At 41.7% G+C, this 72,089-nt stretch overlaps 5 protein-coding genes across 6 annotated transcripts; 2 read left to right on the plus strand and 3 right to left on the minus strand.

The window, feature by feature from the left end:
- Nucleotides 1–752: 752 nt before the first annotated feature.
- On the minus strand, nucleotides 753–7,169 carry pcsk9 (proprotein convertase subtilisin/kexin type 9; the record flags this gene model as incomplete). The annotated part of the gene is made up of 12 exons (XM_080860275.1): nucleotides 753–959; nucleotides 1,313–1,485; nucleotides 1,804–1,969; nucleotides 2,290–2,438; nucleotides 2,529–2,705; nucleotides 4,009–4,192; nucleotides 4,504–4,700; nucleotides 5,374–5,515; nucleotides 5,898–6,031; nucleotides 6,289–6,412; nucleotides 6,502–6,693; nucleotides 6,990–7,169. The coding sequence occupies 12 exons, from the start codon at nucleotides 7,167–7,169 to the stop codon at nucleotides 753–755; spliced, it is 2,025 nt and encodes a 674-aa protein (XP_080716401.1).
- Nucleotides 7,170–24,281: 17,112 nt separating this feature from the next.
- On the minus strand, nucleotides 24,282–25,679 carry LOC308361424 (uncharacterized protein; the record flags this gene model as incomplete). Its single annotated transcript, XM_080833765.1, has 2 exons — nucleotides 24,282–24,528; nucleotides 25,396–25,679. The coding sequence occupies 2 exons, from the start codon at nucleotides 25,677–25,679 to the stop codon at nucleotides 24,282–24,284; spliced, it is 531 nt and encodes a 176-aa protein (XP_080689891.1).
- Nucleotides 25,680–26,886: 1,207 nt separating this feature from the next.
- On the plus strand, nucleotides 26,887–35,903 carry dhcr24 (24-dehydrocholesterol reductase; the record flags this gene model as incomplete). Its single annotated transcript, XM_080833071.1, has 9 exons — nucleotides 26,887–27,117; nucleotides 28,038–28,193; nucleotides 28,628–28,733; nucleotides 31,047–31,165; nucleotides 32,024–32,287; nucleotides 33,065–33,208; nucleotides 34,238–34,435; nucleotides 35,400–35,578; nucleotides 35,750–35,903. The coding sequence occupies 9 exons, from the start codon at nucleotides 26,887–26,889 to the stop codon at nucleotides 35,901–35,903; spliced, it is 1,551 nt and encodes a 516-aa protein (XP_080689197.1).
- A 1,865-nt stretch (nucleotides 35,904–37,768) lies between these two features.
- Nucleotides 37,769–44,318, minus strand: LOC308382748 (ciliary microtubule-associated protein 2-like; the record flags this gene model as incomplete). The annotated part of the gene is made up of 9 exons (XM_080860276.1): nucleotides 37,769–37,900; nucleotides 38,312–38,440; nucleotides 38,801–38,974; nucleotides 39,469–39,612; nucleotides 39,754–39,894; nucleotides 40,039–40,158; nucleotides 40,471–40,641; nucleotides 43,953–44,040; nucleotides 44,269–44,318. The coding sequence occupies 9 exons, from the start codon at nucleotides 44,316–44,318 to the stop codon at nucleotides 37,769–37,771; spliced, it is 1,149 nt and encodes a 382-aa protein (XP_080716402.1).
- A 731-nt stretch (nucleotides 44,319–45,049) lies between these two features.
- Nucleotides 45,050–49,404, plus strand: LOC308361253 (transmembrane protein 205). 2 transcript variants are annotated; one of them, XM_080833541.1, is made up of 4 exons: nucleotides 45,050–45,127; nucleotides 46,008–46,230; nucleotides 46,339–46,502; nucleotides 46,999–49,404. In XM_080833541.1, exons 2-4 carry the CDS (start codon nucleotides 46,131–46,133, stop codon nucleotides 47,299–47,301), a joined length of 567 nt encoding a protein of 188 aa, XP_080689667.1. In that variant the 5' UTR covers nucleotides 45,050–45,127; nucleotides 46,008–46,130; the 3' UTR covers nucleotides 47,302–49,404. The 2 variants fall into 2 exon arrangements, with proteins under 2 accessions (XP_080689667.1, XP_080689668.1); XM_080833542.1 differs by lacking the exon at nucleotides 45,050–45,127 and adding an exon at nucleotides 45,178–45,854.
- Nucleotides 49,405–72,089: the final 22,685 nt, after the last annotated feature.

A 72,089-nucleotide genomic window follows, 5' to 3' on the forward strand; every position in this document is an offset into this window, starting at 1 on the left:
ATCTGCTTCTCGCAAGCTGCTTGCCGGTGGTTTTTTAGCCCATTCCAGCCTTGTGCAGGTCTACAATCTTATCTCTGACGTCCTTGGACAGCTCTTTGGTCTTGCCCATGGTGGTGAGGTTGAAGGTGTGAAGTATGATTCTTTGGACAGGTTTCTTTTATACAGGTCATCAGTTGAGATCAGGTATACCTTGTTAGACCTAATGAGGACTAATCTGTGTGCTTTTTGGGCACATAAGTGGCCATTGGGAGCCAGGATTATTGCTGTTTGCTTGGGGGTTCAAATACTTATTTTTTGCATCAAATGCAAATAAAGTCATAAATCTTATAAAATGCAGTTTTCTGGATTTTTTTGTTGATATTCTGTTTCTCACTGTTAAAATACACTACCATTACAATTCTAGATCACACATTTCTTTGCAAGTGGCCAAACTTGCGAAGTCGGCAGGGGTTCAAATACTTATTTTCCCCACTGTACTTGCCTTGTATACTAATTCATGTCTGACACAAACAAAAAAAAACATCTTGTACAGTTGACTGGCATGACCAGATTTTTACTTAAAAAAAAAGTTCATAATGTATTCATTCTATATTCTCTGCACTCTGATGCCCATAATAAAAGACTCCAGTCTTGCCATACAGCATGCAGCATCGACAAGTGTCTTCTTGGCAAAGGAAAGGAGCATTAATGCATGCAAAGAGAGGAGTGTAGTGTGTGCAGTATGTGTATCTGACCCGACTGCAGGCGGGTTCTCATTTGTGGCTGCTGTGGTTTGTCTGCTGCTGCTGCTGGCTCTGGCTGTTCCTACAGCAGATGGCCAGGGCAGCCGCCCCCTCCCCTTCCGCGGAGCTGTGCGCCTCGCAGGTGTTCGCCCTGCCGAAGGAGCCGTGAGTGGGGGTGCCGCGGGAGAGGGTACTGCAGCCGGTCAGCGTCCAGGAGTCCTCGCACGACACTTCCACCTGTGGCCACAAACAGTGAGGGGTCAGCAAGGCCACAGCACAGCACATCACATCTGGCTGCGGCCCCAATCCCATCTCCATTAGGCGTTTCAAGGCATGATTGTTTAGAGGAGCCAGAAAACAACTTGATTCCCACATTCCCAAACCACCTTAATACAGATTCAACATTTGCTATGGTTACCCAGTTTTAGTTTAGTTTGATCTCTTTTAACAATCATGCGCAACTTCATACAGATGTACTGTTACATAAACGCAATACTGTGCACCGTCATGTAACCTGTGTTGTTAGATGGTTCCATTGTGTATTTGCCACAAAGCCTTTGTTCCAGATATACCACCTCATCACCACGTACCTGTGCGCTATAGCCAGGAGGATCATGCTCCTTTAGGTGACACTCCAAGTTAGGGGCGTGGCAGCAAGAGGCGTATGACATCAGCCCCTCGCCTGCAGGACACGCCTTATGGTCACCATGGAGAGGGCGCCCAGCATCCAGCACAGTCCCTGACTCTGAATGGGCACTGCAGCCTAAGGGGGGATAATTTCTTGAGGTTGGTGCAGGCACACACCCACAGAAATAAAAATCAGTGATACACACATAATCTAATGCAGGTAATGCAGGTTCAGAACGCCCGGGGCACAGCTAAAAATGGTGGGTCCTCTGACAATATGTATAAAAAATATAGTAAAGTTGAAGGGTAAAGAAGTATAGACACAAGTGAATAGGACCAGGTCATGACTATGAGCTTCCTCTGGCTAGAGTGGACTGACCCCCTTTGACAGCCCTGTCCGAGGCTACTGATGTGTTGGGTAGAGCCACCCAGAGGAGGGCACTGCATGTTTCACCTGTGAGCTGGTGCTCAGGGTTGGCACAGGCCGCCTCGGTGCCAGTCTGTTTGCTGGCGCTGACCTGGCACTGCACGCGGCCCCACGTGCAGCAGCGGGCAACTGCGTAGACTCCCCGTCCTCCAAAACTGTTGGTGGCGACACACTCCTTGTCACCATCCCTTTCCTCAAAAACCGACAAAAAAAAGAAAAGTGAGCATACTATTGATTCAACATCATCTCTCTCCCTAGTTTTTCAACGAGCCTGCCTCTTCATTTGTTCTGTCTGAGCTGTTGTCTCTTAAATTTTATTTTAATTCAGCCTTTTCACCTTCTCTCCATCCCTCCCATGTATCATTGCCCCCCTCCCCCCCCCTTTTCTCACCTCTATCTTTTCTCCGGCTCACGCCTACCCTCCCCTTCTTTCACCTCTATCCTGTCTCCGGCTCGCGCCTCCCCTTGTCTCACCTCTATCCTGTCTCCGGCTCGCCCCACCCCTTCTCTCACCTCTATCCTGTCTCCGGCTCGCACTCCCCCAGGGGCGTAGCTGGAACAGCTGAAGAGCTCTTCTCCCCGCCGGCATCTTGTTACCACCGCGTCAGACGCAGAGGTCCCTGACATTTCAGACCACACTGAGCGGCACAGCAAGTCCTCTTCTGCGGTGCACAGGTAGACACAGACCGTTGGTTCAGTTAAAGCCTTACCTTCAAGCATAATAAATGTATATCACTTAAATGCCATTTTACCTGTGAGGGCAGAGCCTGGGTTGGGCAGAGAGGCCACCATGTTGGGTGTAGCGAGGCGGTGCTCCAGCGGGAAGCCCTCTGGGTTGATCGCCTCCTTGACCGAGTGCCTCAGAAGCAGCTGCAGGACCTCAGCGGATGTGGCATTGGGCCTGGAATTCAGGATCACCGCTGTTATGCCTGAGAGAGTCAAATATAATTTAGAGTTTGGCACATTAACTAAGACATCTGTTCCCATGGAAACAAATTCATTGAGCAAAATGTCACAAAGCTAACATCGAACCAAAGCATAAATAAACACTTCAGGCTGGCACAGTGTCCAGAATAACTATGTATGAAATGTTGTGTTTCAGTGTCACAGAGAGCTAAGGTCCGGGACGCGATCTGGCACTCCGCACCTGGGCGAGACTCTCCACTTTGTGAATGAGGCGCGCCTCACCTAGGACGCAGGTCTGGCACTCCGCGCCTGGGCGAGACGCTCCACTTTATGAATGAGGCGCGCCTCACCTAGGACGCGATCTGGCACTCCGCGCCGCATTGCATAGAGGCAGGGGCGCGGGCGCACATGAGACTCTTATTAAAGATCTTAGCCTAACTATAAACGTTGTTGAGACTCTTACTAAAGATCTTACTCATTCTCACAGAGACAAAACAAATAGCTACACGGTCAAGCAATGTCATTTATTTCTTTAAAGTTTTTAAAGTTGTTAAATTAGCCTACTATATACGTTGTTGAGACTCTTATAATGATCTTACTCATTGTCGTGGTTGAAAGTCGGTAACAAAACACAGACAAATAGCTACACGGTCAAGCAATGTAATTTATTTCAAAAACCAACAATCAGAGTCTAATAGCTGTGGTTCCAAGACACAAAAAAGCCAGGAACCAGGTCTGATGGCCCATCAACCTAGACAAAAGGCCAGGAGCCGCCTTGATGGTTCTAACCTGGTGCTGTGTAAACTACCTTGTGGGGGTTGAATTGGTATTTTGTCTGTAACATTCTATACATTATCTGTAAGGTGTGAGTGTGCAGTGGTAATGTAAGTTAGATTCGTAAAACGTATTTTAGGAAATAAATGACATTGCTTGACCGTGTAGCTATTGGTACTTTGGTAGATTAAAGTGTAAACTTTAAATACAAATGCTAGTAAAACTTCTATACATTATCTGTAAGGTTGTGAGTGTGCAGTGGTAATGTAAGTTGTATTCGTAAAACGTATTTTAGGAAATAAATGACATTGCTTGACCGTGTAGCTATTTGTCTCTGTTTTGTTAACGACTTTCAACCACAAAATCTTTAAAAAGAGTCTCATCGGCGCGGAGTGCCAGATCGCGTACTAGGTGAGGCACGCCTCATTCACAAAGTGGAGCGTCTCCCCCAGGCACGCAGTGCCAGATCGCGTCCTAGTCCTTACCTGTCACAGAGGGTTTTCAGCTCATGTGTTAAAGACAAGTACTGTCTTCTCAGTCTGGGAGACTCACCAGCAACATGTGCTGCAGCCTGAGAGGTGCCGCTCTTGGTGGTGAAACAAGTGGGACAATCACTCGAGGCGCTCACGATGTCATCCCCAGGAGCAAACAGGTCCACGCAGCGGCCATAGTTGGTGCCTGTCGTGCCCATGTTCAGAGGCTGGTCGGCATGGTCAGTGGCTCCCACAGTGATCACCTAGGGTCAGGTAGGAGATATTTTTAACGTGGGCATTAACATTCTCTTCTTATCAGCTCTCTTTATTCTGTTTAACAGTATAATTATTAACAACAACCATTCTGAAAATATGATTAGTCTGGATATATTGATTTATTTACTAAATAGTATTAAGGTACTTATCATGCCTTATTAATAACAACCACTCTGAACATATTATTAGTCTTGATATATTGATTTACCTACAGTACAGTAAGTACCATAGTATTGATCTTCTATAGTAAATATAACCAATTGTCAGTCTTCACAAGTTGACAGTTGCAGTGGGTTACCTCTGGCTCTGATGCAGGAGAGTAACGGCACGCGTCGTCCTGGTAGTTGCCAGCGGCTGCGATCAGCACGGCCCCGGACTGCACCATGTCTCGGCAGGCGGTGTTGAGGGTGCGGCTGAACCCCCCCACAAACGGTAGTAGCACCACCAGTGGGCTTGTAGGTTGGGCCAGCAGGGATGCTCGAATGTACTCTAGTGCTGAGGACCAGAGTAGTCGTTACCACTTATTACTAGTGTTGCACCGATACCGATACCAGTATCGGATAGGGCCCCGATACAGCACTAAAATGGTGGTATCGGTATCGGCGAGTACCAACAAATAGTGCAGATACTTTTTTTTTTATTATTTTTTTTTTTTTTTTTTTTTTTTTTTTTTTTTATCAATGGTTTGGTCCACAAACAAAACAAACACACAAAGAAACAATACAGGGAAAGAAAAAAAAAAAAGAACTGACCAAACTTTAACTCTATTGTGTTCAAAATCAGAAAAGCCACTGTGCTGCTCAGTAAGGTAAACCATCAATTATAGAGGACTAGTCCTCAGTTATGTCTGAAGTGCTGAAACTGTCAAGAAATGTAATTTGACTTTCTTACTGTTACACTAGTATTATACATGGGACCAAACCATTGATTAAAAAAAAATATTTTTCAAATTTCAAACAGTGGTATCGGTATGGTATCGGTATCGGCCGATACTGCACAGCCAGGTATCGGTATCGGTATCGGAGCCAAAAAATGGCATCGGTGCAACACTACTTATTACCAGTACTATTGACCTATTCTATTTCCAATCCAGTTAATCAATGTGTCAGGTTTATTGTAACAGGAGGTTGTTTCAGGAGAACATCTTCAAGATGTCTTGTCCCTTTACCTGCCAGTGCGCTGGAGACGGTGCCTTTTCCCTGGCAATTCAGCACACGCACACTGTTCACACTGGCCCCTCGGGCCACGCCCGAGTCCCTCCCACTCACCACGCCGGCTATGTGAGTGCCATGACTGTCACACTGACTAGCCTATGGAAGAGCGAGGGAAAAGACACAAGGTAAGGTTAGGTGATGGCTTTCGAACTACTACACCATATAAAGGTGATTTTGATGGTGAAGAGGCAGCACTTTTTCTCAGAGCATTATCTGATCTCTTCTGCCCTCTGATGATTCCACAGAGACACTGCAGCATAGTGTTATTCCAGCTGTACTAATAATTGATCTGAGATATGTTTTGTATACATATAATAAAAATGTATTTTTATATAGCTGCAACAAGATTAAACAATTGCAGTTCAAGTGACAAGTGGCATTTGAGTGCCTTTGAGTTGGAAATGAGAAGGGGTATTTACAGAGTTTATATACACATTGACATCATCACAAGATGCTGTCAGTCTCCCTAACCACTGACCTGTCTGTGGATCCGAGCTCCATCCTCGTCAGGAACACTGCTGAAGTCAGTGACCTGCACTCGGCCTTCAACTTCACGATGGTTCAGTTGTATGCTGGTGTCTAGGAGGTACACCGCTACCTGGGAACCGTCATCTTTGCAGGAACACACACATACCCATAAACATTATCTATGTACAACGTCCCACCTCTGCATAGCACATCTAGCATAGTGGGCATGATTAGTTTGCTAAAAAATCTGTACAATGAAATTATGTTTTTATCTTATGTTGCTGTGTGTGTGTGTGTGTGTGTGTGTGTGTGTGTGTGTGTGTGTGTGTGTGTGTGTGTGTGTGTGTGTGTGTGTGTGTGTGTGTGTGTGTGTGTGTGTGTGTCCTCAGAAATGCACTCACTGGGTGGTGTATATGTTCCAGCAACATGCTTGATCTGAACTATGCGGTTCAGATTCCAGGGTATGGTCTGGGCATAGACAGAAGAATCCTCCTCTACGTACCTAACGTGTGGCAGCTTCACTGCCTACACAAGGAGAATTAAACAATCACTCTTGACCCAAGACTCTTGAACACATGCCTTACTGTTGTGATACCAGGGTGCTTGCACATTACCATATGTAGAACATCGCTGCTCATCTTCACCAAAAAGCCATGGAAAGCTCCGGAGTACTTCTGGATCACTTCTATTAGATATCCGCGCTTGGCCGCTTTAACCTGCAGCCTGCGGATGGTGCGTTCCACGTGGTTGTCGTGTGTTCCCTCTTGCATCACGACTATGTACTGACCGGACATTCGCCATGCGTCCTGTGGGGAGAAATGTGACCACATTTTCGTAAAATGAGCTGAGGGGTCGGTTGAGGTCATCATACGGTCGTTGGAGAACTAAGTCACATTTCAAATGTGTTTGTACTTGTTACTTTGCATGTATTTCGCGTGAAAATGTCTAAATAAAATAGGATACACGCACTAATCTGGATTATAAATGCGTAAAAGTCGCCATATTTAGCATGAAAACAAAAGCTACATTTATGATCTATGGTAACACATTGGTTTGAGGTTGTAGGAAAGGTTACTCTAAAAAAAAACATATATGACCCTACCTTATTACACCTGTAGAAGTCTGCGGACGGCTCGGTTCCGGACTCAGGTTGGCTATCATCCTGGCGAATCAGAGAGATAATCATCTCCTCATCTTCCGTATAGTCCTCTGTAGACAAGGTAAGTGGAACAAAAATACACAGAAAAACACTGACTATCCCAAGCTCAACCAAAACCCTCATTTTGACTGATTTTTGTTGAATTTGGTTGAAAGAATTACCTAAATTCTAAGATTTGTTGTATGGATACATTAACAAAAAGTAACTCGTTTACAATAGCTTGTCATTTCTGAGAGACAGTCAAGAAGTAGCCTACTGTCTACTTTCTTAGTAATTTCATTTGGACATTTAAAAGATTAATTTTAAGTACTGGTGTAAACCATGGGCGATCCCTCTAGGCGGGGACTTGTGACGTTTTGGGGGGTCACGCCACCGCTTTTGTATCGAATGATGTCTTCGCTTAATAAATACCCAGAAAAGGACTCAAATTTCAGAGCCGCAATCGCCAATAACATTCCAAGCCTGCGGCTATCAGCTATCGCAGTATTCAAAGTTTCCAGGCAAGCATAGACTTGTATCTTTTTGTCATGCTGTGATTGTCCTGCATAGTTTTGGTCTGTGTTATAAAATGTGAAAATGTTTTTTTTTTGTTTTTTTCTACCTCCCATAGTGATAATCTCTCACTGGAAAAGTTTTTTGCTACAGCTGAATGTCAAATGTATGAATTTAGGCGATCTTGTTTAGAATCTAAGTAGTTAAATAATCAAATTCATAGTTGTGGTTACATATCCATGGCAGTCCGACTGTTCATTGTGCGTCTGCGGGCCCTGCAAAGAGGACGGTGTGTAACAAATGTGCGTGCACATGTAGCCTATTTGTGGCGAAGAAAGTGGGTGCGGAACGAAGCTGTCCAACTTCACGTGCGCTTGTGGTTTCAGACGCATATGCCTGATGATAGCTATCTTCATCTGGATCAAAGATGTCCAGGTTGCTGTTTTCATGTTTCATGTAAAAACGGCACAAAAGTTAATCACCTTTTTATCTGTTATCTAAGGGCAAGCAGTTCCGTATTTGTGCGTTGGTGGTTGTATTTGAGCGCCTTAACAGAAATAACAATATCCTGCTGCCCTCTGGTGGTCGCATATTTTCTCGGCGTTTATATTAAAATCAAAGTCATCAGCAGGATGTCACTTCAGGAACGTAAGCGCTGACATTTCTGCTGTGCTGCCTTTAACACTCCTTCTCTCTCATTTACATTTCCTTTTTTGTAGTCTGTATGTGTAGTCTGCGTGTCATAACTGTGCCAAATTGGCCCACTCAGACCTCCCTTACTGTCAATTCTTCTTCACTTTGGGGAGTTTCCTATGAGTGCTCTTATGGTGATTGTAGAACCCTGCCTATTAGGAGGCGATGATTGTTAGAGGTTTCAGGGCTTTGCCTAGACACAGACACAGCTCTGTCCTCTTTCCCCCACCACTCTCTGGTTTCCATGGGGACTGGTGCCAAGGTCAATGGCCCTGTCTCTTATCACCTGAGACACACACACACAGGATCAGACAGGGGCACACACACAGGGGTTCTATCTTCTGAAGGCTTCTGTGTCAGATGTGAGAATAAACTTAAAAACTAAATGCACCTCCAACCTTATGAAACAATATATTTTCTTTACCAACAGTATTATTTCATAAGAAGAAATTTGAAGGTTATAACCATGGGAGAGACCTGACGTAACTGACGCACACATCAATAAACATTTGGGTTATCCTTTATAACCTCACCCAGTGCATTACATTCAGGTTGTCATGGCAATCATAATAACAAAATAATGATAAGAACCAAGTGTCTAGGTAGTCAGTGTCCTGGGATCACTCTGGGCTAATTTGAGACTGGGCTAATCTTTAAAGCACTGACACCAGTCAGTCACTGTCCAGTTCGGAGGTGAAATAGCAGGAGTCCTCCACTTGCCCATAATACATTTCAGTGTCAGACTCCAGCCCCTGAAACTTCCTGTGAGACAGAGGAGTGCTGGAGCGAGGTAGAGGAGTTGGAGCAGTGTGAACGGTGGCTGTGGTTGGTGCCATGTCTGTCACTGCAGAGTCTCCCATGACAGATGAATCTTCCTCTCCCTCCTCTTCTTCATCGCTGAGATTTGCCAGAGGAGCCTTCAGTGGTTCAGTGGGTGTTTCACTGTAAAACAGAATCACAGCAAGTTGTGAAGAATGTGCAAGATCATGGTGTCTGTACAATTGAAATTGTGCATCTGCCATCTAGGGGGAAAGCCATCTTTTTTAAAATTTGCTGTTGCTGATAAAGTCAAGTTAAAAGTTGACTGGAATCAGTCAGACTTAAAAATGTGTGTGGATTGAAATTTGTAGGATAGATCACTCTTTGAATAAAAAAAAATAAAAAAAGTCATGGACCCAGAAGACACCAATATGGTATAAAAAGCAGGGTTCTTTGAGGGAGATGATGTATTTTTAAGAGTAACGAAACTGCTCTGTTGGACCTTCCGTCTTTTGGGGCATTACCACTTTAAGATGGACCCAGATGTACTCTGCAGCGTGAGCAACTGCTGTTTCTGTCTCTTCCCCTCCTCATTATCCATTTTTCAGAGCGCCTAATTGTATCATGTGAGATGGGAGTGCAGTGCTTGCATGGGATGGATTGGATTGGCAGGCCACAGACGCTCATTATGGGATCTGAGTGATCTCTGTGTGGATGGATGATGAAACATTGATGGCCTCTCGGGTGCCTAAGCCTGTCATTGGTGCTGGGAGAGTAGAGGGAAGTTGTTTGTGTTTTTAGGCAATGATGTCTGTGTCTGACCCCTAGAAGCTGTGTTTGACCCCTAAAGGGTGGGTCTGTAGGAGTTCTGGCTCATGTCCAGCTCGGGCCTACCACATGTCCACCCACCAGGACTCATTCCTTTTCGCTGTGCTCAGAGTCGCAAGGCTAAAGGGAATGGTTCACTCTGTCTTGCGTGTCTGTAACAAGTAAGAATCCTTTGGTAGAAACCAACTTTGGCCTAGTTCTGATCCAGACTCTGCCAAGAGGGGAGCTGTTGATTTGATTGAAGTCTGTAACTTATTACAGAGAACCAGTCAAAAACAACGCTCAACATTTGAGCACATACTGCCAAATGAATGTAGCCTGGCCATTACCAGCCTGTGACTCCATTTCATTCCGTCTTTCAGTCTGGGCCAACCCAATGCCTTTTGGTTTCCGAGATGGGCGGGTGCTTATCTTGAGGTTTAAAATCATTGGAGTTCCCTTAACCAATCAGCAACGTTTAGTAAGCATTCGGTAGATTAAACTCTTCCCAAAGCCAGTTGGGAGAAGAGCTACGACGTCCTTTCCAATCATAAAACTTACAAGAAAATACTCTTGTTCTCCTTTTAATTTTCTGATGTTCTCGAGAGTTGAGACAACTTTTCCGATAGCTTTTCGTGTCTTTTCCTCCAAGGCGAGTTTTGCGTCACAGCTCTGAACTGTTCGCTGATTGGTCCTACAAAATTTTGAGTCCTGGAGACGATTGTCAACGGGGTTAGGCCAGACTGAGTATGGGCTTGAAATCAATTCAGGCGGAAATACATAGGCTGGTGTCACCAGGCTAAAATTAATGGAGCCTGCCTAGACAACTGAAGGATGCAAAGCAACAGAATGAATCTTACATTCTACATATAACCTTTAAAGGTTTTTACTGAAAATAATATATTTGGATGTAGCACCTTTGTAATCACCATCATTTAACAAGATACTGTCATTTAGTATATTTTTCTCAGTAACTGTATCGGATTACAATTATGTTTATTTTGTAAGTTAATGACTGTAGTTACTCCCCAACCCCAGTTACCAGGAACTAATGTCCTGGTGAAGAATGAGTCGAGCTAATTACTGTTTAAAGAAAAGAGCCTAGTTTTGTTTCGTTTGTTTGCATTTAACATTTAATTAACATGTTTCTGGCTTGTACATTTAAAGCGATTGACAATTTTAAAAATAAAAATGTCAATTTGAAACCTGTATACATACTGTCATAAACCATCAATTATAGAGCTACCAGTTATTTGTCAACCCTAGTTCCTTGTTTTCCTCTAACCAATTCAAATCATTGGCACTTGTATTAGCCCTTTAACCATCCCGACTGTGCTTCCAATAACACTGAGATCATGTCTTTGATTCCAAGACCACACTCTTAGTGGTCAAATCTGTGCCTCATCTTTTCTGTGCATCACTTCTGATAAAAGCTAATAATTAGTAAAAGTGTCATGACATTCTAAATTCCTGGAGGAGAAAAAGCTCTAGAGTGGCCAATTACTAAACTTCAGGAGACATACCAGGAACTGATGATTGTTGGAATACCATATGGTCCCTCCCTCTCACTTGCCCACACTTCTTCCTGGTTTGGCATAATGAAGGTCACCTGCAAAGAAACAAAAACATTTTCTTCATGGTTTTGGTTGTATTTAGTTCGCAGCTTATTCTCTCTCCAAGTTTGTATATTTTTTAGATATTATTACAATGATCTGTGTTTTCATTTAATTTTATTGATAATCTGACTTATATTTTTGTATATGTGAATTTTAACTTGTCTTGTTTATGTTGCTGTCTGTTGATGGTCCGATCGTCACATCTAGCCAGCTAATACCCTTTGGGTTTATTATAAAGGTTGAAATGTATAAAACTGTTGAGCCATTCCATGCCTGGTTCCAAATACTGGTGAGAATAAGAGCAATCTGATCACAGTGCACATCTGTGTCCACTTTCTCTTTTCTTTCTTTCTTTCTCTCTCTCTTTCTCTCCCTCTCTCTGCCCCATGTCACCTACCTTTGGGTAGCACTGGCACATGCTCCAGATAGTGCCTATGGCCGCCGTCAGCCCTCCCATCACACAGAAGGTGACGAAGATGTGGGGCTCCTCCACACTCATCACAAACAGGCCCACGGACACCAGCAGCAGCCCCAGCACAATAAGCCCATAGCGGTACGGCTTGTTCTCAGCCATCAGACACGTCCAGGCACCACTAGACCAACACAGACCCTTTACACAGCATGGCTTCAGCAAGGACTTGGGAACGAGCAGGACTGAGTCGGAGGGTAACGTTACGCTTTGACATTGTCCTCCTGGGATAATGGTGAGACTGTGGGCTGGGTGTACTGAGTACCAGGTGACCTGCCCAGGTGCGGTGGGTCGTTACAGGAGACCACGCCAAAGCTGAAGACTCTGGGCCAATCCAGGTGTAATGAGGCTTGGCAGGCGACCTTGCCCAGGGCCTCTCAGTACGGCTTCTCATGTAGGTTCACGGTCAAGGATGAATAAACTCATTCTAAACTTATACAATCATTCTAGCTGCAATGGCATCAACTGCCCTACACATGCATGAAATGCACATTGTGTTTTGAATTGAGTATCATCTGTGTAAATGTTTTAAATAAAACCTCAATACAGCTCAGGGAATATATATATATATACAGTGCCCTCCGCAATTATTGGCACCCTTAGTGAATGTGACCAAAACAGGCTATGAAAAAATATGTCTTTGCTGTTTAGCCTCTTGGTCTTTCACTCAAAATATTCACAAAAATCTTACCTTTTCATTGAAGTAAAATTATTGACATAATTTTAGTTTTTTTGACATTAAATAAAATATTTTCCTCCAAAACATGGGTGCCATAATTATTGGCACCCCTAGAAAATCTTATAATTAAAATCTATTTGAAGTATTTACATTTTTAAGTTCACCTGTTTGATTAGGAACTCTTAAATGGTCAACCATGACTTCCTGTTTCACTGGGGTATAAATATGAGGTGACACAGGCCAAATACCCTTGGTCATTCATCAAGATGGGAAAGACAAAAGAATATAGTGTTGAAGTGCGACAAAAAGTTGTTGACCTGCAGAAATCAGGAAAAGGATACAAGAAAATATCTAAAGCGTTGAAGATGCCCATTTCCACAATCAGTTCAATACTTAAAAAGTTCAAAGCGACAGGAAATGTAAGAAATCTGCCTTGAAGAGGGCCCATCTGTAAATTGACCCCACGCACCGTGAGGGGGATGGTTCGAGCGGCAAAGGAAGCTCCAATGATCACAGCTGGAGAATTACAGAGGTTAGTTGAGTCTTGGGGTCAGAAAGTCTCCAAAACCACCATTAGACGCCACCTCCATCACCACAATTTGTTTGGAAGGGTTGCCAGAAGAAAGCCTCTTCTGTCAATCACAAACAAACTTAAGCGCCTACAGTTTGCCAGACGCTACTGGGACTTTCCATTGGACCGGGTAATGTGGTCAGACGAGACAAAAATTGAGCTTTTTGGTAAAAGAGACAAAAGGTGGGTTTGGCGTAGAAAGAAAGACAGCCATAGATAAAAGTACATCATGCCTACTGTGAAGTATGGTGGCGGATCTGTGATGATGTGGGGCTGTTTTTCATCAAAAGGGCCCGGGCATCTTGCTAGGATACATGGTATCATGGACTCCTTGAAATACCAGCAGATTTTAAAAGAAAATCTAACAGCCTCTGCGAAGGCGCTTAGGATGGGCTGTGGTTGGACTTTCCAACAAGACAATGATCCAAAGCACACATCAAAATCCACAAAGAAATGGTTCACCGACAACAGAATAAAGCTTTTGCAATGGCCATCACAGTCCCCTGACCTAAACCCCATTGAAAATCTGTGGGAGGAGCTGAAGAGGAGAGTCCAGAAGCGTCAACCTCGGAATCTTAATGATCTGGAAAGATTCTGTAAGTAGGAATGGTCTCAGATCCCGTGCAATGTGTTCACCAACCTCACCACACATTACAAAAGAAGACTCAGAGCTGTTATCATGGCAAATGGAGGCTGCACAAAGTATTAAATAAAGGGGTGCCAATAATTGTGTTTTTGAGAAAAATATTTGTTTCATTATAAGAATTGTATGTTTCTTTCAATTATGTTACTTGAAGGTTTGATTTTTGGAAATATTTTGAAAGAAAGATCATGAGGATAAATAAAAAACTCATTTATTAGCATCTAATTTTGTTCGTCTTTACTAAAAGGTGCCAATAATCGCGGAGGGTACACACACACACACACACACACACACTCGAACTCTGTTGGCATAATTGACACTATATTATTCAAAAAATAAATACACATTTCCAGACATTTTACTACAACAATTTTTTCAATAGTATTGAAATGTTCAAATCTTCAGGTCCCTTTTTATTAATATTGTCATGGTGACAGTTACACACAAAAAGTTATCAAAGCATCAGTATTCATTGTGCTATGAGTGGAACAATGGAATAGAAAAGCTCAGCCACCGAACCACTTTAACTGATAACGTACACGCTATGTAAACAACTGGGGTACATTACTAACCAGGATTAGCATAGACACAACACCTCAAGGCCACGTGAAAGAGAATCATCAAGGAATTTCCAAAATTTCTGGTAACAAAGTTATTGGCACTCCCTACTCATTGCAGTACGTAGAGCCCCTGAATCAACACATGAGGTCAAAATGCACTCAGTCCAAAGCACACCACCATCTATCTGCATGGCCAAACAGATTGTAACAGTAGTAACAATACTGTAACACCAAGCATACTGGTGCACTTTTTCAGTTGCTATCGTTTGTTAAACAAAACATTCAATCCAACAGTGGCTTGACAATAAGGCCTTTAACACTGAATAACACGCAGCCAGTCCTTCTGGTATCTTGTCAAGGCACTGTGAGGCTGCAAATGTCCTGCCCATGCTGAGTTAAGCAGAAATATGCAAGTGGCGATCATCAAAATGTGGCGTGATGGGAAGAGCTTGCCAACAACAAAAGCGCTGACCTTGTGAGTAGACCAGTACTTATAATAGTACTCAGAATAGATATAATCAAACCTGATTTACAAACAGGTGTAAGGCTCCAGTAAATGGGAAGTGGCCTTCGAATGGAAACATATAATTTAGCATAGATGGACAGAGTCTTTAATGCATTAAGCAGATCACACCTGGTATTATAAGTGCATGTGTCCCTTGTTTTAGGAGGATGTATCTGAGACACTAGCCCCTTATACATGTGCCACTTCGATCAGATCAGTTTATCGTATCGTATTCGCGTGTAGGTGTGAACATTTTCAAGGGAAACGGCTCTTGTCGTTACGTGTTTACATGTGCAAAATGTGAACCGTTTACATTGCCTCGGGCATGCGCAAAGACCACGGAGATGTGCTCCCACCTGGTTTGTTTACTAACAACATCAACGTGGATCCGCATCGTGCACAGGCAGTGTAGTGGCTTAAAGTTCCCTTCTTTCTATCAGCATATAGTTCTTAATATTTTCTTTGAATAACCACTCCCAGATGGAAAGAAAACGAGTCTACGCGCACATAACCCATCTCCCTTACGGAGATATTGGCGAAAGTTGTTTAACCTACTTCATTGCAAACGTCTAGTTTTGCAAACGTGTCTAGTTTTTGTGCAGTAGTGAATAGAGTCTCAGTCTACTACACCATACATAGCATATCATGTTTGTAGAAAATGATTAAGGTGCAACAAATGCCAATCATATTTAAATTAAATGATTCACATTGCAAGTAAAATGGTGCGGCTGGAGCAGATACAGGGAGGGACAACGGTGACGCAGTTTGGATGTAGCGACAAACGTTTATGTGCTGTAACAAACAGTGTTAACCAGTATGTGAGTAACGTGGGTTTTATTAAAACATAGCGTGTGTAATGTGTAGCTATTTCATTCCGTTTATTAACCTTTCCGGCTGTCTGTATGTATTTACTAGCCAGCAGTAGACGTAAAGGAAAGGGAATTAACCCCGAAGTTAAAAACATGAAATCTACTTTGGCAGCGGAGCATTTTACTCCCCCGCATTCTCTCTACAAACTTCCATATAGACGCGGCATCAGCAGAGGAAAATCTACTTTCCTTTTGGGAGAAACAAGGCCAGTCGTTCCCACGACTACAGAACCTTGCAAAACGAATTCTATGCGTTCCAGCAACAAGTGCAGTGAGCGCTCCTTCAGTGCAGCAGGGCGCGTTATAGAAGCCAGGCGCTCTCGCCTGAATCCTAACACTGTAGATGCTATTTTATTCCTGCATAGTGCTAAGACAAATACTAAATAGAACGGAGGTCAGGCATATCAGCAGAGGTATATTTTGGTTACATTAGGATGGCTAAGTTTATAGCTTGCGTTTTGGGCGCACCACAATGCCAAGAAGTTTGTTGCGACTGTAATGGCATATTTCATTGTGGGGGTGATTGATAGCTTAAGGCTTAGGAGACACGGTGTTTTCCGATGTTTTACTGAGTCCTCTCTGTCTCTATCACACATACACACACACACACACACACACACACACACACACACACACACACACACACACACACACACACACACACACACACACTAACGGAAGCAAAAAAGGTTTAAATTAAGTGTCGATCCCTCAAATGTCGCGTCTCTTTAAAGGTCGCAAAACTGCAAGCTATGAGTCAGCTGTCAGTATTGGAAGAAGCCTTAACGTCTCGAAGATGAAACTGCCTGGGTTATTTTGTTTCGTTAGGCTATTAGTTATATTTTAAAACAGCCAGGCATTGTAGCCTACCACTCGTGGAATAAGGAATTTCAAAGAGATGATGGAGTGATTTGACTCAGAAGTGACATTGGGCATTGGCAGCGCGAGATGTTCAGAACAAGTTAAACTTCTAGCTCAGTAACATCAACAGCTAAGAAAGAAGGTAAGAAAAATAGTCGGAAAACTTTGATTTGCAAGGGAAGCAGGCAAGAGTTGGGGTTGTTACAGTATATAGCCTACAATGTGGTGAATTTCGGAATTAATAGGCTCGAGTCGGCGTTTCCTTAATATGCTTTCTTTCATTTAGCAAAAAACAGTAGGCTATATTACCATATTAAAATGGTGTACCAAATTGCGTTTTATTACAATGATAAAAAATTGTAGACCTACTAGCCTATTGGATCAGTCTCCTTTCAAGAACAGGCAAGAACTTTCTAGCCTCTAACTTTCTAGCCTCCTGTCACCGCCTCCCCCATAGCACATCGGCCTGATTTGACACGCCCTTTTCTGAGCTGAACGATCGTGGTAAACCACCTCTCTCGAAAGGCTCAGACGATCGGCGGAAAAACGAACAGTTCACATCAAGACCCCTTATACATGAGGCAATTGTAACACGTTCGCGAGTTTCTATCGGTGCAGACGCGATGTAAACGGTTTACATTCAGTGCGGGCACATGATGGCAGCACTCCGATCCCATCCAATTCTCTCCATGGGGTCTCCATGGGGGGTTAACTGCTCTATCTCAAAGCACATGGCAGTGACCAATCTAGATCTTGGCCGCGTCAGTTCAAATCAAATGCGGAATGTTTACATCTGCTACCGTTGATTATACAGTAAATACGTTGTGAAATGAAACAAAAACACACCACAGTTAAAGTTGTATTAGTATTGATTGATTCACATCGATATGAATGGATTACATGACTAACAACTGGTTGAAAAGTAATATGAAAATATTTGTTCACTGAATTAAGAACTGAGCGTCTAGCAGCGTTTATTATATCATAGACATATATGATGCATGTATATGTCTGTGGGCACGATCTCAAGCACGTGCAAAAGTTGTTGTTGTCCAATTTGAATCTAGATTCGAGAGACACATGCGCGCCCAGTCCAATTCCCAGCGGAATCAAATCGTGTATCCAGGGGTTTACATCGGAGTCCAGTCGGACTCAAGTCGGACACAATGAATCTAGATTTGGGGAGACACATGTGTCCAATCTCCAATTTAAATCGGACTGAAATCGGAAATTGGACACATGTGTCCACACTGAGTGACACATGTATAAGGGGCTACTGAATTGGGTTGGTTACGATTTCAACAACAACAAAAAAAGGAAACATTCAGAACTGTGTGTGAGGAATTCCTAAGGCCTGAGTATACTGTATTTCACAGAGTAACACAAGAGAGGTAGAGAGGCCAGGAAAATGCAAACCAGGTTAAATTAAACAGTTTTTCCTGCTTGAAGGGCCATATCGATACATTCAGTCCAGATTCTGGTCAAGCTGAAAATACCTGGTCCATCAACTGGTACTAGGGTGACCAGTAGCAAACAGACCAATTGTGGGACAAGTAGTATGTTTGTGTGGGACAATGTGGGACATGTTACCAATGCTGAGAGGTAAAACTTTGATATGATGTCTGTCTAACTGAATAAGAAACGTTTGTATTCTGTCTTTCAGCTCCTGAACATGTATGTACCGTGGCAGAGGAGTTTACTGGCCCCATGTCTGCAGTTTCACAGCCGCTTGATGAGCGCCTACACTGCTCTCTTCTCAGCGATGGGATAAATGCCAGGCTTTTAGAAAAGCTTGGCTTTGTTCAAATTGTAAGAGCCAGGTTGCTGATTTTTGACGTAGTATTATTAAATAAAGTAGAAACTATCCCGCTATGGCATAAACGGGTCATGGGCCGTCAGATAAAAAAATCAGCTATTTAACCAAATTAATGAATAAATGAAAATGTGTGTCATTATCTTGGCATGCAGGATGCGGGACAAAGGGCTGTGCAGTACAAAGCAGCACGGAACAGCTGGTCAACCCGACTGGTCACCTGGTCACCCTAACCGGTTACTTGGTAACCCTAACTGGTACAGTAATCATTCTCCCACCTGCAAGACTAAACCGGATAAACCTGCTGTCAGTCCTCCTTCACCTTTGGCAGGAGACCAGATCATGGAGGTGCCCTTTGCTCCGCTCCTCATTATGTCAGTGCTACTGCAGAGCTTTGGTTCTGGTCCTGCTACTTATAGACACAAGACCCAGTGGGGGGAGAGTCATTGTCTTTGGGTTCTACGCCTAAACTCCCTTGAGAAGGGGTGAAACTTTGTGGTTCTCCCCCTCCAAAGGCACCATATGGTCACGATGAATGACTGGAAACAAAGCTGGCTTGTGTGCTCTCCGTGAGCAGGAGAGACTCACTGTAGCAGTCACAAGTTCTGGACGGGGCTCTGGCTGCCCTTCATGACTGTCTCGTAGGACGGTGGCGGCTCCATCTCCCAGGGCGGGGGAGTCTGGGGGAGACTCTGCTGACTGGAGTGTTGAGGCAGGGATGCGGGGCTGACGGTGCTGACCTGGTGTTGCTCCTCCTCAGCGGCCCGGCGGAGCCTATCCAGCCTCCTGAGGACAGGAGAGACACAACGACTATGTTCATCAACTCGCCACCCTTATACAGACCACGACAATATCACACACACTGCATATCTTATTTAACATGCACTACCACTACCACCAAAAACTATTATTACTCTCATTATTAGAATTATTACTATTGTTAGTATATTTTAAGTTATATGGTTGACTATTGTAAGAAAAGAAAAGAAGAAAAGTGTGTGCCAAATGAATGAATATAAACATACCATAAGTGGTCTGAATACTGTAAGCATTGCTTTCACTTAGTAAACTTTCTATCAAATATATATTGTTATATGACAGTCTAAGAATGTAAATTTGGCTGGCTGACACTAATGGACAATGCCAGTGTTAAACTAAAGGAATTTTGTTGACTTGTCCTCACAAACAAGCTCTTGGAAAGAATGAAGAGCTCAGCCTTCTGTGATCACTCCAGTATGCTCATAATACAAACACAACTTCCTAGTCCCAACACACACAAACTTACACTCACACTCACACACATACTCACACACACACACACACACACACACACACACACACACACACACTCACACACTCACACACGCATCCACACACACCCAAACGCAAACACACACACACACAGTTGCACAACCACTTGGACCAAGTCAAAAGGCAGACTTTGTTTTCCAGTAACATCCAAGAGTATGCAAACAAAAACTCTGCACCAAATTGAAAATGCGTTTAACTTAGCCTCACACACTACCTCACCTGTGATCTAACTACAATGACCTCACACCAACTCACATTCAGTTCAAAGCGCCACGTTGGGCTGTTACACAGATGAGTCCCTTCCTTCCCTGTCTGGATCTGATTATGGCGAGACCCCTGTGCTCTTGTGCCAAGCTGGCTCGTACACTCACTGGGTCCTGCCCCTGGCCCAACACAAGAGCCCTCTGAGGACAGAGGGCAGGCCATTGCAATTAGTCTGGCCAATGGCCGCCCTTGTCTTCACCAACAGGAACATTAACTCAGTTCCTCCCGTGACGCTGAGCTGAGACTGAAGAAAGGGGAAGTGAAAGAAGCGAAGGGGCAGGATTCTCTGGGTTTGAAGCTGTTTTAACAGTCTCAGGGGTCAACTTATACAGCTTTACATGACTACGCTAGTTAAGTTTTTACAGCTGAAAAGGAGCTCTTTAAAGACCTTCAAAGGGTCTTATTCTCAAATCACCTTAACACTTACCTGAGGTAACTTTGCTTAGCTTATCATCTGAAACATAAATAAACTTAAACACCATTTGTGCCTATCCCCCATGTGGAATTGCTGTAGTCTAAACCTGGTTATACCTTAGCTTGTCTGACAAGCAGAACAGACAGAGGAGTATGCAGTCATGCCCTATTTCAGATCACCTCCAGGGGATGCTTACTTTATTTTAGCATCATCCAGTGCTTCAGGGGTCCTTAGTGGGATCTCTGTTTGAATCTCTCTGCTTGACTAGAGAGTTAGACGCACAGGTTGTCCCATTTTCCCCCACTGGCTGAAGCTTGTCTGGGAGCCATCCTGACAGACATTACTACATGAACTGCTGTGGCAGTGGCAGATAATACACAGATCCTGGCTAGAGTGCCTTGTCATCCATGATGATAAACAGACAGATTCCCCCTGGTTTGACCTGCTTCTTTATTTACTGCTGTTCTGCATTCTCCCTCCTGAACAAGAGGAGTGCTCTGGCTAAACTATATAGACAGACCAACTCCAAAACACGTTTATTGACATTGCGAAACAAAAGCAGCCTGGTGTTTAGTTACTTTTTGAAAAGGTTTTGTTCAGTTGCCTGGTACAAAGAGAATAGAAGATAACTTGAACTCTCTAATATGCATGTCAGCAAAGTTGTGTAGCCAGCGCATCTACAATGGAACCTTATGCCTACCTCTGAATTGCCATGGCTTGGTGGGGGCTATAGCGTGTCCCAGTGCGAGGATGCAGCAAGAAGTGGCCCGGGACAGTTACGTGTTCAGACTTCATGGCTTGGCAGGAGGAGTACACAAGGATACCAAGGCCGAAAACTCCCAAAATGACGCCGGACACTTGCAATGGCGCGTACATGGACAAAAAGAGCACCAGGCCGACGACTATGAACAGGATGCCCACGGTCACCGCACTTTTGCGTGGGGATGGCATATTCCCCGCGTTGGGTTACAACATCTTCCAGCTCCCTCTGCCCTGCCAGACTGGTTTGGTTTGAGTACGTGCGCCTTTGTGCTTCTATTCTATGAGGGTAATGTCATCCTCAGTGAGATCTGGCAGAAATAAATATATAAGTCTCTTTATAAAATCTATTACTTTGCTACTGGCATACAACATATCATGTCAACCAGTTTGAATGCAACCATATTTAAAAGCACGCAATGAACAGAATAGATTGGTTTCATTACTGTCTTGTCTTCTCACAACAACTGTACAGAAACGTACTTGTTGCAGAATGAGCGCACTAGAACTGCACAATAATCTTCTAGGGTATTCCACTGCAATCTCAGCATACAATAGTATAAGGGCGTCGCGTAAGTGACTAACATATCCCGAAACCCACACGTGGTTTACAATAAAGTAGGCTACACATAGGATGCATATAATATAATATCTACGACCTTACCCACGCCCTTACATCGACACAAAGCGAACTGTGGTTGAGAAAAGCCAGGCTACCTCATCTCGTTTCATACTGCACTAGTTCAGCGGTTCGGTCACAATCGTGGTGAGATATTCCAAATTGAAGCTTAGCCTTGGACTGCATTTCAACTGTTCCTCAGTCGTTTCCCCCTTTTCTGTTTGACTTCCTCTTGCAATTATATATCGGCAGTGGTGGGAGGAGTAGAGGATAGAAATATCAAAATACGCGTTCGAAAAGCAGCGCCCACCACTTGCGTATTTACGGGATCGAAAAAAGCCCGAGATTCAGAGGGCGAGGATCAGTCAAGTTTCTCAAACGATATGAATAGAGTTTGAAGTATATGGTGTTGTATGCTAATGTTGATCACCCGTCGTAGTTGATAAAGCAAGCTTTTGGAATAACGCAAATGCATGTGAATAGACTAAGTAGCCTATGCCGGTAGGCTATAGTTTAGTGATACAGCTGCTAGTCTACGAAGTTCAAGACGAGGTGGAGCAACAACCGTAATGATCAATTCAGTGTTTGTTGCAACGGCATCACCAGGAAATGTATTTGGCACGATGTCCTTTTTCATACGTGAAACTGATAAAGCTTTGGGTGCAATCATTGATGAGAAATGTTTTTTTTTTTTCATGTCTCGGGTACATTTTGTACCGCAACTGTTGTGTGTATAGGGTTATTTGAGGATGAAGTAGACTGAGTAATGCACTGTTGTCCTAAGGTTACTATAAGTTCTAATACAGTTTAAAAGTTTCATCACGTTTTCATTCGGGAATGGTTATATTATTGATGACATGCTTCATCATATTTCTCAAATGTTACAGTCTATTTGGTCCTAATATAAGGCAGACTTGGTGAGGTTTGTGAAACTCTGTCAATGACTGATCTTTTTCCTGTTCGGTTTGCTCCACTCCCACATTGGTGACAACATCAACAGTCCTCATCACATGAAAAAAACTGGACAAAATTGAATAACTTATATTGTAATGCACATGTGCTGAGGTGTGATCACCACAATATTGTTATTTCAACCTAAGGGCTATACATGCATGCAGAATATACAACATCATCAAAGAGGCACTCTCAAAGGTCATATAGCACCCGCAGCCCACATTCACATGTCTGTCAGCTGATATTCAGTCTGTTTGGACTCAACACCAATACTGATGGCATACAGTCTTGGGTTGTACTGCTATGATCCTGGACCAGTTTTCTGAATATAGGCTATGCCAGCTGTAAACAGTCATAGCTTTCAGTTGTAAAAGGAACAGACCACGAATTACACATTTGAATTACACAATCTGCCAGGTACAGTGGGGAAAAAAAATTGCACACTGCATAACATCCCTTTAATTAGGCATTTCATATAGATGGACAACACATTTGAAACATCAGAGATATTGTGTTTGCATGTCATCTTGAAAGGAAAAAAGGCCTCATGTGATTCTGATTGTTAATTGCACTTTTGTTTACTTTGGGAAGATTATGAGATGTTTTTTTCTTTGGTAGTCAGTATTTTTACTGCGGAGTAATACATTTGATTTTGGGGATTGCTGTCATGAAAGTGTTTTGATGGCCTGAGCAAAAGATAGCAATTGTTTACATTTCCTTGGAGATAAATGCTATACAATGTGTTTCCTCCTCCTCACTTGAGTTCATTGGCAGTTTCTGCTTGTGAATTCCTTGATGATATATCAACTTGTAGTTTTCCCACACTCAACGAAAGGTTCCTGGTTTGACCCCACAAACGAACCTGACAAAGGTTCTAACTTTAGAAAAAGATACCATGGGGAATCTTCAGGAGACCCTTCTAGGTAATATTCAAAAGATAAATGTTGTTATGACTGCCATAGACTTACAGGTCTTTAAAAGACTCAAGTGTGTGAGGAACCAGAACCTTCTGAATGATAAGGGTTTTAGTGCAACAGACTTGTAAAACCTGAGTTATAATATGTTGATTAAAGGTAAGGTTTTGCACATATGTGTTTATTTATACAATATTTACTGAATTACGAGCTGTTTGTCATTCCCACATGTTCAAAATGCCACCATCCGAACATTAGTCCAGAAAGAGGACATTACCGTACATTAGTAACAAGATGGTCATATCAAGGAGATTACTCAAGAATATTTGTCCAAACCAGATACACACTTCTTATTAGGATCTCAGTGGTTTAAACAGTGGCTCCCTCCAAATCATATTATCTCAGGCTACAGGGCAAACACTGTTTCCACCTTTCAGAAACCAAAACACGGAGGGCAAAGTGGATCTCTCTTTGCAGTCGTTTGTGCAAAAGATGATTCAAAACATGGAAGCCAAAAGGATATTGCCACAATATTAAAGCTGTGCTTATATGGATAATGCTTGCATCTTAATTACAGGTTGGTGTATGATAGAAAGGGTTGGCCTGGGGAATCACTGATCACAAGTCTCAGAAAGCAGGAGGCCCGAGTCAAAATGGCGCCATCACACCTCAAAGCTGATCTCTCGCGAGCGGCCAAAGAGAGGCTCTGTCGGCCGGAATGAGTCAGAATAGCTTCTCCTCAGGTGTGTGGAGCTCGTTGTGGTTTTGATAGCCACTTCATATGGAGGAGGAGGCTCCAAGTCCCAGTGAGGAGGCCGCCCTCTGCCAGAGGGGCTGAAACAGGTGGGCTCCATCGGTGGATAGTCAAAGTCCTCCTCATAAGCTCCTCTCCTCTGTCTGTCCACAGTCCTGAAATCAAAATGATTATGTCAAATCAGCAATACATAATTTCAATTCAATGTCTTATGTGAGCCATTACGTGTCTTTTGACACAAATTTTAATAACATTTTCCAGTTTAATGCCAGTTTTATCATATGTTTTCCCTATCTTAATGACAGAAGGAGTGAAATGTAAATTCTTTAAGGTTAAGTCTGTCTTATGACCACTAGATGGCGGCAGAAATTCTTTAACGTAAAAATAGTGATTCTCACGAGTGGATAATGTTGCCAGCATCTCAAGGGAACAAATGGCGCGCGCGCTCTGTGTGCGTGCGTGTGTGCGTGTGTGTGTGTGTGTGTGTGTGTGTGTGTGTGTATGTGTGTGTGTGTGTGTGTGTGTGTGTGTGTGTGTGTGTGTGTGTGTGTGTGTGTGTGTGTGTGTGTGTGTGTGTGTGTGTGTGTGTGTGTGTGTCTGTGTGTCTGTGAGTGAGCGAGAGAGAGAGAGTGAGGGAGGGAAAGAATTGACCCATCTTAATGGCTATGAGTGCATCATCTTTCTAGTAAATTGATGATGGCACTGGGCGTAGTTTGATCATTTTGGAAAACTGTCTTTTCAAGCATTGAATATCACATAGGCTATATCAATATCAAGTTAATATATATTGTAATAGAGCTTACCACGAAACAACATATTCATTTGTATGCAATATTTGCCTGCCCCTTGACACAATACACCTTGCAACATTTGTTTGACCCTTGACACAAGTCTTTTACTTTTACAAATTCACATATATCTCCGTCCGAAAGCTGTTTTGTTGTTCATGTTAGTAACAAGATTTGTAACTCTGCATTGTTTAGTGCTAACGAATCCCATGCATAAAATTGTAGGCTACCCACCTTTGCAAGTATACGGATTGCGACTCTGGGAAGTGGTTCCCAGGCGGAGGAGTGAAAAGGACGTGGCTGTAATCGTGGTTGTACTCGTTGCTGTAGGTCACTGGGGTACTCTTTCCATTCATCGCCCAGAAGAGTCCCAATATGAGCATCACAGCGCCCAGGACCACACAGCACAAGCTGAAAGCTTGTAGCCTACTCTGACTAGACGGCAAAAAAGCCGTGGAGCCCCCAGTGACGATGAGCATCACTCCTATGAATATTGCTCCATGGTGAAGAGAAGGCATTGCGGCGTGCGGCTGAAGATCGAGCGTTGCTGTTCAACAGATCCGTTGCCCTGGGTCAGCTAGAGTTCCACATCCATAGGGAGATAACTTTTGTTCAGACAAGCGGGATGTAGGCTATGCTGGTTCTCTCTTTTGTAGCTGACTTTTATTTAGCTCTTAGGGTTTTGTGGTGTAGGATGCGGATTTGGAAATTAAAATCCTGTTTAAATGACAGCGTATGTGTCTTTTGAAAAGATCCTCTTAAAAACGAATCACCTGGGTTTTTTTTAAGTCGCCCCGATTTTGATGGAGTGAAACTTCCTAATTGCCCAAGCTCCAAAACATCAGCTTCTGCATCCTTTATTTCTTGACAGTTGGAGAGTTAGTCCGTGCCATATGGGTCCGTTGATGAGCAAATTGGTGTTTGACAGCTGTGTTCAGGCGAGCAGTAGCCTAACTCAGCCTATTCATCGTCAATGTCAGCGATCATCTCAGTGCGTCTCAAGGATGCCCCGCCCATACCTCTGATGTAATAGGATTTATTCAAAGACAACAGAAGTATTATTTAAAGTCACTATTAAGGGCCAATCGATGTTAGTTTGAGTAATATGGTTAGGGTACCAATTGTCTTATTCCATAACTTTGGTCAACCCAATCCTGTCTGTTTTCTAGTATTAACGGGAAAACAGAGTTTCTGTAGCGTAAATCTATGCACTTCCACGTTTACCTCATTTTGAAATTGTATTTATTTTGTTATTGATTGATAAATGATAGTTAATGATAACATGGCGAACATAAGCTTATTAGATAAAGACCTAACTTATCATTACCTAACTGTTGCATAAAAATAAGCATATCAGGACTCGATGAATGGTGTGAGGGCCATTCTACTCGTGGATTGGATGCGGTGTGCAGACGCAGCAACTGGGATCACCACAATTGACGCGACCTTAGCCAATCAGTGTAGACTTGGGGAGGGGATAGCTTCAACCTTAGGCAGGTTATACTTATTGTAACAACTGAAGTGGTAATTTTAACAGTTTGAGGTAGCCGGAAGATTTTAAGGACGGATTGTCTTTGGCAGCACTGCAAGTGATGTAGTTTAGCTGGGTGCCGAAGAAGCTGTAACTAGTAACTGGTAACCGAGACTTGATCTAGAATAAAAGCTATCAATCTTAAACTCGAAGAAGAAAACGCAGTGGTCGTGTTATCGTCTAAATAGAAAAGCATGGATCCGTTATTATACCTCGCTGGCTTAATCGTTTTGTTTATGTTATGGATCAAAGTAAAGGGTCTAGATTACGTTATAATTCACCAGCGGTGGATCTTCGTTTGTCTCTTTTTGCTACCCTTATCCGTAATATTCGATGTGTATTACTATGTAAGAGCGTGGGTCATCTTCAAGATGTGCTCCGCGCCTAAACAGCATGATCAGCGTGTCAGAGACATACAAAGACAGGTAAGACTGGTGGAGCAAATCGTACCCACACATTGCTGTTACTTGTAATGTGTGCCATATTTATGCAACGATGTTAGTTTGGACGGCAGAATGTGCAGGCAAAGTCCACACCAATTCTATGATTTGGTAAGGTCAGCCTCACCTTGGAGTTTCACCTCCTAATCCTTATTTCCCACGTTGGATTTATAGTTTAGTTTGAAAGTAAAGATAACCACACTGGACCATCCTTAAATTCAGCGTGTTTTCTTTGCTGTCTATCCTTCCCCTGTATCTTTCCTCCGCCTGCATGTGTGTTGTTTTTTCTCATCCATTTGGTTGATTTGAAGGTTGATTTTATGTACAAGTGGATTCTTTCAGTAAATTGTTCTTTTCACATCATGTGATGGTCTGTTAACTGTTATTCAATCTAATTTGTGTGCGCGTCCAAGCATGTGGTGTAGCATAGCCCTCGTCTAAATGCTTCATAGCATTTGTATACGATGGTGGCTCCTGGGAGCTTTGCTTTGTGAAGTTTGTCCTGCAGTGTTGACTTCCCTAAGAAGTTAAAGTGTAGTAAACAGTATTTGTATCAGAGTATTACCCAGGCATGCAATCAACAAAATCTTGTTTTAAGATTATGTAACCGAGCCATCAGGGCTAAGTATGTCAAAGTATGTTACTCCGAAATTAGGTGTAGGTCTACTGTTTGTGAAACTACCTTACAGATTATTTCATATTTCTATCAGCAATAGTAAAATAACTGCATTTCCATAAACACAAATTTTACATAGCATCTACTGTAGAACACATCTGGCATAAGCCTGAACCAGATCAGGCCCTGACCTGTTCCTGTGCCAGCTGGTATTTGGGGATCTGGTAGTATAACCTTTGAGGATTTAAACCAGACTGACCCCAGAATGGCCTCCCTTCCTGGTCCTCAGGTGCGAGAGTGGAGGAAGGAGGGAGGGAAGACCCACATGTGCACAGGGCGCCCTGGCTGGCTGACTGTGTCTCTGAGAGTTGGGAAGTACAAGAAGACCCACAAGAACATCATGATCAACATGATGGACATCCTGGAGGTGGACACCACGAGGCAGGTGAGACTGAGACTGACTGTGTGGAAGCTAGTACTGTTCTGTAGAATCACACACATAGTGCCATATATAATATGAATATGGGCCTTCTCTGTAGAGCCTCTGATGTTACCATTAAATCTGACGCATACACCTATACATTACATACACTATTATGGTTCTATGGTCTATCCTGGCCTTTGCTGTTTCTCCGTTTCAAAACTGAATTCCAAATCTATATTTTTTTTTAATAAAAGATTTTTGTGGATGCCTTTTTACGTTCTGTTTTATGTTCTGTAAATAAATAAGTGAGTAGGCAATTTCTTTTGCATGCATGAATTATTAGATCATACCTCTGTTTGCCATGCTTTTTGGAGGTATAAGTACGTGTGGATATTTGTGTTTAAGGACAGAAGGCAGTTAAAAATGTAATCTAATTCATCAATTCGACTCGTCAGGTAGTACGTGTTGAACCTCTGGTCAATATGGGTCAGGTGACTGCACTTCTGAATTCCATTGGCTGGACGTTGCCAGTGTTGCCAGAGCTGGATGACCTCACAGTAGGTACGCACTTGTTGTGTTTTCATTACCACTTGAACAGCGGTGTTGTCATATACGTTTTTGTGTCAGTGTAATGTCACTGCTGTAGTGTACGAGACCATTTATTATTATTTATCTATTTACTATCTTTATTGTCATTGTGCAAAGTACAGGTACAAAGCCAATAAAATGCAGTTAGCATCTAACCAGAAGTGCAAAAGTTACAGTTGGCTGGATGTACAATATAAATAATGGTACTCTGATTAAGCCTGTGCAGTAACAAGCAGTGCATAAATAAATGTACTGACACAGTTAGGTAATGAGTGCAATAATGCTTACTGCTGTGATATGGAGTTCAGCAGTGACGGCATCAGGGAAGAAGCTCTATTGTGCAGTTTTCACCATCCGTTGGAGGGCGTTAGGGTGAGATACGGAGTAGTTGCATACCAAATTGAGATGCAGTTGGAGAGTATGCTGACGATGGTACAGCAGTAAAAGTCCATCAGTATTGTGGGACACAGTTGAGCTGTCTTAAGGCTTTGCAGGAAGTAACGGTGCTGTCAACCGTTTTGATCAGGATGGAGGAATTCAGGGCCAAGTTGAGATTTTCATAGATGTGGACGTGGAAGAATCTGAGGCTTGATACATGCATTCACTGATGTAGATGGGGGCATGTGTTTGGATCCTAGCTTGCCTGAAGTCCACAATGATCTCCTTAATCGTCTGGATGTTAAAGGCCAGGTTGTTGTCGGCCAAGTGCTTGGCCTCGTCCCGGTAGGCCGTCTCGCCGTCCTCTCCACAGTCTGTGAACTTGATTATGGCGTTAGAACCATGTACAGAGGGGAAGAGGGGCTAAAGACGAGGGCACAGCACACAGCCTTATGGCACACCGGTGAGAGGGGAGGGGGAGAGGTTGTCTGACTAACCAGGTTGGGGTTTGTTTGCTAAAGAGTCAAAAAGTCCAATTGCATAGGGATGTGCTAACACCAAGCTGGCTAAGGTTGGAGTTTGCTCGGAGCGGAAGTCAATGAACAGTATTCTGATGTACAAATTGAAACTCTCTAGATGGGAAAGGGCAGAGTGGAGTGCTGTTAAGATGGTATGCAACTGTGCAACTGTGAAATGTAGTTCAGGACCGTAGCTGTGGAGTGCTTCAGGACTGGCATGATGGTGGCGCTCTTCAGGCTTGTGGGGACAACTGCATTGGCCAGGGACAGTTTGAAAACGTTTGTAAAATCTAATACAATATATAATGGAGGGGTACTTCAAGGTCCAGCATTTTACATTTAATTAGTATATAAAACCTAATGGTAAGAATTTATTTTACCTTTGAGTCAACCCTTTTTAACTCAATTATTACTGAAAATGTATTTTTTTTTTAGGGTGTAATACCTCCAAAAAAGATGCTCCACTGAAATGGACCACTAACACCCACATTTCATGTTCTATAATGTTATTCCTGTGTGGTTGCTGAAAGCTCTGATGAAATCTGATTAGACATGACAAATGATCCTGCCCGAGGCAGTAGAAACTGGTTCCGGATATGGCCTTTTTTGGGGGTGAGTGGCATCTCCAGGATCAGTTTCCAAAGAGGTCTACTAGAAGGCTGAGCGTGTGCACCCTCTTTCCTTAATGTTTCCCAGTGCTGCGGCAGCAAATTAATTTGCTGGCCTGCTGAGACCCACAGCATAAAGCGTGTGTACAGTGAGTGCGCAGGTGCTGGTATTAGCGCAGAAGTGTTTGCCTAAGCAATACTTTACTTCTGGCAGCATGGCTAGATTTAATATACGAGACGTCCCATGGGTGGGGCTATTGATCGTTTCTGTTAGCAGGCGAAAATAGTCAGTGGAATATGTTCTTACTGTAAGGGAGGTGTACAGTTCTTGATGGTAGCTCTCATGGCAAAATGTTCTGAGAAAAAAACACACCCCCTTTGTAAAGGTTATTGAAAAGGAAAGTATCTAAGCTTAGGGAGCTAGCTAGTGGTGGTACAAAATGTCAACATTAAGCAAATGGTGACATAGCCCAACTTTTATGTCAGCAAATCAAGTCAGCGTTCTCACTGCCCAAGCGTATCGTGAATTATTTGAGCACAGTGTTGAAGCCTCTCAAAACACTTAATAACTAAAAACTGGTCTTGGATGGACATTATTATGCTTTCATCGACACACAAATAAGCAGCTGCTTTTGACCATTTTCATTGATGACATGCACTCTCTCAAACTGTCTAATTCAATGAATGAGTCAGAATATCGGCATGGCCTGTATGGTGTATGTGCCTCTTCCTCAGAGCACAGTTTCTTATCAAACACATTCTCTGTGTCTCCACCTTCACAGGAGGCCTGGTGATGGGCACAGGGATCGAGTCTTCCTCGCACATCTACGGCCTCTTCCAGCACATCTGCGTGGCATACGAGCTGGTTCTGGCCGACGGCAGCCTTGTGCGATGCACCGAGGTGAGCAGTTACTCTTGGTGACCCTGTTACCACGCTTGTGCCTGTTTGTGTTTTAATGTGTTGTCTTTGTTTTAGCCGCCTCTTCTCTTACTGTGAAGAAACCTTATGGTAACACATAATAAAATAGGAAAGCTGGTGAAGGTTGCATGTGTTTCGACATCATGACCACCAAAGTTGTCGGTTGTGAATTGATGATTTAAATTACACGGCTATTTTAGGAGCAAGCTGCCCTCTCATAGCTCTTCACGAAAGATATACAGATGCTGTAACCTAATCTATTTGTTGCATTCAGATTCTTAGATAACAACGTTGTGTCACAATTGGTTTGGCTTTCTTTTCGTCGCCATTGTCTCTTTTTCAACATGTTTGCACATGCAAGAAAGTGTATTTTGCAGACTGTTTGAACAGTGATATCACACCCTCCTTACATGCGGAACAAAGCCAGCCCTGTAATCGGCGTCCCACACTGTTGCCCCTGTGCTAGCCTAGAACACAAGCTCTCCCCAGACAGAGAATGACTGAGATCCTACCTCTGAACCGAGGACAACCAATTCTCCCCTGGGTTACCACTAAGGAATCAATCCTCTTATCTTAAGGACAGTGAGCTCTCCCTTGAGCCACCCCAGTAGATCTAGTATCAAGTCTTTTGTCAAATGCCTTGACGGGTATTGTGCATTGTGCGTATTGATTCCAATGTGACTGTGTGCGTTTATTTATTGATTTGGATGGTTTGAGTAGTTCGAGTAGTTAAATGCCTGTATTTTAAGCAGTGGAATTTAATATAGTAGTTCATATAAAATAAATATATATATATATTTAAACATATATTTTTTTGTTTTTTCTAATGCTTGTTCACAGAAAGAGAACACAGATTTGTTCTATGCTGTTCCATGGTCCTGTGGAACCCTGGGGTTCTTGGTCGCTGCCGAGATCCGGATCATTCCGGCAAAGACCTGGGTGAAACTTCGCTACGAGCCAGTGCACGGTCTCAATGCCATCTGCCAGAAGTTTGCCAGTGAGTCTGCCAACAAGGAGAACCAGTTTGTGGAGGGGCTTCAGTACTCCCTGGACGAGGCAGTGATCATGACTGGCACCTTGACCTCTGAGGCAGAGCCAGACAAGGTGATTATAGGCCAACCGAGCCTGGTAGGAGGACTGCATATCTTTCAGTCACTAACAGCAGTGGGGAAAAAAGCACAAAAAAAAAAAAATTCTCGGTCGCTTTGGTAAATTTCTCAGATCAGACTTAGAATTCTCAAAACTAGTTGTTCAACCATCTAGTCACCTGTGCAGTAAAACTTTTACCACACAAACACCTTCAGGGAACGGTTTAGTGGCCTCAACTATGTTTATAAGTTAGTTACATCTATTCTTTTCATCATTATGCAGAGGTTCGTTTTTGAATGAGGGTAAAGGTATGGTTGACAAAGAATGTTTGAGTCATGCAAGAGGATTTTCGTAGCAGGTTTTAAATATCCAGTTTATCTCAGGGGATTTTTCTGTATCCTTCTACAAAAATTTTACAGTATACAACTACTCGGAAACATGCTATGACATGGATTACGGTAACATTCAAAGTAATACTAGTTTGTTGAACACAAGTGATGATGCTCAATCATTGTTAGTGAGATTTTGACTGTCTTGTCCACAAACACAAGGGCTTTTCATTTTTGACACTGGTATGGCCACTAACAAAATAAATAGCTTTTGAGACATAAACTAAGGATTATCAGCAAGTCATGGGCTTTTGCAGGTCATACATTTTGTGGTGCTGTTGTTAATACGAGATTGTTATGAGAACTGCACTTACTGGTCTGAAAATGCTATGGATGTTACGGGGGGGAAAGTACCAAAGCAACAGTAAGTAAAAAACTGTAAGCCTCTGTCTTGCCCTCTCAGATCAATCGCATTGGGCTGTACTTTAAGCCATGGTTCTTCAAGCACGTGGAGGACCTCCTGAAGGCAGACCGCACCGCTGTAGAGTACATCCCTCTAAGGCACTACTACCACAGGCACACACGCAGCATCTTCTGGGAACTGCAGGTAAAGCTCTGAGCTTTCACTAGCTTCTAAGCATTGCACTACACAGATAACCAGTCCCTGTGTTAGCCATGTTTTACGCAAGTCCAAGCATGGGGAAAACATCCTCATAGCTAAACCACAGAGAGGAACTTCATGTTATCAGCAGTAAATCTGTACTCTGTTTACATGTTCTACCAGTGGAAATCTGCTTTTAAATAATCGTTGATTCAATGATCATTGATTCATTGATTATACTGCAATGGTTTTATTTTTGTCTAATAACATTATGGATTTCCAAGTGCTGTCGTCCCATTGCCCAAATCTGACTAAGTGTCTTTGATGGATTGACACATTTGGGTGCATTTGTAGTGGTTTCCATCCTGATGGGTTTTTTTTCCCTTTCTTGTTGCCTGTATTAGAGAACACTTTCATTCCATTTGTGCATTAGACAGTCTCAGTCTATGGCCTCCCTGACGGGGCACTTCAGATGTCCTGCCTCTATCCCTAGGAAGTGCATAGTGTGTGGCAGCAGCACTAATGCCCTCTCTCTTTGCCATTAGCAAACAGGAACTCATATGTGGCTTGCAACGAATTACCCCCACCCCAGAGTATCAAATTGTATTATAAATTATGCAGATTGTTTTTTCTTGCAGAACAGTCATTTGTGGTGTGTGTGTGCATGTGTTTGTTTGTGTGTGTGTGTGTGTGCTTGTGTGTGCGTGCATTTGTGTGTTTCACAGCGTTTGCTCATTACAAGAGGCCTTTTTATCGGCTCATTATGCTTCAGTAATTTATATTTTACTTTCCACCTTTCAACCCACCCAGCATTCAAGCCCTTCCTGTGTTTGTCTCTCAGACCATTTCTCACCCTCCACTGTAGCACAGAGATTATGAAGAAAAGCATTACTGTCATCATCTGGCCAGGAATATCGATCCCGCTGTGCCTGATGGGTTTTCCTTTGACTGTGTCCCCCTCCCCCTCCCCCTCTCCCTCTATCCCACTCTCTCTCTCTCTCTCTTTTTTTTGTTGTCTTTCTATCTATCTCTCAGGACATCATTCCATTCGGGAATAACCCCTTCTTCCGCTTGGTGTTTGGCTGGATGGTGCCCCCTAAAATCTCACTGCTGAAGCTGACGCAGGGCGAGACCATCCGCCGACTCTACGAGCAGCATCACGTGGTCCAGGACATGCTGGTGCCCATGAAGCAGATAGAGGCGTCCATCTCCCGCTTCCACGAGGACATCCAGGTGGGTCATCGTCACAGAGAAAATAAAATGCATGCACACACACACACACACTCAACAAACATATTTAAGTGTAGATTCTAAAACTGATTGTTCAAATCCTTGATTGTGATTGGCTAAAAGCTGTTGTAAAATCCAGCATAACCTTACAAGTTGTCCTCATAACATTCTATGACATTACTGCGCATGGAATATTTAAAAGAAAAAAAGACGTTACAAAGTTACAACGTAGCAAGCAACCTAGGTAAAGAGAATGGCATATTTTTTTGTGAATTTTGATTTGCTGGGTGGGATGACGTTTGACGAGTGGTGGGAGACTATTGACCGAATGGAGGAGAAAGAGATAAAAAAGACCAGGCATGCAGATATTCGTAGTAACAGTTTTAGAAAAGCAATAAGCCCCGCCAGTCCGTGTTTTAATAAGCACACCTTATTGTCGGTAGCGCCAAGTTTTTTTTATTAAACTAGTCTGTTTCTTAAATTTAATTTTCTTTATTTTAAATTGTCTCCGCTTCGCGTCGTGCCTGACAACTCCCCTTACCTGTTCTAAAATCAGCGCAAACCACAGCCTCTTGGGGCTTATTGCTTAATTAACCCACACTTACACAAATACATAGACAGTTTCATATGTTCATAAAAAAAGTAACTTATTTATTTATTTACTTTAAATAGTAGATTGTTATAATGCACAACATTGTCCAGATGAAGAAAGCACCACAAAGGTAGGAAGAGAAATGTAAGGTTTGAAGTGGGAAAATACAGACATGCATGAAAAGGCAGATGGGCAGACTAGGTAGCATTGTGTCCCTTTCACACCACTACATGTGTACAATTCAAAGATCTGAATGACTTCTGGCTTTTTTTTATCTCTCTCTTTTTTTTTTATCGAAGCTTTGATGAATGTGTTCTAAGTTTGGGCATGCAAAGGTTTTTGCTCTAAAAGCTGAAGCATTGGGGTGTGTTGTAGGTGTACCCCTTGTGGCTGTGTCCCTTCATACTGCCCAGCCAGCCTGGCATGGTGCACCCCAAGGCCAACGAGGATGAGCTGTACGTGGACATCGGTGCCTACGGCGAGCCCAGATCTAAGCACTTCCAGGCCCGCGCCACCTGTCGGCAGTTGGAAAAGTTTGTGAGGGAGGTTCACGGGTGAGATCCACTTTCTGTCAAGAATCAAAAAGCATAGGTGGACCCTGCTAATGTAATGTTTTAATGCAAAATATAACAAAACACATGGGTACCTATGGCTGAGAGTCATTATGAATTTGTCTCTCTCTAAACATGCTTTTGTCCTTCTTTTGACCTTCAATTTCTGTTCAGCTTCCAGATGCTTTATGCTGACGTCTACATGGAACGCCAGGAATTCTGGGAAATGTTTGACGGAAGCCTGTACCACAAACTCCGGGATGAGTTGGACTGCAAGGGTGCCTTCCCTGAGGTGTATGACAAAATCTGCAAGTCTGCACGTCACTAATTTCCACCATGACAGAAACTGAATCACACGACGTGACTCCTCACACATGAGCCTTGTTTCAGACCTCAGTGATATCATAAAGCACATAATATCATTCAATCTTTGATCCTACGCACCATATTTTTACAGATATATTTTTGAATCACCCAGTACTTAAAAACTGCAAAAGAGCCAATTCGATACGAATGCACAGATTAACTTGGGACAAAATAAAAAAAATTAAGGATTATGACTAGAGCAGTGTAATATGTAACCCTTTTTTTTACATTCTGGATTAACACTTTACTAACTGCCTTTATACTGGCTCCATTTGAAGAATGAGTTAGAATATCTCAATGACCTGCGCTGTCCTTGTTTATTCCCTGTCCTTGACCCCCGTTACACACACACTTTCTCCCAATAATTCACTTCAAAATAGTTTGAAGAAGAAAAAGTTCCAGCACTCACACACTTGGTAATGTATTCCACAGTCTCGGACTCCCACTTTTTTAGGAAACATTTTTGTGCATTTACACACAAATAGTGTATTTTATTCCTGGACACCTTTCTTGTGTGTTCTATTTTTCATTAATAACTTGGTTAAAAATACTGTGAACTAGATATGTGTTATGACCTGCTTTGTGAACAAGCATATCTGGTTAAACCAGCACTACGCAGTGTCGCATTGACATTAAGTGCTTAAAGGTGGGTATGACTGGTGTTTGCCATTTCTTTGACTTTATTTAATGTTCTTGCAGAACAATACTGTTATTTTACTAGTCCCGCAGGTCTCTTTATATCTGGTCCTTATTAATTGAATGACTATCACAAGTGCCACGGTACATTTTCATTTTTTTTTGTCTATGGACCAGAAATTGTAAAAGCAAAGAGCTTATTTTCCTGTTTATCTGTCTTGTTGTCTTCCTCCCTTTGACGTATTTGTGTGGTTGATTGTGTTGTCAACACAAGACTTTCAAAAATTCAGATACTGTACATTCCAGTTAATATTGGTATGGGCTTATTTTTTTAATCAAACTTACATTGTTTGTGGTCCTGACATAAAAACCTCTCTTTTTACCCTGGAAAGGCCTACAATTAATTAAGAGTGCCTGGTATGTCTCAATGTTTGTATGATACAGACATTCTTTTAGTTTTTTTATGTCAAACAACCTTGAATGTTAAGAAAGGCACTTGGCAAATACATCCGATTATTTTTGAGATAATGGAACCCCTCAAGTGGCAGATCTTCATGTTGACAATAGAAATAACTATTTTCATCCTTTCAAGTTTGACTGAAGATGTTGATGTTTCATATTTTCGTAAAAGCTGCTGTATTTGTCATGCATGAATACCCAATAAAATCCTTAAAAAAAAACATTCAAGTGTTGTCCAACATTAATATTCTCAAAAACCCCAAGCAATCAACAGTCCCCAATCACTAGTGATGCAGAAAATACTTTTTGTAATTCCAAAATAGAAATGCAAACTTCTTGGGGTACTGCGTCCAGAGCACTGCATCCTGATGGGCTTGATGGAGCTACACAGAGGAATGTGACTCGGTCTCTTCAGGTGTGCTTTAAACGCTCACTGGGAAAGCTCCTCTTGCCACACCCAAATTTACGGGCCTCAGTCTTTCCCTGTCGAAGGAAATGAACGCTTACTGTAAATCATATCTGCATCCGATAAAACACGTATCAGGATCATACGGCATGCCACTAAAATGTACAGAATTCTTTAAGGAGTTAAGTATACAGCCGTGTTCTTTTGAAGAACACACTGTAAACTGTATTGTTTAACCATCGTGCTCAATGCTCGAGGATTGTTTGCCATTGTGTGTGAGTTTCATCTGTTTTTGGAGCGTGGACCGCTGACTATTTGGCCTGTTCTTACTGTATGTATTTGTCCCTGTGGGGGCAGTGCAGATATCGCTGTGTTTCAGAGTTGAAGACGGACTGGTGACCACTGATGGTTTTCCTGTTCTTCTCCGTGATGTCATAGTTACCTGGCCCAATGACGCTCTGTTTGGGGCAAGTAAACAAAGGGGTGTCAGGAGGACTTACAAATGACGAACACCTCACTGGCGCACATCATTCACAATTGATGTTTTTAATAAAATGATATTGAAATGATTAAAATCTACGTTATTGAATATCTTTATGATGGAATGCAAAGAACGCCAACTGTCTTGTTTTCAATCAACCTCCTTAGTCTTGAAGGAAAGCAGTTCCAGGTTCATGAAAAAGTCAGTTTGGTTTGCTTTACCTCAGATTATAACTGATAATAACTCAGGTGGAATGCAGAACTGAACCAAAGGCATTATGGCTATGCACAATGCAGTGGTTACATTACAACTTATCACATTGTGTTAGATGACGTACATAAGCTTCTCTATAGACTTCCACAGGCTCATATGCAGGTGATCTACTCACATATCCACCCATCTGCTGTCTCTCTATGTTCTTGCTGACCAGCGGCGCGGAAGAGAGAAAGGGTGGGGCAGAGTGACTCCCCGGGCGGCTGACTGGTTTCACCTCATACCACCCTGGGCCCGGACTGGTCTGGTGAAGGGGGAGACATTGAGACAGGTTCAGCAAGTTTGACCTACGATACTTAGGTTCCTCATTGTCAAATTGGACCTTCGATACTTAGGTACCTCATTGTCAAGTTTGGCCTTCGATACTTAGGCACCTCATTGTCAATTTGGACCTTCGATACTTAGGTACCTCATTGTCTGACTAATAGACAGAACGATTGCATCCATAATTGCAGAAAAGCCTCTGAACATTGACTTTTAACACAGTGAAAGTGATGCAGTGATGTTGAATGCCATATTGAAGAGGTGGCCAGAAAAAGTCAAACCAATGTGTGCGGCACAACAGTATGCGTTATAGGCAGAGACACCAGTGGTTGCTACTCACTGCAGACGTCTTGCACTGAGACTGGGTGTTGTGGAACGTCCTAGTGGTGTGCACAGCAGGGTACTGCTCCAGAGTGCCAAACATGCCGTGCTTTCGCTTCTCTGGCTTCTCCAGATCCTCTCCAAACTTTGGCATCTCCTTGCTGTATTCCCCTGGGTTCAGATTGACTCTTTTCTAGAGGGGAGGCAGAAAAAAGGGGGGCATAAGTGCATTTGATTAGTGCATTTTAACGGAAAGCACTAACTACATGGATTCATTTGACTCGTGACTCACTTACTCATGATAAGCTATGTCGTCAGAGACTTCAACAATGAATTTGTTTATTTATGAAGAACACGGTTTCACATTATTTCAAGAGTGCTGCTTTTCAGCTGTGACATAATGTTTCCTAGCAGTCATTTCCCCATGATTATGTCTAGAATCACACCTTGTTGTAGAGAATTGCTCAGGGTAAGAATTAATGATTAAGTGAGTAAAACAAGATGGTATATGGATTTGGTCAAATCAGTAATTGTATTCCTTGTGCCTTATTTACTGTTTTTACTGACCAGACTAATACACATGAACGATATAAATGCTAGTCAGATCCACGCTGTTGTTAAAACTTGTACACTTCTAGCATTCACTTCTATCTCAAAAGGAGAGAAATCTCTTTTTCCCATACTTACTGGAGCAGCAAAGTAGCCGGTGCAGAGTGGTTTGTTCCTTGGTCCAGTAAAGAGGTCATAAGGGCCTCTTTTCCCAGTACGGCGGTTCAACACCAGGTCAATGGAGCTCTTTATGTCATATGTTCCTGGGCTTAGTCCAACATTCTGAAAGCACACATTTTCAGGAGGTTAAAAAAACACAGTGGCCTGGTCTCAGTCACTTGTGATTATTGACTTGAGGTGCTCGTAGCAAGTAACTTAAATGTTTGGCCACTGGAGAATGTCAGTTTCTAGTCTCTCCTCTACCTCGCTCCCTTCTGAAAAGCGCTCGATCCCTGAGCCAAACACTATGGAAGATTTGGTTCCAGCTGATTTGATCCTCTTCTCCTCCACAGCCGCCCATGGAATGCCCCCTTTCCCATAACTCCCGGGGCCAGGAGTCCAGCACTACAAGGCAGAGAACTGAACTGTTTATCAGTGTGAGGAGACATGGATTGCACTGGAAAAAAGGATTGCAAGGAAAGTGCAATATGCTTTTCATCACTACAATGATATGATTCTTTGTCTCCATCAAGTGGAAATCTTGTGTACCCGCGTTTCTTGAAATCTCTCAGCCCTTGAATCACAGATGCCTCTGATGCTGCCTGGTTTCTTGTTCAGTTCTTTGAGGAAGTCTGTGGTTTTGTAGGTGCCAGGACCGACATTGGTTTTCTGTGAAAGGAAAGCACAGTGTATTCTTTGTAAGCAGAGATATTTTTTTATTATTACATCAGGCTGAATAATTCACTGTACCTTCATGAACATCATTCCCAATATTTAAATGATCAATACATTTACTTTTTCCAATATTTAAATGATCGATACATTTACTTTTTTCTTATGTTTGTGGTTGTAGAGGAATAACACTGACAATATTTATACAATGTTTTGCTTTGATCAGCTTTGTTAAATTTGTCTGCTCATTTTCTTCCAAGACATCTCCTCTGATCCTCTGATTTCCAGTGAGATCCCCTAAGCGCTTACCTGGAGATGCTTGTTCTCCCAGATTTCTCTGTGTAGGAGTCCAGGCATCTGGGCTTGGCGGGCGGTCTCTTGTGCCCTCTTCCAGCCTGGCCCCTTAGTCCGCTCCTGAATAGCTCTTGGACCAAAGTCACTGATGTCTGGATTGTATGTTCCTGGCCCAATATTCCTTTCCTGTAATACATTTCAGAGTAGATTCCAATTTAAAGGAAGAAAACCAAGTAGTCTAATTCAAAATATTTTCCTTTGAAAAAACAGGTTGAAGAAGGTAACTGAGTAGATCATTTTAGGACAATATATTGTATAGAGTGCAAGGGGAGTTTTGTGCTTCCTGGTGTGTGTATTGTCGCAGCCCAGCACTCAACACGACGCGACCAGGAAATTTCACAGCATATTCTTTTATTAACTCTTTTAAATGATCAACTTAGGCACTCAAACTTTACAACAAAAGCATTGAAACAAACATAAAACAGGGTAAACCTCTGCCTTGCACCCAGTGCAACTGGCACCTTCCCCTCTGTCTCTCTCTCTCAGCCAGCTCTTCTAACTGACTTTTTTAAAGCTCTTTTGTTTGACTAGATTGGCACTGATCAGCCACTAGTCAAACAATCTGCAGGTGAGCTGCAATTAGGGGAAGCTCGACCTACCTAGTCCCCAGCACACCTCCCCAGGGTCCTAAAGCCTGCCTTGTAGTACTGTTCAACCATAGTAACCTAAAGGCCGAATTATGCTCTGTTTTAGACGTAACGCGTAAGCACGTAATTTACACAAGGAACTTGTTTTAGACAAGTTTTGATTTAAGGTTCGTTTTAGACGCAGAGCCGTGTTGCAAGGCTTGTGAGCCGTGTTGCGTGTTGCAAAGCAAATTGACGCCAGAACTGTAGATTTTTTTTTGAGTTAAGTAAGCCTATTTATTGCAGCAGGACAAAGGAAAAAAACTTACCGGAGCATGAAAGTGTAGTGGGCGAAAGGCTTGATGTTATGAATACATGTGTTACACAAAATACAAATGTTGGCAATTCAGTACCAGTGGCGAAAAAGACAGCACATGACGCAAAAGTTCGTTTATTGACATCTTTTAATGACTGCGACAGGCTTTAAAACTATGTGTTTATGAGTTACATTATTCAAAGATGAGGTGGTTAACGGCGAGAGAATCTCATCATGTTGTCAATGCTTGTAACTACATTGGTGCTGGCCACAAGGTAACGGCAGGTTACTGTTAACTTTTGTATATGAGCAGACCGGGCTCATTCTATCAAACTCGCTGGTGCAATTGATGGATTCACGTCAATATGAACTCAATGAAAGATATCGCCATGACTCACAAGTGGCGGAAAATGAATATGAAAGTACCTTTGTTCGTGAATGACCACATTCTCTCCAAACAATCGCGGGTGAGAGTGGGATATTCGCGGTAATTTGAGCGTCCTTATAAGTGTTTAAAGAGGATTTGTAAAGGAGGTCATGTCTTCGGACCTCTTCTGTTATGTTTGTTCCTAATCCATAAGAAAAGGCTTGTGAGAGGTCTGCAGGGTATTCATGATTTTAAAAAATATCTTGGTCTAAAAAAGACTGTATGCTATTAACCCGGAAACGTGAGACTCTGTGAAAGGCTGTGGTAGCCGGCCAATCACAGCCTTTGCGAGCTGTGTAGGGCCGTAGTGTTTTAGTCGCATAGTCAGGAATTTTGGGCGACGCACTTAAGCACGTAAGGGGGGGTATTTTACCGCGCAAGGGGGGGTTGTGTATCTTAAGGCGGCTGCTTGCTACAGCGTTGGGGGTTAACGGTTGCGCAAAATTTACTCGGTGCAGTTCATGCTCCCAAAGGTTGCGCGTGTGGTCATGAGCCTGCCATTTGCCTGGCAGATAGAAAGCTGTTTCCCTAACAGAAAGTCTGAAGCTTTAAGTTCTTTTCAAACCTTTGCTCGAGTAGCACTGTTAAACTGAGCAGACATGCAGACTACATTTGAGTAATCTCATCACGTAACATTCGTTTTCTAAAAACAATCACATAGTATTGCATGTTTAACCGTGGTAGAAAATACGTTAGCTTAATGCTAACGTATATGGAAAATCCTATAGACACCGCGCTAGGTATTAGCATCAAGTAATTCACGTTAATGTTTTTGTATGAGCCTGACATTTGCTCTGCAGATAGATAACAGGTTCCCTAACAGAAAGTCTGAAGCTTGAAGTTCTTTTCAAACCTTTACTTGGGAAGCACTGTAAAACTGAGTAGACATGCAGAATATTTTAGTAACCTCATCTCGTATCATTCGTTGATAGAATGCAGGCTGCGAGGCTCGCGTAAGGGCTTACGTAAAAAATGACGCAAGTCTAGAAAAAGGGGCCGACGCACGCAAGACGTAAGAAGACGCGCAAGGGTCGCGCAAGGGGCTTGCGCGGCCTCTTGCGCTTGCGCTTACGCTTACGTAAGGAAGCATGAATCAGCCTTTACGTGCTTACGCGTTACGTCTAAAACGGAGCATAATTCGGCCTTAAGAGCAGCTTGGGCTACCACAGTATGCAATGTGCCTTGCCCCATAATGCCTTGCGATAGAAAGACAATGTTTTATTGTTTGTTTGATGGCCCACTTTCAAATGTACTTGTCTTTTTAGCCTGTGTTAATGTTAGCGTGTATTTATGTTATCCTTTTTTAATCTGTGTGCTATGCCTAATCTAATGTATGTGATTATCAGTTTATCTGTTGTTAACCTATTTGCCCACCCCTACCTGGTGTGTCGTGGCTGAGAATGAGATTGTCTGCCTTCTATATCAACTTTCTGACTGCTCTGTGTGTTCTTTGAAAAATGGTGAAAACATTAGAGAAGAGCTGTCAGATTGTCCTGTCACTACAATGTAGTTAAATGCAATGAGCACATATTCAGTCTATTTTTTCAAGGAAATACGAAAGCGTTTACTACTGCATATAAACATAGCACAAAAAGTACGGAAATTTGTGTTTGGTAGATTATTTCTTTGTTGTAACAATGTTTCTTGCCAATAAATCTTATACCGTTGGAAAGCCTGTTTATTCACCTTTCAAATGGTGCCACATTTGTAAAGAACATGCATTTGGGGGATGAGCAGCAGAGCTGAGTAAATGGGTTGCGCCCATGAAAAAATGTGCCAAATCTTCTCTGCCACTACTAAACAGCTTATTGGAAATTTGTGTTTGGTAGATTATTTCTTTGTTGTAACAATGCTTCTTGGCAATAAATCGTATACCGTTGGAAAGCCTGTTTATTTACCTTTTAAATGGTATGAGTGTAAGGAAAATGCATTTGGGGGGTGAGCAGCAGAGCTGAGTATTACAACAAAGAAATAATCTACCAAACACAAATGTCCTTACTTTTTGTGCTATGTAAAGTTAAATATTTCAATCTAACGAGATGTCAAGATACTGTCTATAATTACCTGGAATAAAACATTGACTGAGTAGCCGTGGAGACAGAAGTAGAGGAGTGAAATTAGTCTTTACCAGGTCACTTGTCATCTTTTTGCAGTAGGGTATCTGTGTGTAAGTGCCCACCCTCTTGTTTGCAGGATGGACAGCTGAAACATCAAACCTAGTAGAAAGAGACCATTATGTGTTAACTTAAGAACTAATTTGTCTGCATAACATTGTCAAGTGTATACCCAAAGATACAGATATTAAGCAACATCCTGACAAAACCAAATATTATCATCATTTGTAAGACTACTACTAATAAAAAATAACTATTATTCCCTTGACTGTTTTTTCTTTTCATTCAACTTGGTTTCCCATTCTCTTCCTTAGCTCAAGAGCTAGGTACCTGGCTGCCTGTGTCCCAAAAGGGGCTCCCTTGAAACATTTTTCAGCCATCTTTTTTGTACACGCTGGATCATCAAGAGGACACAACCTATGTGTAGTTGACATATGTGTCCATGACAACGCTGACGTTTGGTCAGTTCATAATGTATTAATGATTTGTCTCTTGGCAACGGGCCCGGCCAATGGTGGATCTTTGGCCATGAGCTCCATAGACATGCATGTATATGGCTATGATGAGATCAACATGTGAAAGAAGGAGAACATAACAATCCAGGCATTGTTAGGATATTCAGCTATGCTTTCTGGACAAACCAGAATACTTAACACTGAATTATTTTGTACTTGTTTGCTTGTGTTTGGGGTGAATAGCAAGGCTATGTCCTAAGCAATTGCATCGTAGTTAGGCTGTGTACCTTGAATAGGCATCCCACGGTGTGTTCGGATTTAAATGTATCACTAAGGCTAGCCAAGGCATATCGTTTTAGTTGTAGGCAGACATTGGTAATGGCGAATGCATCCAGCATAGGCGTTATAAAGTTTATCTGAATAAGTTCGTTACGAAGTAGGCTACGTTGAGAGGTAATTTAACCTTTGTGAACGGCTTTCTGGAGAACTGGATACATTCTAGAAGTGGCCACTTGGGGTGGATATTGTACAAGCTGGCAGTTAAGATATATATATATTATATATGTCTATGGTTAAGACAGCAACATCTCCGGTTGACTTCTGCACTGACGCCAAGCAGCCACTCAGGTTGTACTTTCGTGAGTTTAACTACCAATAAGAAGTTAGCTACTTAGGGAGACACTCGGAAAGTCGCTCGCTTTTGCTGTTCCACTTTCAGCTTGAGAAATCGTGAGGTGAGTTGTCTGTAATGCGTTTATTTCTCGCTTGTCAAGAATCAGTTACTAGCCTGCACAGAATCAGTGTTGCATTACAAAGAGTGCCATGATCTGATTTAGATGGCAATATGAAGGGAATGTTACTTTTAATTTGACACTCACCTCTGACCTGGTATTTAAAGTGACCATATCGCATTTGCTATCTAACTAATTTTATTCCGAAGGGGCCTATACTAGGCTACGGATAATCTGATGTGTTCATTATAGAGTTGGCTCCTTGTCGGCTACTGTATAGCTGACTTGCATGTTGGCTGGAGTTTGGAATAGCCTGTACTCGCTATAGCCTGGGTGTATTCTTTCTGTCGTAGGCTACTTTGGGAAAGACACTTAAACTTTAGTTAACCTTTATTCACTTGTTGCATTAAAAGCTATTTTTTAACAGCGAAGGTGACATTGACGAGCGCCTCTCAGTTACGACACATTACATACTCTTTCAAAGTATCGATGTTTGGGGCGTGTCGCGGTTTGCCGATACTGCAGACAAACCCTCAACATAATCTTGTTTTTGGCAGTTTTGAGATTTATATGCGTTAGACCAGAGAGCATAGTAGACCTATTATCGATCTAGCCAATATTCGGTGCATCACCTTAATGCTTATTGCTACTTTGCTACTTGTTCTAGTTTTTTAGCCTATGTGAACCTTCAGGTGGAGTCATCAATTCCAGCCTAAACCTACGAGTGCAAGTATGTAGAAATGGGTGAAGGGTCAGTGACTACACCTTCCCCGCCACTGTGATGCAGCTAGGCGTCGGCTGTATGCGCTGTTTGGTTTAAGAATATCTTGTATTGAACATTTACTACAACGTCATTCGAAAGCCTGTGCTTTAACACATTCAGAACGCAGCCAGCTGTGTGGTCGTAGATCGTTTCTGCGGTGCTGTTTACAACCAAAGAGAACCAGCGTGAAAGAAGTGCCAGAGACCATAGTGCCTGGTGGCATTGGCTAAAGAGGTCGTCGTCATGGCAACAGACAGGGAGCCTACCGCCACTGCTAAACTCCTGCACCTCGTCTTCCTCTCGACCTTTTGGGGAATGCAGATATGGGTCACATTCATTTCCAGTGAGTAATAAGTCATTTAAAATGCAAAGGGTCTAAAAATCTACCTCCACTGATTGTCAATGTGATCAAACTATTGTTTTGTTGTTGTTTTGTTTTCTATTTGTCCAGGCTTTGTGATGGACAACCACCTCAACAGACACACGTTTGGGTTCATCCAGAGCAGACTGTTTCCCTTCTACCATCACATGGGTTCAGCATGTGCCTTCTTCAATCTGGCCATTTTTGCCGTTTACCACCCTAGTGATCTTATGGATGAAAAGGAAGCCTTCCAGGTAGGAACATGCAGGGTCAAATACTGATATCTTCCAGTTTGGGCTGTAAAGTATACTCTGAAGGGGAATTCAGATTCTGTTAGGCAGAATTTTTGCATGACATATGTACAGGGCATGTTTCAAAGTAACTGGCATTAGAACACATTCGTAATAGGCACACAAATTGGTTAAATCATGTAAATGTGGGACGCCCCTGCTATTTGGTGTGGTGTATATAATGTGTGTGCGAGTAGGGGTGAATTGCTTTTGCACAGGCAAGATGTTGTAGAAGTTGTCATATTGATATTGTAAACATACACCTCTTTGTCTTAGACAATGGCATGTACTCGGTTGTAAACACTTAAAAGTCCATGTCCAAGTGTGGATGGGTGAAGGGCCTGCAGTACGGTGCTACAGTAGATCACTCTCCCTGTTTATCCCTTTCCTCATGTCACTATCCCAAATCCTGACTTTTCTCTCTTGTCCCCCTCTTTTATATCTCATTTGGTGTCTACAGATCTTTATATTCTTTGTGTGCGTGACGGTAGCTGCCATCAATGCCCAGTGGTTCGGTCAGATGGCCTCTGAGATCATGGCGGACATGCACCTCATCGAGCAGGCCTGTGGACTGGGCCTGGACATTGGCCTCTCCACCAATCGCGAGGTCTATGCCAAGCTCTGTGACACTGACGCCAAGTACAAGAAGCTCAGCAGCCGCCTCTGGCTCTACCATCTACTGTCATCCCTGTGCAACCTCTGTTGCATAGTCTGCAATGGCTACAGTCTGTACTATCTGGCCGATAACCTTTCCACCATCTGATTCTACAAGAACTGGTCCCCGGCGATTGCGCTTTACCTTCCCTCGATGAAATGCAACATCCATGTCTCTATGTATGCATCAAAACCCTTGAAACACTCAGGTACCTCTGATGCTTTCAAAATGGAATCCTTTTCTTTGACACGCTTTTTTTAATGTGTATTTACATCAGTATATTTGTGAGGTTTTTTTATTATTATTATTTGTATCTTAAATGTCTCCTGGACAATCTTTCTTGACAATCCAAATTACTGTGGTAGTCTGCTGCATGTTCTGTGAGTGACAGTTTAATTTTGAGTAATATGACCAGCTGTAGCAACTGCCTGTTGACTTTGATGAAAACAAAGGGAATATGTGTTTTGTTTTTCTCTGTTTGATAGATAGAGATAGATAGATGGATACTATTAATCCCAAGGGAAATTTAGGAAAAATGTGTTTGTTTAAAAGTTTGTCCTTTTAAGGTGCCACGATGATATGTTTCTGAGTTTGAAAATATGCTATGTCCTGTGCCTTTGTGTGTTAAGAGCTAAGTGCTAATCATTCTCTTTTTGACTGCCCAGTGTACCTTGGGCATTTGTCTGTTGTTCCACAGACATTTAACCTCTAACCTGGAATGGCTGGTTGGTTGGTTGTGCTCCACTGACATTCTTACATGCCAAATACCCACGCGCAAACACACACACACACACACACTCACACATAAACACTCAATTACAGAATGTAAACCCAGCTTTTTTCATTCAAGTGCTTGTTTTGGCTTGTTTTGTCTTTTTATAATATCATGTTAGGGTTTACTCCACTTTGCGATGTGCAGTAGTTCTCCGACACAAGCTGTTGTCAGTCCATTAGTACCTCCGTGCCTCTGTAAGCGCCTGAACCCGCTGTGCCTGTTTTCCACTCGATCATTTCTCTTACCCTGGGGAATGTTGTTGGGCTTGTTATGCTGGTGGAGCTAACGAGATGCTTACTCTAGCCTTGGCCATCAGTGCTTGCCTTCTATCTGTGGGAAATAGTTGCAAACCAAATTTATGACTCACCCTGTGGACAGTTATAACTGGCTAGATACTGATACTGCCAGTAAAAGCATTTGTGAGGTGCAGGTTTCTCTGGAACCCTTCAGCAGTCAATAAGCAGTAAATGTAAAAGAAAGTTACATTGACAGCACCAGCACAAAAGCAAATGATCCTGCTTGTTACTGTAAATACAATTGTTATACATTTTATAAAATAAACTCCCCTAGCTGGGAGCCACCATGGAGGTTTTTTGTTTTACTGTTTACAGCATGTCATGGCGTACTGGGCCTTTTTGGTCCAAGGTCACAGATGAAAAGGCAGCTGACCTAGGACTAATGAATTTTTGTGGACTTCTGATTTAGACATTTTTATTTTGTTTGTTTGTTTTCCATGTGTTGTCTTGAGTCTGTATCCTCAGAACCACTTTTTTTTTGGCAGTTATCTATTCCTCTAGTAGTGTCGAAGAAGCCCAGGAAGAAGTCTTGGCACAGGCTACCAAGCCCAATGAGCATGATTGAAATGACTGTTGTGACTGAGTGAGTATTTACTTGAAAGCCATTTTTGTCAAGTGTGCCGTAATTGCACTGAAATCAAACACAGTGCATGGGTCGTCTGCAGCGCTAAAGGTTAAGACACAGATGCAACAGATTTGCTTTTAGTGCATAGCAACATGGGTGGGTGTGTTATGGCTTCTACCTGGTCAATGTCTTTAAGAATTTATAAATGAGAAATCACACAATCAGAGATTTATGAATGATATGAACACACTATCATGAACATGACTTGGTTGTCTTTGGGGAGTGAGGTATGGGGAATTTAAGAGTTAAATTTGTCTCATTGTTACTTTGCCTGAAGTTTCGATATTTACCTAAAGGGCTCCACTTTCAGTCATTTGTATTGTTTGGTATTGCAACACACATACATGTTAATTGTGCAAGAGGTTAAGGGTTATTTATAGATGCCATTTGTGGGTCTACGTCATGCATCAAGTATTGATTTTGAATTGTATGATGTCCATGGAGGTCGAGAGTCAATGAGATCATTCACAGTGATCAGAGACCTCTTTCAGGTTTGCAGTCCATTAAATAAACTGGATTGATCCCATCGCTTCAGACTTGTATTGTCATTTTTGTAGCATATATTGGAAGAATTAGCAAAGCGATACTGGCAAAAATGTCAAATATTGTATTTCTCTTTCTTAATTTAACTTACATGTTTAGCTCCCTACAAAGATATTTCTATGAATGTTTCTGTAACACTCTTAACTGTGAAACGGGTGTGATAAAAAAATTACTGATTCACTGGTGTTAACCTCGAACAAGACCCTTCCAGTAACTGTAAAAGGACATGCATCAAGTGGCACGTAAAGAAGTGGAAAGCTTACATTACTGAGTTTAGAAAAAAACAATACTGTATTTATTCATGCTGTTATGACTTTGGAACTTCAGTACAAGAAAAGTAACATTTTAAAGTTGTGGTTATTTAACATCATGTTAGTATGGGCTAAATCATATTTCTGTAAACAACCATGATTTAACACTTTGATACATTATAGCGTTATATTACCTGAGGCAATTTCTTTAAGAATGACACACACCCTCGTGGCCTGAGGAAAAAAACAACTTTGTGAGTATGTATTGTTAATCAGCTTGGCACAACAAAAATGTTGTTCACCTATACTTCACTCCACAGATATGTACATTAACAGCTGCTTCAAATTCTCGCCATATTATTTCAAGACAGAGGCGTATGTGTGCGAATCACCCCCCCAAAAATGGCTATGACCCAACCTTTGCTTATCATCTGTGTTTCTGATCCATGCCTATGACGGACGCTGCCACATTCCGTGAAGACCACTAAACCTCACAGTAGCAACGGACACACAGGCCCTGTTCACAGAATGCCTGACGGCACTCACCATGCTGGCAACTATTGCTCCATGACAACTCAGTGTTGTCCTTGCCAAAACAGAAATGATGGCAGGCTGTGTTTGGGTTTGATGGCTTCTAATTGTGGAAAAAGGTAAAAATCTTCAGCACTGTGAATGGTTTCCTGTGCCTGAGCATTCCTCTGACTTACTGAACAACATTAGGGCCGCTGTGTAATCAAACTGCTTGGGGATACTTAACACCAGTCATTAATTTGTCTGGTTTTTACACATAGGCTGTTGTCTTGTGTTTCTGCAGTGTTACTGTTGAAGCCATGTTTTGCTTCACTTTCTACATAAAGTCTCAGAAGCATTATCAGAAGCACCATCTTTTAGGCCTGTCAAGTTCAAGTAAGTGTTACTACTCTCACACTGTATGAAGTCTTCTCTGGTTATGCCAGTGAGAGTGATGTGAGAAGGGTGTTCAAAGGGGTAAATGGGAAAAAGGCTGCCGGGCCTGACCAGATCCCTGAAAGGGTCCTTAAATCCTGTGCTGACCAACTAGCTCCAGTGTACACCATGATCTTTAATACATCCCTGGCCCAAGCTGTCGTCCCATCTTGCTTTAAAAAGTCTATCATTGTACCGGTGCCCAAAAATAGTAAACCATCATGTTTGAACGATTACTGTCCAGTGGTGCAGTGATGAAATGTTTCGAAAGGCTGGTGAAAAATTACATCTGCACCTCCCTGCCAAACTCGTTCGACCCCCTCCAGTTTGCATACAAAGCAAACAGAAGCAGAGACGATACCATCTCCAACCTGCTAAACACCACTCTTACTCATCTGGATGGTGGGGGGGGGAACTATGTGAGGATGCTGTTCATTGATTACAGTTCAGCTTTCAATACCATAGTCCCCCTCTGCCTGATCGACAAGATGAGGTCGCTGGGGATCAACACCCAAATGTGCAACTGGGTGCTCAGCTTCCTTACTGACCGCCCCCAGGTGGTGAAAGTGGAGGGTGGTGTAACCTCTGGGCTGCTGACCCTCAACATCGGTTCCCCCCAGGGCTGTGTTCTGAGCCCGCTGCTGTACAACATCTACACTTATGACTGCACAGCCTCCGGAAGTTCAACCTCCATCATTAAATTTGCAGACGACACTGTGGTGCTGGGTCTTATCTCTGATAACAACAAGCAGCCCTACCAGAACCAAGTGGCAGACCTGGCACTGTGGTGTCAGTCCAACAATTTGGCCCTAAATATAAAAAAGACAAAGGAAATGGTGGTGGACTTCCGGCGGAAGCAGGACAGCGGGTTCACCCCCCTCATCATCAACGGGGAGCCTGTGGAGAGGGTTCCTAGTTTTAAGTACCTGGGTGTGCACATCACTGAAGACCTAACCTGGACCCTCCACACACAACATGTGACAAAGTCATCTAGGCAGCGACTGTACTTCCTTCGGAGGCTGAGGAAATTCAAGGTCTCCCCTTCCATCCTGAAGACCTTCTACTCCTCAGCCGTGGAGAGCGTCCTCACAGGATGCATCTCCGTCTGGTACGGAAGCTGTACCGCTCAAGACCAGGCCAACCTACAGAGGGTGGTGCGCTCAGCTGAGCGGACTATCAGAGCGTCCCTACCCAACGTGAAGGACATCTACCACAAGAGGGTGGAGTCGAGGGCAAAAAACATCAGGAGGGATGACACACACCCCAATGCCAGCCTCTTCACCCTGCTGCCGTCAGGTAGACACCTACGAAGCCTTAACTCAAGGACTGAGAGACTTAAGAGAAGTTTTTATCCACAGGCAGTGAGACACTTGAATTCAAATTTTTAATTCAACACCTTATTTTTTAATTTAATTTTATTTACATTTTTTATTTTATCTATATAAATTAACTAATTTATTTTATTTTATATTTTTATTTATTTTTGCACAGTGTGGAGCATTGACCCTTTAACATTTCACTTCAATTTATTGTATGTGACAAATAAAAACACTTGAACTTGAACTTGAACTTGCCTTCATGAGTTACTCTAGCAGAGGGCGACATATACTTCTTTAAAGTCCTAGAATGTACGCTAGATGCTATGGTGTCCTCTGGCATGACTCAGCTGAACTCTCTCTTGTCCTCTGACACGCTTCTCCACCTCAGAGCACCATTCCACAATGGAGTTCATAAATGCTGTGAAGTCGCTCCTGTTTTTCTATATACATAGTGTAGCAGCTGTGAGAGGTAAAGCATTGTTCTTTACCCCGCCATGCGTGAACTTTTCAGGTTGTGTGCAGTGGTGTGTAGTGGCACATGAAGGGTGTAGTCATGTCAAGTCACTATGGGAAATGGGCATCAATGAAACAGTTTCCAGAGCTTTGTGTGTCCCCCATGGTAAACATTAATATTGAAGCCATTTTTAACTTCATCTAATTTAGAATGGGTCAACATAACATCATCCAACTTGCCCCAGCCAACAGTACTGATGGTAATCTACAACCTACATTCTCCGTCTGAATTTATTGGTTTTGCAATGAAATAAAATAAGATGTTCCTCTCTCACCACCTGCTGGTGAACTGCAGGTATTTCCCTTCCAGAGTATCAGGTCATTTTACAGAGTGACTCACACACTGTTGGTCACCTTAGATGCCTTAAAGGCTGAAGACATCTGAAGATGTACTTACCATGAGAGAATCCATAGCTTGTCTTACTTCCTGGACCTGATTTGCGTTCTCCTGGATGCTATGTGTGATAGCCAAGCTTGTTTGCATCAATGCCAACCATACACATAATTTCATACAGTTACAGTTGTATTTGCTGCAAACTAATCATATAATTCATTCTAATAATTACTGGATTTGGCAGGAAAGGTTAATGGGGGTTGAAAATTAAGTAGTGTTACATTACAGTCCAATTGTACTATCAGCTGTGGTATTTTCTTTATTGAAACCAAGGGCATATCTGTGTGCTCAGCAGATGGTCAATATAAAACATTTTGATCTAAAGAATGTAAAGAACATCAGAATAACAGAAGAAAGCAAAAATGTAGCACCAGTCAGGGTCTAGGAGTGTCAGCAAAACATAATACAAAAGCAAAAATGCAAGGAGAGCCCCTGCCAGAGTGGAGAGCAGACCTCTTATCAGCCTGCCAATGAGGACGGAATCCCCCACATCTGTGCACCAATTCACCTACTGCAGAGAGAGGGAAAGAGAGCACAGGCACACAAGGTGGGCAGGACCAAGAGACCAGATGGGCCATAACCTCACCTTGAATTCAGACACCCCAGGCAGCATGGTAGCTTTACGCTTTTTCCCAAAGCAAACATTACACTCTTGATCCTGAAAGTCAGGAAGGGGAGGGGTGTTTTTCCTGTGTGTGTGTGTGTGTGAGTGTGTCAGAGAGCGGGTGGTTCACTGTTTCTTTGTTATCCGTAAACCTCAAATATCAGGCTGAGAAAGCAAAACAGTAAGATGGAAAGACACTTCTTCAATCCCATAACCCTCTCTGTGCCAAATTTACAAAGTACATTTCTCTACCTTAGAAAAGCTCTTGAAGACCCAACTCTTCAGAGAGCACCCTCCCTTCCTAACTTGTACTTCTACTAGTACTACTACTACTTTTTTCTATTTCTAATTTATTTATTGTTACACTAGGTCTCTATGGCTCACAAGGCCGGATTAACCATTAGGGCAACTGGCACTTGCCCATGGGGCACATCATGACATCTAAGGGGCCCTGGACAACGTCAACTAAAATGTTGTATCACGTTATGAACGCAGTCCTTACTATCCTAAATGTGAGCACTTTATTGCAACTCATTCGATCAAACTATTATGCAGGGCTGTAGTGGAGGGTAAACGCATGTAAACGCCGTTTACGCACCTCTGGAATTTTGGAAATAGTGTGTATGCACCTCTAAATAGCGTTTACGCATCTCAAAGTGGCGTTTTGCATCTCAAAGTTTCCTGCGCCTTAATTCTGCCATTGGAATAATCCAATTTGGTGTCATTTTAAATCACCTAAGACTAAGTTTCATATTGTTGAACATATAAACGCTGTAGTCTGAATAATGTTTATCTGCGCTGTATTATAGCCTACACGTTGGGGATTAGCCTGTCTGCCTACCCGTTCGGGATGGATTCATTAGCAATGTATATCAGGCGATTTTTTTTGAAGAGACCATCGAGTGCTTTCACTCACACAGAAACCTGCAAAAGGCCTCCAGTACAAAGTAAGACTGAAGAAGATCAATTCACATTTTTAAACGTTGCTTTGGTTCGCACAACATCGCATTAAGACAGGGACACACGCTTTTAATATAACGTGCTTTCAAATACGATGATGCAGGTAACAAGCCAGCCTTCCCGGTTCTATCTATATAGGCCGAATAAAACGTAAATTCTTTCAGCAATTGAAGATGCATGAGTAATTATCCTCAAGCAAATCGCTGCAGAATAGGCTCATTCATTGAAAATTGTAGACAGATTCTTTGCAATCCAGTTAGACATAGCTAAGTGTAATGTTTTAGCTGCTTAGCTATAAAATCTTCCATTTTCGCAGTCAAGGTCAAATATAAGTGTAGAAGAAGAGCAACGGCAGAACAAGCATAAACCCGACCGCCTCCTTCATTGAGGCAGAGGTTCTGTTTGCCTCCCTTCCATGTTTTTATACTGAGGTTATTTGTCAGCTCAGCAAGACTAAATAGGTTCTACGCATGCGCTCAACCCAGTTAGTGAGGGATTCCGCAATGTGAGATGAGGCACAGCTCGTCGCTGTCTCCCTGTCTCCTGTCTGTTTGAACAGGAGGACATGCTTTGATTATAAAAATGCTCGAAATGATTGTGATCATGCAGAAAATACATTTATACCACAGTTCAGCGAAATACACTGGAAACATACATTAGCCTATTTGAAAACAAGTCAGTTCTCAATGTGAAAAAAAACATGCTGTAAAAGCTATTTATGCTGGCATAGGTAGTCCTGGCTGGTGAAGCACAGAACAGCCATGGACCCCAGAACACGCCCCTGCAAGGCAGGTTTCTCCAATGGTTAAAGAACAGGGGAATTGTTTAATTGCAGCATGGTTTCTTTATATATTATACTTTTCAGCTGTATGACAGAGTTTCAATTGTGTTCTGGGCTGGTATACGAATATGATGAATGCATCTAGGAGAAATATGTTAACTCACATTTTATCTGTAGCACAGTTCAATATGCTCAAACACAGGAAATAAATCAGCAACACCACACCACTGCGTTGCCTTCAGATGTTTTACCGAACAATTTTTTTGTGTGAGATGAACAAATCAATCTCATTAGGCACTTCTCAAAAATGTCTCCCTCAAATATGTGGCATCTACCAAACTGCTAACAGGGACGCTACCCATGAACCTCTAGATGGGGTGTGCTTTTCCTTGCTTTATAAAGTATTGGACCTTGAATTGAAATGAATTTCACTTACTAAACAATAGGATTAACATTCACATAGTAAAAAATGAAACTAAAAACTAATTCCGTGTGTATGTAGGCTACGTATAACCCCTCCAACAATCACGATGGATTTATATATAGATCTCCATCAACCCATGACATTTGGTGAAATAGTCTGGATAATCCACTTCACTACATATTAAAATGAACTAGAAAATGCATTTCCTGAAGGAAATACCAGTGCATGAAATGCAAAAGTTAGGAAAGGAAGAAGAAAAGAAAGAAGAGTGAAAGAAGGAAAGAAGAAAAGAGAGAAGAGTGAAGAAAGGAAAGAAGAGTGGAAGAAGAAAAGAAACAAGAGTGAAGAAAGGAAAGAAGAGTGAAAGAAGGGAATAGTAGTTGAAGAAGGAAAGAAGAAAGGAAAGAAGAGTGAAAGAAGGAAAGAAGAAAGGAGAGTGAAGAAAGGAAAGAAAAGTGAAAGAAGGAAAGAAGAGTGGAAGAGAAAAAGAGAGTGAAAATATTGAAAAAAGGAGATAAAAATGGAGTGAAGAAGAGAGATTGAGTGTGAGAGAAAGTAGACTGAGAGGGATAGAGAGAAAGATGGAGAGATGGAGAGAAAAAAAAGTAGAGAATGGAAGGTGTCTTAATGTTCCTAGTTACAGTTAAATTGAGAGGGACAGAGAAGAGGTTCCTTTGATTTGGTGCAGCTGTCAGTGAAGCACAGGTGCAAGCCAGTTTAAAGACCCTATTATGATGTCATAATGGCCCAATGTAAGTCAATGGGAAAATTTAGATTCGTTTTTATTTAATATCTTAAAAAGTATAAAGTTTAGAAAAGTGAAAAATACATAGCATAAGTGTCCTTTACAAGACCTACGCGACAAAGTTTGAATGAAGTTTCTACGTTAAGCGGTTCGGGCTGAATTAATCGCAGAAAAAGGTAACAAGAATAAGAAGAAGAAGAAGAAGAAGAAGAAGCCTAGGAATAACAATACAGGGCATTTCATGCACTGTAATAAAAGAATCTTCACTGGGATGTGTCTACACTACACATTGGTGAAATCACCAGACGTAATTTGGATTGAATAGGACGAGATGAAGTGTATGGATGAAGGTGTTGAAGTAGGTGAAGACACTGTTAAGGTTTGCATAAAGAAGAAACATTGGGCCTCATTCTCAACCTTTTTCTGTAATTCTTCAGAAATGTTTCTTACAGGACTTCGCAAAAACAACATAAGAGAAACGCTTCCGCTGCATTCCCGCACGCTTGAAAATGTGTTCATAAGCAGTTTTCTCAGCTGGGTTCCTTCCGATTAGTTTCTTAGATTGATGCGCGTTCTCGTGAAAGTGGATTTGCATACATACACGCCCTGCCAGCTCCTTATAAGGAGACGCAATTTTAGAAACGTGTGCTGTCGCAATCTCCCGAATCCACCTTGTAACAGGTGTTCATTAATAAGGTGGAGATATTGTATTACGTTGAACGTCCGAAGTCCGTAAAACACATTTAAGTAGTCACTTTTTTTTTTTTTTAAATCGAATCCTGTCAGTCGAAATGGCCACCATAGGGGTGAAAACTGGCCACGAGTAGTAGTATAAACTGCAATAAATTCATACTATAGTTCTTAGAGATTGGGTTTAGTGTTTATTTATTTATTCACTTACATTTGCAGTGTTCATGTCATTCACATTCAGTCACTTAGCAGACGCGGCCTTTGTCCAAAGTGACGTACAAGGGTGAGAACAGTCAAGCTATGAGCCATATAGACCTAGTGTAACAATAAATACTACCTCGTATAATTATGACTATAAATGTGAAACGTAATTGTTAATGATACAAATATTCTCGTATAATTTTAATAATTTAGTCCACAATTAATAATTTATTATTATCATAATTATTTTAATCCGAGGATGTCTGTAGAGTTGACGTGAACGCAATCACCAACGGGTTCTCACAAATTCAACCGTTAACCCTTTTACTGTAATACGGAGTTTTTTCAAATGTCATTCCTCAATTCCTCAAATAACCACAAGATGGCCCGTGGAATCGCATTTGAGAAGATTCCGGCAGAGTTACGACTGCTATTTCGCGTTCTGAAAGTCGTCTGAAGAAAAGAAAGCACAGAAGAAAAAACTATGGAGAATGGCAAATGTTTTCCTAAATCCACCGAAGTGGAGTTCCTTCTGAAATCCTTCTGAAAGTCTTCCCAACTGCTGTCGAGAATGAGGCCCAATCTGAAGCTCATATCTGAGGCTGATCTCTTATTTTCTAATAGACAAAATATAGCAAGATAACAATCTCAGGCTTGAAACTCAACTTTTCAAATCAATTTTTTATGTTTCAAATGAAATTTTCAAAATAAAACAACTCCCACTTCTGATCTAAGGTCCACCAACTACTGATCTAAGACCAACCCATTCCCTGTCTAAACCCTGTCCCTGCAAGGGTATTGTACATTGTACTTTCTTTGTAAAGTGGTTTACTTGCCACACACAGAGCAATTAAATAAGCAGTGTGGGTTATTCAGTTTAATAATGATGGTTTAGTATCTGTTTAATGACCATTTCAATCAATTGAGAACCGTTTTTAAGTATGTGAAAATCTGTATCTGTATCTGCTATAGCAATACTGTATTGAAACAGAATTGTGATCTTCTTTGCCTTTTGCCAGCTTACAAGCATTTGTTAAGAGGTTAACTCAAACAGATCTGTTCAGTTTGACGAGAACCAGAACATATCTTTCAGGAAACAAGTTTTTGTTCTACGTGAAACAGCTGCCCTGCATTACTGTACTAACCCGTCAGGACCTACTTGGGAAACAGACAAACACTGCCATGTTTACATTTTGAAGAAGATGTGTCAGGTTCCCCACTAGCCACTGGCAGAGCCACTGAAGAGGGAAATGAGAATGCACACACACACACAAAGTTTTAAATTGTATTCATATGACAAGTTGCACTTGTTTCCCAAAACTCTGAATGCAGTGCTAGAGAATTCATTTGTCTAATGTACAGTACTTGTCACATGTATGTTATGCTACATCATTATAGCCTATAAAAGTATTTTTTGTGGTTATGTACACATAAATTAAGAAAGTATTAATAAAGAATACACCACCATATAATGGTTAATAATTTGTTTTATTCATTTTTATGAATGCATTGAGGGAGGGGATTGGTAGAGATGGGAAGTGATGAGGGAGATGAAGATGGGACTGAGAGCAGCCATTTCATATAAAAGTGTCCCATTATGTACTCAAGGATATCTGCCAACTTTATCTCCACTTCATATATTTTTCATATATTTTTTCTACAGCACTGAAATCATAATGTATGTGAATTAGCTTGGCATGGATACATTGAGCTCCCTCCAATTATGAGTATCTTAATTATAATGACTAATTATTAGAAACATAATATTATACATGATACAATATTGTAGGCTTTTGTTTCTACCTATGTACATAAACACATCTACAGTCTTTATGATATATACTTTCTGAAATCATCCCCAGCAATCCCTCCAATACCCCACCTTTTCTAAGAGAGGATGAATGAATGCTGCGCACTGTACTTACGAGGATTGGGGTAAAGCTCTTGTTCATGCTCAACGTCACATTGGTTACTTCCATTGTTATTCTTTTCAGGATTCATTCCACTCAGTCTTATGACCTTATTGCTAACATACTCCTAGATAAAGACATGAGACCTTTATTGTAAATTAATTATCAAAATTTCACACAAAATGAATGAGGTAATACCACCTGCTACCACTGTGTTCCCCCCCTTATTGAGTCACATAAAGGTGGACTGACAGTTTAAGGCATGTGTATCTAAGTGTTAAATAATTTCATATAACTGTGATATAATGTCCTTTATAAGAATTATTTATGTTTCAGCTGTCCTGACTGAACAATACTTATTCAATCTGGCATCGGTGGGACCATGGCAAAGGCATGAGAGGTCACTAAAGGAATTGAATTGTTCCTCAGGACGTGGGTCTGTCCAAGCAGGTGATGCACCAGGCTTTTTGGGATAGATACCCTGAAGGATCTCCCAGCAGAGTTTAAATGTATCCTTCAGACAAGATGGCAAAACAAATTGTATTAATGTGGTATTATTTTGAAAATGGCTTATGTTGTCTGGAAAACTGACTTAATCACTTTCGTTTTAGCCATATTTTCACCCTTTTATACAGTACACCTAGAGGCCGAACCTTGAGGTAGCTGTGCCTGTCACTTGGCTCGATGTGATGAGCACAAGTTAAGGTTTGCATAAAGAATATAGATGGACTCGGTGTAGGTATTCCCGATAAAACCTTTGGGCCTTCTCCAAGGTCATATATCTTCCATAGCTCCTTGACCACAGTGTAAACCAGCTTTTGCAGTTGAAGATGAGGCTCTATTACAGTCTCTTTCACAGTCTCTTTATGGCCTTGGTGCTTATTCACTTTTTGTCGCTTTGGTGTTTCAAGATGAGGCACATTCTGCTGCTTTGGCCCTTCAAGAAGAGGCAATAGTGAGTATCTTGATTATACTGACTAATTATTAGAAACATAATATTATATATGATAATATATTATAATAAATGATAATATATATTGTTGGCTATTGTTTCTACCTATGTACATACACACATCTACAGTATTTATAATATACTTTCTGAAATCATCCCCAGCAATCCCTCCAACTCTGAAAGAAAAGTTGCAGAGATGAATGAATGCTGGGCACTTTACTTACGAGGATTGGGGTAAAGTTCTCGTTCATGCACATGGTGCCATTGGGTTCCAATCTCCTCAGGATTAATTTCACTCAGTCTTAAGACCGTTTTGCTTACGAACTCCTAGAAAAAGAAATGAGACCTTTATTGTAAATGAATTATCAAAGTTTAACACACAAAATTAATGAGGAAATACCACCTGCTACCACTGTGTTTCCCCCCTTCATTGAGTCACATAAAGGTGGATTGACAGTTTAAGGTATGTGTATCTTAGTGTTTAATAACTGTGATATAATGTCCTTTATAATAGTTATTTATATTTCAGTTGTCCTGACTGAACAATACGAATTAAATCTGGCATCAGTGGCAAATGCAATGCTGGTTGCGCTGAAAAGCATCAATCATTCAGCTATTCGTTACCTGAATCTTGGGGAGGTGGTCACTAAAGGGTTTTAATTTGTCCTCAGGTCGTGGGTCTGACCAAGCAGACCAATCTTCTTTGGTATACATATCCTGAATGATCTCCCAGCAGAGTTTAAATGTATACTTCACACAGAAGACAAAAAAGTGTAAATGTTAAAGTGGTATTATTTTGTAAATGGCTTATGTTCTCTAGAAAACTGACTTAATCACTTTCGTTTTAGCCATATTTTCACCCTTTTATACAGTACACCTAGTAGCCGAACCTTGAGGTAGCTGTGCCTGTCGCTTGGCTTGATGTGATTCGCACATGTTAAGGTTTGCATAAAGAGTATAGATGGACTCGGTGAAGGTATTCCTGATAAAACCTTCGGGCCTTCTCCAAGGTCATATATTTCCTTGACCACAGAGTACACCAGATTTTGCAGTTGAAGATAAGGCTCTTTCACAGTCTCTTCATGCCCTTGTTGCTTTTTCACATTTTGTTGCTTTGGTGTTTCAAGATGAGGCACCTTCTGCAGCTTTGACCCTTTAAGAAGAGGCACCTTCACAGCTTCTTCATGCCCTTGCTGTTTCTGTTGATTGGATGCTACCTTCTGCTCTGCTAGTGACCGAATAAACATCTAGTAGAAAAGGGGAGAAAAAGGAATAAACAACAGATGGTTAATTAAACACTGCTTCATCAAGTGAAGTTTATTGTATAAATGGATGCAGCATGTGACCCTGAATGTTTAATAAGGGCTATATCAACTGATATGTTGCGTTCATTATGCCACACATATAAGAAGTTGAATCAGGTATATGAGGTGAGTCCCATTCTATAAGTCAGGCAGACTGAGAGCAATATGATATCCAGCTGAGCTGTCAGTGGAGCAAAGGGCGGCCAGATACCCAAAATGTACTACAATGTTTGGTATAGTATTTGAGTATTTTTCTTCAAAATACATAAAAGAATTTACTGAGATATGTTTATACTCATCATCAGTTATGATGAGTATAAGTTATCTGTGCTTTGGATTTGAATTACCAATACAAACAAATTATCTATACAGTATGAACACTCAATTGTGGAATTATAGGAGTTGCATTAAATCTTTAAAGACACAGTAATGAGTGTTTGAATAGTAAGCTATTGTGCCTAAAAAATTATTAAAATGATAGTTGCAGGAACAACAATTGTACCTGTATGGCTGGTGGATACACTCTAGCAGCAGCTTCAAACCTCTTGACAGGTGAATCACTCTCAAACGTCTTGAAATGCTTTATATTCTGATTACACATTTTGATGTTTCCATGTTTAAACTGCACTTCTGACACTCCATGTTGGAGTTTCTCAAAGCTAGGAGGTGGCCGTGAAGTCTGCATGTGATTCACTTTCACCTCAGGGCCATTCACCTTTGCAGTTGTTTTAATGCCCGAATCAGTGGCCTGCTGAATAAAAAATAAAAAATATTTGTTTTCATCAAATACTAAAGCTAATTCCTTTGCTGTTTAGCAATCCATTTCACATTTTGGCTTTCGCCATTCTAAATAAGTGGCCATCTTACTGTTGCTGGAGTAGAGGTGAACATTTCAGAAGCAGAGAAAAGCTGTACAGCCTTTGGCGTCAATTCTCCCACTCTCTTCTGAGCACCTGGGAACTTCAGCTCAGGACCATCATTAGGACATTCATTATGACCAACAGCCACCTCATGGTTTGGCTTAATTAGGTTATAATGTATCTGCAAAATGTGTTGTTATAATTATCACATCAGTCATAAATAATACAGCCTTCAGCTAAAAAGTAATGCTGCAATACACTGCTAGGTCTTCTGATCTTGGTAAAGCTCTAAGGCGCCTAATATCCGCAAGCATAGTCACGTAATAAATTACAAGCCATGTCGATTGGCTGATGTGCATTTTAAATTAAGATGTAAGCAAACATAAAATTCCAGCAATTATGTTTGTTTCTGAACAATGTAGTCTCTTCTACCTCCTTCATCTCAGATTTGGGGCCACTCTCAGCAACATCAAGGTGTTCACAGACATCTTCTGTTTTAACCGCAATGCCAGTGTCAGCTAGTTGAAGGTGCCAATTTATGTTTTCGTCACCATATTCCAATTCTGAGGCTTTGTGATGGAGCTGTTTGGAGTCAGGAGATGACCAACAGGTTTCCACGTCCTTCACATTTGTATCATGGTCTTTGATCTCAGTAGCAATTCCAGTGTTATGATCAGGGACGGACTGGCCGTCGGGCATACCGGGCGTTTGCCCGGTGGGCCGACGTGCAATATGGGCCGACAGTCCCGATTTAAACAAAAAAAAAAATATATATATTTTTTTTTTTTTTTTTTCCATATAATGGTCTAACCGGCTGGCCCACGAAAGTAGTTCATCAGCGGCCCTATTGACACTGGACTGGCCCAATCACATCCCCTGGGCTGACCCAACACCAACCCCTTTCGATTTGGACCTGCCTACATAATGCATTAGGACGGTAAACAAACTCAATTTTTTTTTTTCCCCATATAATGGTCTAACCGGCTGGCCCACGAAAGTAGTTCATCAGCGGCCCTATTGACACTGGGCTGGCCCAATCACATCCCCTGGGCTGACCCAACACCAACCCCTTTCGATTTGGACCTGCCTACATAATGCATTAGGACGGTAAACAAACTCAGCCTGGCCCATGGCTTGACAGGTGCACGCTAGTCTGCGGCCCATTGGCTGTTTTCTTTAGTGACTAGGGGCTCGTCCAATCATATCACCAAACACCTTCTACCTTTAGCTTGGTCGGTGCACAGAAACGCACGTTTCATTAGAATCCTCCAGTCCAAAATGGAGAGAAAGCGAAAAGGGGGTGCAGAGAAACCGCGAGATAAGAAGAGGCTTGCTTTTCAAGCCAACGCTGCCAAATGTGCCAAAATATCAGAAATGTTTGCCACGGCAGGGCCATCATCAAAAAAATGGATGACAGCCAGGGAGATACGATACAACGACCTACGGTAAGCTTACCGATCATGAATTAAAACGTCTCTAAAATATGTTTGACTTAGGACCTATGTTCTATGGCCAAGTTCGTTTGCATTGTAAATACAAGACAAGTCTGGAGCAATTACACTGATTTATTTATATGTTTAGTAATTTAATACATAATAACTAGGGTGACCAGACGTCCGGATTTATGCCGGCCAGTCCGGATTTCCAATGCCCTGTCCGGCGTCCGGCGCAGCATCAAACCGGACGCATATTTGTCCTCCTTTTTGGAGTTGCACTGGGCCTAAAGAGCTGCGCTCTAGAATATTTGCCTGGATCGCAGTCTAACACATGATTGGCTTAAAGCTGTGTCTGATTAATATCTGATTGGCTTAAATTCAATTCTAACCCTATATCATTGGTTAAAAATGTAAAAAGGCTCCATGTGCTGGCTACGTCATACATATGCTACTGGCTACATTGACAGAAACTGTTATTGACATAAGGACACATAGAAGAAACACACATAGAACAAACGTGCCTAAACGCCAGACGTCTTTCAATCCAGAGTGGGCAAAAGAACACGACTTTATATCAAAAAGCAGTCGAGACTCCTTGCATGGCTTCTGCATTTTCTGTTGCTGTGACATTGACATAAGTAGTCAAGGTAAACGCGCACAAACTTTCCTCCTCTTTCTCGTGCCAGCTGCTAATACGAGTGGACATGCTTTCACTGTATCATGCTAGCATACAATTAACGTTGTGTTGCCGTGTGTGTTACCGACAATGTAAGTGTAATTCATGTATCTGCTAGCTTTACTTTCTTTATATTAATGTTAACAAACACTAGCTGCTATAACTAGTAATTTATCGCAGACTTGTTCTAGCCTGTATACGACGCTAATACGGAGATCCATTTGTTTTGATATTGCTGGTAGCTTAGAGTTCAGACTGCCAGGCCATTTGTGGTCTTAGAGTGCCACCTTGTGGTATAGTAATGTGACAGCATTGCAATTACAGTGTTGCTGATACACTGATGTGCATAATAGTGAATTATATATTAAACATTATTCATTACTGATAGGTTATTGTGTATTTTGTTCAGATATTTATATATTTACGTAAATTAGTACAGATTGCGAGTTATGTATACTTATGTTATATTCTGTATTTCTTTATTCTATAGAAACCACACAAACACTTACAAATACTTCTTTTAATGTATGATTATTCCACTGCAAACACTTAATGCACTTGATCAACCCGCTGGAGGTTAAACACAAATAAACCTGTTTCTACTACACAAAGTTGTATTGTAGAGGGGAGCACGCCAGAGTCCTATGTAATTATTCACAGCACCACGAAATTCCGTATTCCGAAATTCCGCATAGTGTCCTCCTTTTTGGTGTTATTTGGTGTTATGGATATGGTCACCCTAATAATAGCAGTGAGTGTAACTGAAACTAGGTAACAAGGTACAAAATTCAAGTAACAACTTTAACAAAAAGTAACAACTTTCTACACAACTTTAAAGTGTATGATGTATATTGTATTGTATTGAATTTAGATTAATTAAGACCACCACCTTAACACACAAACTCTTGTTGAACTCATAAAGTAGTAGGTTCAGTGACGTGCGGTGAGACACCTGTATTCTGTAGCATCTGCGAGCCGCGAATCAATGTTTCGTTGGAATCATGATGTAACGTTGTTGTAGCGGGAATACAGCAATGCTATTTTCTAATTGGCAGGGCATATGTATGATTCTAGACTTCGCTAAGCACTGAAGCGACTGAAACTGTGAATTTTGTCACATTCAGAGAAGTTAACAGGTAAAACGGGAGAAAAATAGGGCGTCTTTAGGCCGTCCTGCCCAAAAGTAGGGCGTCCCATTTCTTCTTAATTTTTAGAAGACTATAGGGCAGATGCCCTGCTAGCTAAAAGCCTGGTTGGTGTAGACATTCGAGAGACCAAAAAGACTGAAAAGGTGTGTTATCGAATTTAGTGGGCCGGTCTGGTTCAAAATGCCCGGGCCGATTTTTTGTCCCAGTCCGCCCCTGGTTATGATCATGGACCTTGTTAAAAAAAGGGATAAACCGAAGGCAATTAATTAAACACGGATGTACAATGTACCTAGGAAAGCCATTTTAGATGGAAAAGTGAAGGAGGCAAATCAACCTACATGTTCATTTTCAAAAAATGGCTGAGCAGCAGCCTCCGTATTCTGCTGTGGACATTCAAAAGTACAGTGTGGTTTTTTGACATTTTACAAAGAAATTTCATGAAATCAGTTACCCTTATAGCACTTAATATCCACAAACAGTTCGTGGTGTAAGGAGAAACAAAGCATGTACATGGGCTGATTTGCATTTAAAATTAAGATGGAGGGGAAAATAATATTCCAGCAATTATGTTTGTTTCTGAACAATGTAGTCTCTACTACCTCCTTCATCTCAGATTTGGGGCCACTCTCAGCAACACCAAGGTGTTCATAGACATCTTCAGTTTTATCCACAATGCCAGCGTTAGCTAGTTGAAGGTGGTGATTGATGTTTTCGTCATAATCCTGTTCTGAGGCTTTGTGATGGAGCTGTTTGGAGTCAGGGGATGGCCAAGAGGTTTCCACATCCTTCACATTTTTAGCATGGTCTGTGATCTCAGTAGCAATTCCAATGCTCTGATCAGGGACCTGGTTAAAACAAGGAATAAACCGAAGCCAATTAATAAAAAACGGATGTACAATGTACCGACCAAAGCCATTTTAGATGGAAAAGTGGAGGCAGCAAATCACCCTACATGTTTATTTTCAAAAAATTGCTGAGCAGCCTCCGTATTCTGATTATGATCCTAGCAAAGAAGAAAGTTATTTTATGAAAGCTCTTTGAATTGTATTACATTTGGTTCCTAAATGTTAATTCTGCCGACCCAAATATGTCTGTTTTGGGAAGAATATTACTAGAATATTTTTGTTAGATTACCAAAACTTTCCCCAAAAATATTTGTCCCACATTTAGACAAGCAAACGGAGGCACTTTACATCTCAAAATATAATAGTTGCAAAAAGGTGATTCCTACCAGAAGAACTGCAGAGGACAGGTTGGCATCAGTTGAGAGCACTGTGGACACAGCCGCCTCCATCAGTGCAAATTTGTTGGCGCTCACATTCTTCTGAGGGTGCTGAAGAACATCTTTAGTTTCATCCAGAGTGTTGCTGCCTGCATGCTGCAGGTGCTAATTGGTGCTCACTCGGTAGAACGCCAGATTGTACAAGATGTACAATGTACCAAGTAAAGCCATCTGTTTATTTTAGATGTGAATGCAGAAAAACACCCTCAATGTTTATTGAGGACTGTAATATAATTATGCGTATAATTGTATGCTTTGAGTTCTGATTTCGAATGTCTCCATGGGGGCTCCATTTACATAATTAACTTTTTCGTTTTTCAAGTATAGAAAAACATATAATATCACTTAATACAGGCACAACTGGACTTAATAAGGGACTATGAATGTACTGCACTGACAGATGGCTTTAGATAAAACATTCCTACCAGTATAGCTGCTGAATATGGTAGAGCTTCATTTGAAAGCAATGCCCTTGCATCCATCATCTTAACTTTTGTGCCATTGCCAACACTCTCAAGATGCTCAAGCACATCTTCCCTTTCATCAGAAGTGCCATCGCCTGTATACTGATGATGGGTTGGCTATGAAGAGAGGAAACAATCCGTGAATAAAACGCTGACATATAGGCACCTCACAAGCATAGGCAAAACATCAGAATCACAGTGACATATCTCTCTTGGAAGATGATTTACCAGCCATGTCCATGAAGTGCCTTGCACATAAAATACAGCTATGGAAAGTGCATACTCACCAGTATGGCTATTAGGGGCAGTTGGGTATCAGGTGAAGGCAGAAGGGACACATTTGCCTCCTTCCCCTTAACTTTTTCCTCAGCATATTGTTCGACGCCCTGATCAGTTTGATGAATAGAGAATGAATGTGGTCAAATTGAAAAGTGATACAGTACTTAAATACTATGTGCCTGCCACGACGCACCAACATTTTGCCAGAAAACATTTATTTTTATTTTAAAGCAATATAGAAATGGTACATTAACCTCACAAACCTGCACAGCAGAATCTCTGTATTTTGTGACATGATCACCACCTTTCTGTGCCACTGCCCTCCAGTGTAAACATTCCTATGACAAAAATATGTATTCAAATGACATGACTATACTTCTGTTTGCCGACCACCACAAAGAGATGCATATATGTTATAGCTTAGAGCTACCTCTTATTGTTTCCCTTCCCCTTCTGCCTTACACTTTTCCAAAGCCATGCCTACCTTCTGATTAGGTTGATCCACTACTCTTTCCAAGTGAGACCCACTGTCTTTAACCAGGTCCTTGAGGCCCTACCTGGACGTAATCATGGCAATCTTATAAATGCCATACTTAAGAGACTTAAGAGAGAGCTATGTATTTTGTGTAACAGGCTTATGCAAGATTTACAAAGCACAAAAAGAGTAACAGTACCTCTCAGTATGATCTTTAGTGTCATTCAAATGTGAAACCAGAATAAGAGGGCTACACAAAACTGCCTCCTGAAAGAGAGTTTTAGGTAGAACATACATTTTGCAGGTTATTAGAGCAGCAGTGTTGGCTGGTTTCTGAAAAAAACATCACCTCTCCCTGATATTTAATTTCCTCCTGCAGGCAGGATGCAGAGCTCATAGTCGTCTCTATGCGCTGAACCAACTGGGTGAGTCATTGCCTATTACTTGTGGCTGACTGGAGGAATTTTTGATAGCTTTGAAATAAATTCTAAAGATAAAACAGATTCACAATCAATATCTCAATAAAAACCATTTCCATGACAAAGACAGAATTTCTATCAGCTCCATACTAGTAGTTCACATATAGAGACAGAAGGATCTTTACAATATCATCTTTCAAACATTATCAGTCATTTACAATGACAATGTTTACAATTGTAGTTAACATGATTTGGTTTAGATATCCAAGGTGCACCTGGTTCTTCTTGAACTCGAGTGTGAGGTGATCCATCTGCATTTGGATGACTTCTTCATCAGCTCCATTTTCCTTATGATATCTTGCAGTGAAGGGGTTACCAGTTACCATCAGGACCACGAGGAACTACAAATACCGTAAAGTGGTGCATAGCATTCTATCCCCCTCACCCCCCTGGAAACCAATTCTTGATGTTGGGGTGTTACACCAATAACGATTGAAATCGGTACAGTATTGAGTAAGAACGTTATAACCTGCAACCGCAAAAAAGTAAAACTCTGGACCCAAAAAGAGAGAAACAAAACCTGGTTCTCTTTTAATTCTGTGATTTTAAATATCCACTACTACAAGCTTCAGTCTGAAGAAAAACAAAGGTGATTAATTGCAAATCCTCACTGCAAATTTTGAAATTAATTTGTTAGCCTATTTTTGTTTTACCTACAGCAGTAATACATACATATTAGCTCATCTATCTATAAATCCAGGAATCTCTTCTACGGGCACTGCACTATCTATCTATAAATCCAGGAATCTCTGTGTGTGGGTGTGTGTGTGTCAGTGTCAGTCTGTCTAGGGCGTATCTCCCTGACGGTAGATACGTTAGTTATGATATTTCGCAAGTAGCTTACGCATGTCATGAACCTGTGCATATTTGATTTTGAAGATTTTTGAATTTATAGTTCGCGAGATATTTTGTATTTTACCGTTTCCCGTAGGAAACAATGGGTTATCGTTTCCCGTCCCGTCGGCACTATGGGTAGTGACGTCACAATCAAACAATATACGCGTAGTAACTATCCTGCCTTCACTCAAAGTTCAGAATACCGTTGGATAGAGGAGGTGAGGTCCGCATTCAAATTCTTCTTGGTGAACAGATACAGACTTTTGCTCAGGTAATCTTAAGACAGTGATTGATTTGATCTATTCGTTTATTTTTAAGCTTCTTTATATTAAGTTTCAAAGTAATGTAGCTTACGCATGTCATGAACCTGTGCATCCTTGATTTTGAAGATTTTTGAATTCATAGTTCGCGAGATATTTGTATTTTACCGTTTGCTGCCTATGGTGCAAACCCATGTCACCGTTGTAGCGGTGTAGTACTCCACTCTTGCGTTGTGATTTTGATTGGCACCCAGCCTTTTATTCATACACTCTGACAGGTTTAATGAACACAGAGCAAAGGCGATCACACACAGTATCTTCCGAATGACAGCCTCTCCCAGCCAGGGTAAATGCAGACTGAGGTTTATAATATTGCAATAATGAGAAAACAAAGTACAAACGAATTACAACAGATACATCGGGACACTTTTTTGTGAATGATGTCATAGTCATAGAACAGTCGTCGTCATAGATGTTACCCCCTACGGGCACTGCACTAGTATAAATAAACCACCAACCTTTTCTTCCTGGCGAGCTGACAGAGTTGGGCCTCTGTAATCCTCCTCTGAGCTTTTTCTTGCAGCTGGAGTATATCGCTCAAATGGAGGGCTTGCGACTCATCAATTGCTAGCATCTTCTGCAGCATGGTTGAGTGCAATAGGTCATCTTCATAACTGGTATATGAGCCAATAGTGACTTAATTTCCCTGAGGAGAAAGGTTGTGGAGGTTAGGCAACAGGCTTTTCTGTAATGCTACATGAACACACAAGAACACACATTTTGGAGTGTTCTGTGAAACTTCATAAAAACTGGACAATGCTGCTCCAGAAGTCCTGGTGTCATCTGCTCAAATTCTATGCCACAAACATCATGTTCCCTCTCCTGTTTTGGCATGTGTTGTGTAGAAAAATACTTGATTTTAAAATCTTTTTTATATAAAAATCTTGATTTTGAATGGCTTTAAAGGCCATTTAAAATCTATCTAATTGCATTTCTATCTCTCGGATGGGTCCTTTTCCCAATATTAGTGGCTGAGCACCCTTTGGTATAGAGTTTTCTTATTTTCATCGTTATGGGCCAATCACTAAAGGTTATGGCACTAATACTTTTTCTTCATACTATAGACCTATCTATCTCTGCGATGTAAGGTGGTTAGGTAGTTTGCACACTTTCTTATGTTAATTGAGACACTAATTGTGAACAGTAAATTACATTTTTCACAGTTTTTGGGCCTCAAACATCAGTCCCTCCACCACCAACAACAAACCACAGACAATGATGATGCATGTATCTACTGCGAATGGGTTATAGCATGCAGAGTTTATAGCATCTCACTTAGCATCCCATCCTTCTACAAATCTGACCTAATTATAAAAAAAACTCAACTAGTAGGCTATACAGCAATACATCAAACTGGAGGGACAGAAACACTCTGTGGTATATAAATTGGTATATAATATAGCCTTAAGATTCTGCTCTTGTTCTGTTCTGACAATGTGTTTAACTCCTTTAGCATCTCATCATCAACTTATTTCATGGCCAATCTAGGGAAGAGGTAGTAGATTCAAGCATAATATTTTATCTCATATCCCTAGGTTTTAGCCCTTTAATTGGTACTTGTTGAATATTCTTACCTTCAGTTCTTTAGACTGGTTCTTGCGATTCGCATCTCCAAGGCTTCCCCATAAGGTTGGCTTTAGTGGAAGATTGCCTTGCGGCTCACCTGAAAGCAAAAATATGATACATTGTAGGATAACACATGTAGACTTAGGAGATCATGTCTAATGGTCAACCTAGTTCTAGACCTAGGGTTTCAATTACATTTTATAAATGAATAAAACTGGCTTTAAAAAAAAAATGTATTTTAACCTACTTCCTGCCAATTGCTCCATCCTGAGTATAACCACTCTGGAGGAGTGCTAAAACGAAACGTTCAGTGTAAAAGTTGGTATGTCTGATCAATATTTAAATCTAAAAATATGACATTTCTAATGAAAATTAAACAAGTTGTCTGAAACAGCAGGTTGCTCCAGAGTACAATACACTTTCTCACAGACGTTTTAGAGTGACGACATAATGCAAACATTCTAACATAACCAGGTAACAATAGATGTCATCAGAATGACTGTGCCTACCTACGTATGGGCCTACGTGCCTAATATAACGGGGCAATTTACCATACCATAATGTGAACCCTGTTATCGTTTCATCCCGCTCCACAGTCTGGCATCTACACAATCTTTAGTTCATAAAAAAGAACGAGTCGTGCTTAGCTACCAAAAAAAAGTTTGTCGCTCAATTTCCAGTCGATTGTCGACGTGTCTGTGTTTTATTTAGAACTTGGTCGCGAATGGAGGCACGGTTCGACACGTGATCGTTCTACAGCAATAAGGTTGCTGCTGTTCTGTCAAGGTCGAGGTTGAGTCTACGAGCAATTCTTTTTCTCCCCAAAATCAAAATTGGGGACC

Source organism: Sprattus sprattus (genome assembly GCF_963457725.1).
Source record: "Sprattus sprattus genome assembly, chromosome: 2".
Taxonomy (NCBI): domain Eukaryota; kingdom Metazoa; phylum Chordata; class Actinopteri; order Clupeiformes; family Clupeidae; genus Sprattus; species Sprattus sprattus.

Excerpts from the sequence above, each read along its gene's own strand:
- LOC308361253 (XM_080833541.1), top strand. The coding sequence starts at position 46,131 with ATGGCAACAGACAGGGAGCCTACCGCCACTGCTAAACTCCTGCACCTC. Across the intron at positions 46,231-46,338 it reads ATGGGTCACATTCATTTCCA|GCTTTGTGATGGACAACCAC; the intron begins GTGAGTAATAAG and ends CTATTTGTCCAG. Across the intron at positions 46,503-46,998 it reads ATGAAAAGGAAGCCTTCCAG|ATCTTTATATTCTTTGTGTG; the intron begins GTAGGAACATGC and ends TGGTGTCTACAG.